General features: G+C 36.1%; 4 protein-coding genes across 9 annotated transcripts; 2 read left to right on the top strand and 2 right to left on the bottom strand.

Moving 5' to 3' along the window:
* Positions 1-9,195: 9,195 nt before the first annotated feature.
* LOC118349636 lies at positions 9,196-9,744 on the bottom strand. Its single transcript, XM_035695131.1, has 2 exons — positions 9,383-9,744; positions 9,196-9,262 (listed from the first exon to the last, which is right to left on the bottom strand). The coding sequence occupies exons 1-2, from the start codon at positions 9,742-9,744 to the stop codon at positions 9,196-9,198; spliced, it is 429 nt and encodes a 142-aa protein (XP_035551024.1).
* An 8,606-nt stretch (positions 9,745-18,350) lies between these two features.
* On the top strand, positions 18,351-20,230 carry LOC108990718 (UPF0481 protein At3g47200-like). Of its 2 annotated transcripts, XM_018964769.2 has the most exons (2): positions 18,351-19,155; positions 19,282-20,230. In XM_018964769.2, the coding sequence occupies exons 1-2, from the start codon at positions 18,405-18,407 to the stop codon at positions 20,019-20,021; spliced, it is 1,491 nt and encodes a 496-aa protein (XP_018820314.1). In that variant the 5' UTR covers positions 18,351-18,404; the 3' UTR covers positions 20,022-20,230. The 2 variants fall into 2 exon arrangements, with proteins under 2 accessions (XP_018820314.1, XP_018820313.1); XM_018964768.2 differs by having other exon boundaries at positions 18,351-20,230.
* A 13,632-nt stretch (positions 20,231-33,862) lies between these two features.
* Positions 33,863-47,555, top strand: LOC108990725. Of its 2 annotated transcripts, XM_018964786.2 has the most exons (9): positions 33,863-34,173; positions 34,367-37,834; positions 37,923-38,009; positions 43,437-43,589; positions 43,907-44,070; positions 44,185-44,332; positions 44,787-44,909; positions 45,031-45,118; positions 46,910-47,555. In XM_018964786.2, exons 2-9 carry the CDS (start codon positions 34,895-34,897, stop codon positions 47,119-47,121), a joined length of 3,915 nt encoding a protein of 1,304 aa, XP_018820331.2. In that variant the 5' UTR covers positions 33,863-34,173; positions 34,367-34,894; the 3' UTR covers positions 47,122-47,555. The 2 variants fall into 2 exon arrangements, with proteins under 2 accessions (XP_018820331.2, XP_018820332.2); XM_018964787.2 differs by lacking the exons at positions 44,787-44,909; positions 45,031-45,118; positions 46,910-47,555 and having other exon boundaries at positions 43,912-44,070; positions 44,185-44,300.
* Positions 47,556-50,274: 2,719 nt separating this feature from the next.
* On the bottom strand, positions 50,275-53,742 carry LOC108990720 (thioredoxin-like protein 4B). Of its 4 annotated transcripts, none has more exons than XM_018964771.2 (4): positions 53,466-53,742; positions 53,160-53,317; positions 52,183-52,249; positions 50,275-50,546 (listed from the first exon to the last, which is right to left on the bottom strand). In XM_018964771.2, exons 1-4 carry the CDS (start codon positions 53,595-53,597, stop codon positions 50,448-50,450), a joined length of 456 nt encoding a protein of 151 aa, XP_018820316.2. In that variant the 5' UTR covers positions 53,598-53,742; the 3' UTR covers positions 50,275-50,447. The 4 variants fall into 4 exon arrangements, with proteins under 4 accessions (XP_018820316.2, XP_018820317.2, XP_018820318.2 ...); XM_018964772.2 differs by having other exon boundaries at positions 53,490-53,742; XM_018964773.2 differs by having other exon boundaries at positions 53,526-53,742.
* Positions 53,743-54,287: the final 545 nt, after the last annotated feature.

Here is a 54,287-nt window from a genome sequence, read left to right as displayed (position 1 = left end):
CTGCAGTTTTTTTTTTCGAATCTCATTTTTTTATAGTCCTCTCGTTCCTTTCCCACTATCTCAATCCCCCAAACCTAGCCTGTTGTCATTTGTAGTGTTTTATCCATTCCTTTCCACTTCATCGTCCCTTTCTGTCGGTCAATAAGTTACTTGTTTGTTTCTTTTCTTTTCTTTTTTTGTTGCTATTTTTCCACTTTGTCGCCACTTCTAGTCGACTACTTGTTGTTTTTCATGACATATTGTCATCCAAGGAAGTAGATCATTGCAATACTACTTTCTAGGCAACCAAATAGATATCATCAATTTCTTTTTTCCTTGGTCAAAATAGTATATGCTTTCCACCAAATCAGCGATTCAAAGGTCAAAAACGAGAACAATGAAAAGATAAATATGTTGATTACAAGTATAGATGATACTAGTTGGCAAAAGATTGGAACAAACTTACAAAAGTTTAATATTCGAAGATAATCGACCGGACATCCAAAAAAGCATACACAAATCATTGACATTTTTCAAACAAATTGCTACCCATTCTTTGGAAGCACTAACATTTCCATCTTCTACGATACAAAAAGCTACAATTTTTCCCCTTCAAAAGAAAAAAGAGATGCACAAAACTGAGATTTTGGTCTTTTCCTTCTCATTAACCATTTAGAGTGTCCAGAATCAACATGATATTTACAAACCTGGAAGAATTGACAGAAACTGATTTCAAAAACCATTAGCGTAAAAAAAATAATCAAACTCATTACAAGAAATGGAAGTTGATACATCCAATTAAGATTGTTCATCTAGGCCAGAAAGCGCATCACCCTAACCTGGTCCAATCTGGGCCGGTTATGGTATTAGAACCCAGGTACCGAATTTTAAACCTGGTACCCGGTTTTAATAAAAAAAATTTTAACCCCTCGGGCCCCGTGTGATTAGAAGCCCGACCTTATCTCTCTGCTCTCCTCTCCTCTTTCTCCCCCTTGAGCCATGTAACCCTAGCCTTCTCCTTCAAATTTTGTTGCTGTCTTTCTCTCTCGCCATCGCCCCTGGCTGGACTTCGATCGGTAAGTCTCTCTTCTCTCTCTCTCTCTCTCTCTCTCTCTCTCAGCAATGCCTTTGAACAAATCTTATGTGGGTATAGAGTATATGCAGTTATTTTGCTAGATCTGCTCTTTTTTGTTAAACATGGGTTTTTTTTTTTTAAAGTTTTTTAGGGTTTACGTTTTGGTTCTTTTATTTCTCATGATTTGTTATTAATAGCTAGATCTGCCAGAGACTGTTCATGCTTGAGTGTGGTAACTGAAAGCTCATGTATGAAACCTAGAAAGGAAGTAATGTAAGGCACTCGTTGCTATTTTGCCTAATTTTTCTTGTCTGAATTTGAAACTTGTGCTTTAAAAAAAATATCTGGTTGCGGTTTAGAATTGTTGGGCTTGTGTGAAAATTAGTAGGTCTGGGTTCGTATTGATTCGGTGATTGGTGAATATGCATAACTAGGTTTGTTTATTTTCCGTACATAAATGCATTTTAATTTTGCTTACCCAAACAAGCTTATCTGAAATATTAGGATTTTTGCTATCTGAACTCTTTTATGCCATTATGCTCTGTCTAGAGTTAAAATATCCCCGAAACCCATGCTTTACACTTCCAAATCTGTGTTTTTTTTTACAGTGTTTTAGATCTGTAAGCGTGTGGGAAAGAATTAGGGCCTATTTTGGGTTTGTTTTTAAATGTGGGTTTTTTTTATTTATTTGGGTCTGTTATATGCTGTCATTTTGCTAGATCTATTATTTTCTGGTCTTGGCTTACTTTCTGCAACTGGATTTTTGTTCTCTCTGTTGATTTTGGGTTTATTTTAATGTAAATGTTTGAATGGAGTAATCTTTGTGTAGTGTTTTTATGGGTTAGATCTGGATTTGTGAGACCTAATAGGGAGGAGTGAAAATATCCATAACCACAAAGTCTCCTAATTTCTAAGTTGCCTCGCTAGCTGTTGTATTAATTTCTTCTCTTATATATTGCAGCAGGAGTACTCCTAGTAATAGTTGTTGTTGTTGTTGTTGTTTCCATCTTCATGATTATGACTATAATATAAAGGTGATCAAGACTTAGATCATTGCAAATAGCATATATATGATAAGCATTTAATATTAGCATCCCACAATACCTGCTAAATCAGTTATTTATCAGTGCTGATTCTTATTCAGGCATATCTGGCCCAGTTGTTGTTAAATGTATCATTGATGGTAACTTTATCATGATCTTGCTCTTCGAAGTGTGATATTAATCAAAGAGAATTGACTCATTAACTTTGAACTTGTTTGGCTAAATATAAATCAGGTAATGATGCTTTGCTCGTGCCATGCCTGAATCTCAAGGTGCATCTTCAAATTGTAGAACCTTGAACCATTACCTTAATTAAGTAGCTCATAAATTAAGTTACTTCAATAAATTACATGCTTAATTGCTTGAAATGGTTTTAGGGGTATATTCTTGGGTGTCCCAGAACTCATTCAACCATTAACGATAATTCAAAGATAATATATTCTCATCGGATGGGACTTGTATCAGATGAACTCTTTGAGGTAATATTTTTGCCTAATATTCTTCTTTTGATTGGCCTGATTTCTATTGGTTAATATTCTGGCGTAGAGGCATTAGAACAATAGTACTCTTTCTATTTGTATTGATCTTGTAATTGCATTGCACATTTCAGTATTTTTCTTTTTTCTGTATTAACCCACTGTCTAGTAATTTTGTATTGACCTTTTTTGCTTATAGAATGTGCAGGATCTCTCTTAGTTAGATCACTTGAAGTTGATACTTGTCGAAATTATTTTGTAATTCATATCTTTTAGTTTTGTACTTTGCAATGTAATGTAATGTGTAAATAACAAAATAGTGTAATATGTAGTAGATTGCATGCATTTTAGTTTTTCATTTTTATATATTTTTATTATTCTGGAAAATGTTAGTATTATGCTTTTTAATGATGACTCAGAAATTTTTTTCATAAACTATATGCTTTTATAAAAATTATCATGTTTTTCAACACTTTTTAAATTTTTTTAATAAATATAGAAGAATTATGCTTTTCAACATTTTAATTATAGACTTTTATTAAAAAACAATTATGCTTCTAAACCCTTTATGGACTTTAAAAAAAAATCCGAGTACAATCCGGATCCACCCCGGTATAACCCAGGCCAACCCGGTCCGGATTCCAGCCCGGGTTTGAAACTCGGGTTCCAGTCCAGGTATACCCAAGTTGGAACCTGGATGAACACCCCTACATCCAATGCCAAGACCAATATAATTCATTAGATACACATCTAATTCATGCCTTATATTCCACCCAAATCACACATCCAATGCCAAGACCAATCTCACAATAATGTGTTTAATAATGGGACTAAACGTCTCTGAAAATCGATGCCATTAATTTGTTGAAACATTTTTGTTACAAGCCTTGCTTTGTCGCATTCAATGATGTTATCTACCTTTTGTTTTACTTTGTAAACCCATTTAGTTCGAATGATGTTATGATTTACTTTGTAAACCCATATAGTTCGGATGATGTTATGATGTGGAGGTCGGGGGCATAGAGTCCAAGTACTATCATTAACCAAAGTGCAGAATATTCATCTCACATAACCTGGCAGCACTTAGGGGAAATACCATCTTGAGAATAACAAGTGGCCTCAGGAACAATAAGCAGTGAATCAAGGGCGCTATGATTGGACATTTAGAATTAGAGAGCCTGTTTGTGTACGTGTGATCAGGCAAGTACGGACAGGTGGAGATAAAAATGATAAGAGAGGAGATGAAAGTGGTATTACGTCTGAAGATGTTTAAAATGAAGTATTATCCGATTAAGGAGATAAAGCAGTAGGTATAGGAGCAATATCAAAATGGGTAGGTAGTTTGATTCATGTGAATTTAAATTAAAATTGGAAATGATAGATGAAAATGGAAGGGATAAGGATAAATTCGGATTGATGGAAGATGAAGGTTGCATGTGAGAAGGAATTTGTTGTGGAAAGGATTGCATGGCACCTTGAATATTTGAAGTTGGCGTATCAAGGTTGGATGGAATGGTAGTGAAGGGAGATGTGATCATCGTGTTTTCAAAACTTAAATTCTTGGGTGAGATCATCACATTTTTTAAATTTGAACTTAGGATTGGTGTTGCGTTATTATGGGAATTAAGGATTTGAGTTAATGGATGATAAATGAATTAAAGGAGTACTCATAGTAGTGGGCACTTGACAATTTATCTGAGTGTTGGTAGCCTTTGAAAAATGTGGGAATGAGCGTTCATAAAACAGCACGTGATGGGGTACTAATTCTAAAGGATTAGAGGAAACAATTAAGAATATTTTTGAAGCCTAAAGGAGAGCAGTGTGGGGTGGCTAGAGAGAAGGAACCTGTACTCTTAAGGCTTTGTTTGGATTCGAAAATAAGTTGAGATGATTGTGAATAGTAGTGAGATGAGTTGTGAATAGTAGTGAGATTTGTGAGTTAAAGTTGATGAATAGTAATGAATAGTAGTGAGATGAGTTAAAATGGATTGTGAATCCAAACCAGGCCTAATCCAAAGACCCGAACCATTACCAAGATCCTTGCTTTCTCTTTTGTGCTTAATTCATAGAAGATGGTGTTTAATTTTGAGGTATTTTTTTCTGCAGTAGTTGGACCCATGTCTTCTGTCTTGTGTTGGTGTGTAGATTCCATCCTATTTTTGCAGTAAGGGCTCTTTTTGAGGTTGTGGATCTTCCTAGCTAGCTAATACCAAGTCCTCCTATAGATCTAGGTTGGCAAATGGCATGGAGGCCAATTAATGAAATGCGTAGTTACAGCTTGAAGTATGAAGATATATACAAGGTTTTGCAGTCTTTCATGTGATATTATATATAATATGCATCATGTACTCTTGCGTTTGAGCTGTTGGAAATATTACAAGATCAACTGAATAAATGTAGGAAACGAAATTTCAAATGGAGAGAGAGAGAGAGAGAGAGAGAGGCAAATGAAGAAGTGATCAGGGATAGGATTGGTGTGATGGAATGAATATATTATTTATATATTTCATATTCATTGCTTAATAGAGGTTTTAATAAATCAAGAAAGCGGAATTAATTAATTAGTAGCCAAAAGGTTTCAAAACCTCTAATCAAGGACACAATAAAAGGCTTATAAGTTGTTAATGTTTGTCATGTCATGCATTATTCTATTATATCTTTATAAAATTATATCGCAGTTTGAAATTTTTTTAAAAAAATACTATTTAATTCCAAACTCCAAAAATTCCAACTCTGATATAATTCGAAGCGAAATCCAAGGGGAACTTGAAATTAACTTGAATCCAAAGTTTTTGTATAGCCCTACTAGAGAGTATAGGATATTTTCATCATCATTTATAGTCACATATAGATCATAGAAGGTACCAACCTTTGATCTCCTTATTTTTAGGTTGTAAAAAAGGAATCTGTCTCGATCAAACCACGTAACTAATTAATTAACACCTAAAAAAATTATAAAGAATCGAACTCTTACTATTTTCCTGAGGAGATCGAATTTCCTAGCCATGCCATGTATTCAATTTCGTATGCTATATTTGAACTTTTTCATTTGAATATATATATATATATATATAATGAATAATAGTATATACAAGTCTCCTCAAATGTACAAATTCGGCCCGAGCAAACCTGTAAGACCCAGCCCACTGCCAGGCCTAGGCAAGTGGAAAACGTTTCCAGAATCCATCGCACGGGTTCACGCCACCTTTCCATTTTCATGCACATCCCCCCTTCCTTTTGATTTAGGTTTGTTCTGTTTTCTACTTATAGCCTATATATATGTTAAGCTTTTCTCAACCCTAGATTCACTACCACTGCCCTCTCTTCATGCTCTCAGCCATCCAAAATCTTCTGAGCATCCACTCACCTCTGTGACCATCAGTCCAGACCGCATTACCACACAACCTACCATCGTTCCTCGTAAAACACCAAACCGAAGGGCTCAGTTTGCATCCAGTAAACCGCAACCCCCAAAGCCAATCCACGTGCCACAACTCCACCAAACACAGTTTGCACCGATACCTCAGCCACTCTGAATTCACCATCCCAGTCGTGCGCCACCGCCCCTTCGAGTATCTCGTCCGATTCTCAGCTATCGGTAAAAACCACTACCCCTGTTTTTACACCAAGAAACAGAGCAGTGTTTTCCTCCACCGTGTGCCCTCAACTTTCCAACCCAAGCCGCCAGTTGTTGTCCCGTCACCCTCAATCTGCCGCACGCCACCTCAGTCTTTCGGTAAGCCAATATCACCCTATCGCCGTATCTCCCTCCTTCGGTTTGCTCTTCCTCTGCCTCTTCTCTCACATCCCTCTTCCTCATTTTTAACACTCTCTCTTCCTCTCTCCCTGTGCGACGCCGTCGAGGAAGTCACTACCACCTCAGCCCAGCATCCGTCGTGCTCCTACGGCGCCACTGCCTCAATTTTCCGTGGGTTAGTCCCTACCGTCACTCACATTTTGGCCTTCGTTGGTTTTTATTTTTGTTGTGTTGGTAGTTGCTTAAAAAGGAAACTGTGTGTCATAGGTAGCCTGGTGGATGAAGGGTGATATTACCCCTTTGCCTTTGTTTTGTTTGAATACATCACCTGATGTTGTATTTTGTGTTTGAAATGAGGGTCGCATGTGATTTTTTTATTTATTTAGACTTAGGCGCATGTGGGTTTATTTTGTTAAGTTGGTATTTTTAAGAGACTGATATTTTATCGGAATAATTATTAAGTAAATACTGATAAATTTTTGGTATGATTAGTAAGTACAAAATCTTATTTTAAATCCTTTTGAAAGAATATTATTTTTCTATTATTTAAACAAATGTATGATTATCTATTTATAATGATTTCGATATAGTTATGTTATTTTAGTTTTATAAATTATAGTATGAGTTATTATGTTGGATATTGATGAGTTTAAAAAGTGATGTTGGAATTTTAGAAATAATGAGAATTTTGGATTTGAGGAATTAAAAATGGATTATTTTAAAAGTTTAGGGTTGAATATTGAAATACGAGATTGAATGGAAATTTATGAAAATTTACATGATTATCTTATAGGTGACGATTAATTTTGTTCGGCATTGTTGAGGAAAAATTTCGAAAAGTTAAGAAGGCCAGGTAAGCGGGCTTCCTATGCTAGATTTGCATAAAAAGAAATGAATTGAGGTTGGTTTGTTAAATTGTGCATTCTATTTTAAAAATAAAAGGTGAAAAACAACATCAGTATATGTTTTGCATTCACTCATGAAATATGTATGAAAGATTAAAGAAATGTTTTTGTCATGAATAGTGTAGACATGAGCAATATTTGATATATTTCTGAAATGTACAAAAGAGCAAATATGAAAATTGAGATTTTTATACGTGTGATATGAAATATTTTGAATCTGTTATTGATCATCTAAAAATGATATAAATGTGTTCAGCACGTGGTTTGATATGATATGGGTATGAAAACCTTTGGCATACTTACATGTTTTGATTCTGATTCTGAATATGGTTTTGATATGATGATATTGGTTCACATGATATGATTGGTACCAACATGATATGAGTGCATCCACTTTGAAAACAAAGTGGTCTTTTATGTGTTCTTTCCTGTGTGCACACTCGGGACTCCGAGATTAAAAATGGGGGAAGTTTCATAACATGATACTGTCTGGTTTGGCCACCGGTGATAGCACAATCCTATCATGGGGGTTAAATATGGTATATGACATGATACGATACGATATGACATAATAAGATGAAGATGTGTAGTTATGTTATGCCAAAACGTTTTTGAATATGAAAATTGTCTTTGAATATGAAAAGTGTCTTTAAATATGAACAGTTGATTTTTTACTATGAAAAGATTGAAAAGTCGCTCTGATTTTCTGATAACACGTTTCTTAGATCTCCATATAGAAAAAATAAAATGTTTTGACTCTGCATGAACTTTCTGAAAAAGCTCATGTTTACATACTAGTATATGTTCTCTGTTCAATGAGTTGTTGATAACTCACCCCTTATCTCCATAATATTTTTCAAATGATTTGAATATTTCAATTGAGGATCAAGAATATGGAGCATAGGTGAGAGGAGTTAAGAATGATGGTTTAAGTATAGAAGGTTTATATAAGTATTGAAGATTTTTATTCAGTAATCTTGTTGTGCTTTGATGATGTGATTTGTTGGAAGGTTGATGTTTATATTAAGACTTTGTATTGTCTTAGAATAATTATACTGGATTATTTGATGTGAATTAATGAGTATTTTGTGTGATAGAGAAAAATTAGAGTATGTACTATGTGGATGGGAAATAATTTTTAGGCGACATGAGTTAACTCTCCAGATCCTCGGAGACGGGGCGTTATAAGACCTTTTGTAAAAAAGTAGACTCCATCGTGAAAAAATATGAAAAACTCATTTATAATATACTATATGATCATCCTTATCTTTAATTTACTGTGTATTATAATGTATATATGAGTCTTCGAGAAAAATCAAAATATACGAGGATATACATTATGAGAGCTAAAAACTAAAACTCCTTAGAAGTTCTTGAGAATAAACCAAACCTAGAGAATACATACATATATATATATATATATATATTTGATTCTCCAAATCCAACTTTACCTCATTGATAACTTTTTATTAGATTGCACAATTTTGAAGTTGCTCCATAATTTTGTATTGGAGTGACTTTTTTTTTCATGTTCAAAAACAAAGAAATTAGGTATTGATCAAGCTAAGGTTACAGTTTAGGCTTAATTTGTACTCAAAACCTTTTTATTAACTAGTAGTGGAGTGGAGATAATTAATGGCTTTCGATCGGTTTATTAATTAAGAACACTCACGGGTACAACTTACATATGCGGAAATGGAATAGATCAAAAGATGATGGCATGCATGCGCAGTATATTTACTGAAATCCACAAATCTAGAATAATTTTAAATATAATTATAGGGTATACAAATATTGTGCATTCCTTAATTTGAAAAAAGAAAAGAAAAGAAAAGTGGAATCCACTATAAAAAATGCAAGTCTCAAGTGTGCTGCACATAGCAGGTCAAAAATAGTATTGGCAACAGTCATGCAGACAAACAAGGCATCTCACAAACTTCATTAATGGAATACAGCCCTCTCAATTCTCACAATCCACAACATTCCATGCATTCCTATCAAGTTTGTGAGCTGTCATATTACCCTCTCTACACACATGAGTAAAAGAGCAAGAAATAAAACAACTCTTAAGTCTTTTGACTTCTACAAATAACACCCCTAGAGCTAAATCAAGCATATTGTCTTTTTGTAAAGACTCAACAACTAACAAAGAATAAGATTCAACTATCAAATTGGGAATACCCCTGCTAGCACAAAGTTGGATGCCTCGGAACACAGCCAATAACTCAATAGTTTCAAGATTTTCAACATCAAACTCTGCCTTACTAGTTGCCACAATCAATTCTCCTTTTGCATCTCTCAAAAGAAAACCAACACCTGTTCTCCTTAGATCAACAAACATGGCCCCATCAATATTTAGCTTGAGAACATCCGTAGGAGGAGGCTTCCATTTGAGATGTTGCTTCAGCTGAACTAAACATAGCCCTCTAACCTCTTGATAATTCTTCAAAATATTCAGAACAAAATAAGCAACTTGTTTTGGATGTATCACAACCTTGTCAAATGCCATCTTGTTCCTCCTATACCATAGTCACCAACCTATTGAAAAAAATAGAGCCAACATGTCTTGATCTTTCCTCTTACTTATTTGCATAACCAAATCAACCGCCTTTCTGTCTACATTAAAACCCAAGCTGGGCAACAATTGGTTCCATAACTCATGAAGAAACTTGCAACTGATTACTACATGATTAAGATCTGCTAGGGGGAGAGAACAAAAATCACAATGCACCTCAGAAACAACCTACTTCTTCATCAGGTTCTCTTCATTAGGTTCTCTTTAGTAGGGTGTCCATCTTTGCATGCACGCCAAGCAAATAATTTAATCTTGTTAGACACTGCCATTTTCCATAATGCCTCCCAAAGACCCTTATGATCACTCATATTAGAAGACTATGCATGATTAGGCCTCATTTGATCTGCAATAAAATGTAATAGGTCTTTATCGAAAACCTTCCATCTTGCTCATGTTCCCATATCCATCGATCTGCAACTGCCCCTGGACACAGCACAATTTTAAACAAATATGTGATTACATTTGGATTGAAGAGAGATCTAATCTTGTCCATATCCCACCAACCAGTTAACTCATCAACCAAACTAGCCACTACATCATTTCTGTTTGCCTCAAGAACCTCAAACCCCTCATGCTCTAAAGCCCTCTGCCTTGGAATCCATTTCTCAGTCCACAAATGTGCAGTTTCCCCATTCCCAATCTTCCATCTACAACCCTCTCTCAACCACTTCTTAGTATCCCAAATGCATCTCCACGTATAAGAAGGATTAGGACCCAAGCCTACTTCCAAAAAATCTTTCTTGGGAAAGTATTTTGCTTTAAATAGTTTATGAAGCAAAGAATGTTCATTTTGAAGCAATCTCCAACCTTACTTGGCAAATAAAGCAAGATTAAAAATCTTGAGGTCCTTAAAACCCAAACCCCGTTTTGATTTCCTCTTACACATCCGACCCCAACTCAACTAATGAATCCTTCTTTCATCTTCTTTTTTACTCCACCAGAATTTAGCCATAAGCCCCTCCAACTCAGTGCTCAATCCACTAGGTAGGAGGAAACAACTCATACTATAAGTTGGAATAGAAAGTGTAATAGCTTTTAAAAGAACTTTCTTACCCCCTTAAGAAAGTAATTTCTCTTTCCAACTTTGAAACTTTTGCCAAACCCTCTATTTAACAGATTGAAAAACTATATTATTTGACCTACCCAACAAAGGAGGTAGTCCAAGATACTTCTCATATTGTAGAATCTTCCCCATTTCCCCATAAGAGACCAAAATGATCCATCAAACCAAATACATGCACAAGCAACTCACGCATAAGACTAGTAGGCTCACAAAATCTACTCTCTTTAAACAAACACCAATCTAATCTATAGAACTGACCAAACGATGCTTTCTCACGTACTCCATACACACTAGCCAAACCATCATCATTAACATACAATTTCTTATCATATTCAAGTCTCAATAACTTTGCATCTAAAATGATGACAAGGACATACCTTCTTGCTAAAGCATCAACACAAAATTTTCCTTACCTTGTGTGTACTTGATTACATGAGGAAATATCTAAATGAATTGCACCCACTTGACATGCATTCTATTCAACTTACATTGTCTCTTCAAGTACGTCAATGACTCATGTTCTTTAAATAAAGGTCGGGTAAGGATTGTCGCACCTGTCACAAAATCAATGTAATGCTCTATCTATCTAATATGTGGCAATCCACTAAACACACCACTAAAAATCATGACCTCATATCCCTGCAACAACAAAAAAATAACACTAGGCAAATATTCATTAAATTCGTTTGTATAAAAGCTTGTTTTAGCATAAAAACTCACTTTTTTTTTTTTTGTTTCTCTCTACAATCTCTATTTCTTTTTCCTCTCGTGACTCCACTCTTTTTTTTTTTACTCTCAGTCACCTCTCTATTTTTTTCACTCTCTCTTTCTCTTGATGTTTCGGCCTCATTCTCTTTTTTCCTTTCACTATCTTTTTCATTTTCACTCACTTTTTTTCTTTCATTATCCTATTTTTTTGAAATTTCGGCCTCACAATTTTTTTTAAAAACTCATTCCCATTTTTTCTTGAGGTTTCAACCTCACCCTCATCTTCTCTCTCTCTCTCTCTCTCTCTCTCTCTCTCTCACACACACACACACACACACACACATTTTCGGCCTCACTATTTCATTTTTCCTCAATCTCACATTCACTCTTACTTTTTAACTCAATCTCACTTTTACTTTTACTTTTTAGCTCAATCTCTTTTTCACTTTTGGTCGCTCTCACTTTCACTTTTTCTTTTTTGAGCAACCTCACTTTTTAGTTTCAGTTGGTCCTCATGGACTTGTGTTGAAGTTAAAGAAGCAAGTTTAATTATTTTTCCATCATTTTCAAAATTGTACATATTTTTTAACACATCATGGATCACTTTCCTATCATACTGTCACTGCTTCCCTAACAAAATATGGCATGCATGCATAGGCACTACATCACAAAACATCATATCCTGATATTTCTCAATTGAAAAAAAAAAACTAACACTTGCTTATTTACCCTAACCTCCTCACAATCACTCAACCACTGCAACTTGTATGGTTTATGGTGTTTCAAGGTAGGTAAATTTAATTTTTCAACTAAAGTAGTGCTAGCCAAATTAATACAACTTCTCTCATCAATGATTATACTACATACCTTATTGTTGATGTGGCATCTAGTAAGAAAAATATTCTCACTCTACTGCTCTGTATCATCCATCTTAATTTATGTATTCAGAGCAATGTTTTCAATCAGGTCTGATTCTATCTTTTAATTCTTGCATCTTTAAATTAAGTCTAGGGTTTCATTGTTCTAGAGTTGCAAAAAAAAACAAAACAAAAAGTAGGCTATCGAAATTCTTAGGGTTTTTGAGGCCCCTCGACAAATCTGAATACTATAAATTTGCTTCCTTAATCCTGCTTCCTTCAACAAAGCTATCAAATCTCGGTACATAGGAGAAAGAGATAAGGGGACAATGGGTCCCCTTGTCTCAAACCCCTAGTTGGTTTAATAGATCATTTAGCCTCCCCATTAATCAAAATTAAAAAGGAAACTGGAGATACATAGAACATAATCAACTCAATGAAAGTCATGTTAAAGCCTATTATTGTCATAACAGTCCGTATGAAATACCACTCAAGTCAGTCGTACGCCTTACTCATATCTAATTTTATAGACATATATCATTTCTTCCCCTTGTTTTTGTGCTTTAGATAATGTACTAACTCGTAGGCAATAAGCACATTATCAGTAATCAAACAGCTCAGGACAAAAGCACTTTGACTTTCCTCAATAACAAAAGGTAACACAGATTTCAGCCTATTAGACACAACATTTGCAATCAACTTATATGCCACATTACATAAGCTAATGTGCCTATAATCAGCAACTATTTCTGAGGTCTTCTTCTTAGGAATAAGAATGATATTAGTATGATTAAGAGTATAAGGGAATGCACCTGAATTAAAAGCAGACAACACAACTTCAGTGACAGAGTTGCCAACCACATTCCAATATTTTTGGTCGAACATAGATGACATTCCATCTAGTCCAGGGGCTTTACCAAGATGCATTTGTGCCAAAGTTGCAGCAACCTTAGCCTCAATATAAGGTTTAGCAAGGTCTTCATTCTTAGATGGTGTCACTTTATTAGCAAGAGGACACAGAAAATCAGTAGACCCAATCGGATTTGAACTGGTAAAAAGTTCTTCAAAGTAATCCAAAATGACCTTGTTCCTCTGCTCACCAAACTGCCAGACCCCACTAACATCTTTTATTTTCACCAAATTATTCTTTTTCCGCCTTTGAGATGCCTTCATATGGAAATATCTGGAATTTTGATCACCTTCCTTTAACCAGAGTACTTTAGATCTCTACTTCCACCTCAATTCATCCCTTTCCAACCATTTTTTATCGTCATCTTGGGCCTTATTAAGATCCTCCAGATTATCTCCCATAGAACCAAGATCATGTACCCTTTCCATATGCTTCCGGGCCAATAATAGATTCTCCTGCACCTTCCTAAAGCAGTTTCTGTTCCATATGTGTGTAATTAGTTCCCACTTTCCTTTATCATATCCATTACATCCCCCATGCTATGACCTTCACCAACCCTCCTCCACACTCTTCTAATAATGTCCTCACAGGTCTTCTTGCCTACAATCATGGCTTCAAATTTAAACTTTTTTTTTTTTTTTTTTTGTGAAACTCCCTAGCCCCTCATCATTAACCCATATTGGGACATGATCTGAGTATGCAACTAAACCATTGGTAACGACAGGAAAAGGAAATCTATTCAACCAGTGCAAATTCACCAAAGCTCTATCCAATCTCTCATAAAAACAATTAGAACCCCCTACGGTTACTCCAAGTAAACTTATGGCCTCTAAACCCCAAATCTTTCAAAGTACAATCATCCACCATATCCCAAAATGCTGAAATTTGCCAGTCAAGCCTTGGATTTCCACCCCATTTCTAATGATGGTGCAATAACTCATTAAAATCACCCAAAACAAGCCACAATTCATCATGATTCCTACAAAGGGTTCTCAATAATTTCCAGCTTTTGAATCTTTCATTAACCACTGGGCGCCCATAAATCCCAATAAGAAACCATAACCCCCTCTCAGGGTCATCCTCAATAGCAGTATCAATATGATAGTGAGAATAACTCAAAACAGATAAACAAACCTCATTTCCCCAAAGAAGAGCAATTCCCCCCTTCCAACCAATACAATCAACAACCAAACAACTTGAAAAACCCAAACAAAATTTACATACCTCAAATTCACGAGCAGTTAATCTTGTTTCTTGTAAAAATAAGATCTCGAGAGCTTCCCTCTTCACTAAATTGCAGAGGGCCCGAATGCCCCGTGGGTTCCCAAGCCCACAAGTATTCCAACTTAGGGTCTTCATTGATCCCGGAGGGCTGTTCAACAGCCTCCGCCAATCGCATAGCTTCAGGTTCATGGCTAACAACCACAACCCCTCTCTTCGATTGTCTTACTGCAACATCCTCTCTCTCGAAAGTCCCCTTCCATTTTTTGCTTCTAGAACGATGGAGTCGTTGAGAAGAACTAGATTGAGCAATTGACATTTCATGCAAAAACGACAACCTCCTCCACTTACAGCCATTAGACCCATCGGGTTGAATCTTCAATACATAGCCCATACTAACTTCATGGCCTGCAGCCGTAGTACACGAAACAAGCCCACTTGATAACATTCTCCTTAGGCCCACTAGATGTCCTTGGTCCAATCACATGAAACTCATCAGAAAGTCTCTGTGTCCTTTCTTCATTTCCCACCTGTTCAGTTTCTTTTTGACCAAGTTGAATAACCTTTGCAATTGTCCCAGAAGTTTCGAAACCCTATTGTAACTGTTGCCCAGAAAGATCTGAAACATGTCCTTCACGTTGCCCCCCCAACTCCTTTGCACTTAAAACTACCTCCGCCCTATTTCACCATGTCCATAGCCATAGTTTCAACTGATACTTTAGAATACCCAACTTTAACTACTTTGTCATTATCTGCCAAAAAACCACCGCCTGCCTCCATAGCTGTTCCTGTTTGAGTCACTGAAGACGATTTTTGCGGTGGTCTGTGAGGCTCACGATTTTCCCAAGACCTCCCAGTTTTGAGTCTGTCACCAAAACTTGTTGCCCATAGCCAATCACCAGACGACAATGCCCTCCTTCCTCCTCCACCTCCCGTGAACCACACTCCTTCTCACTATGCCCTAAGAGCCCACACCGATAACATAAATTGGGCAAACGTTCATAAGAAAATTGAATCCAGATGGGATCACCCTCCCCGATTGAGAGTTTTGTACCCCTCATAAAAGGCTAAGTAACATCAAGTGTGACCCTAACTCGCAAATAATCTCCCCAAGCCACCTCATCCTTCTCCACATCTACTTCCTCTACCTGTCCAATTTTTCCACCAACCAGATTACCAATGTACTCGTTTCTAGCCCATAGAGAAAGATCATGAAGGCGAATCCAAAATTGAGCCTCAGAAATTTTAATTTGATTAACTTGCAGACTTCCATCAACTTCTGTCATCAACACCAAGTGTTTATCAATAGACCAAGGCCTTGCTCAAATCACCCTTTCCTTATCACGAGAATCTTCAAACTCGGTTAAGAATAGAGTGGAATTGAGATCTCAAAACAGAACACCATGAACTAAGCTTCATGCCTTCTTCATCGTGATCTTAAAAAGCTCACAGTTATAATGTTTGTCAATAAGAAGGGACATAATCAAACACTTGCCGCCACTCCACAGCATATCATCCAATTTATGCAACTCGACCACCACTTTATCATTCTCCTGATCCGTTAAAGACAATCGCTTGTATAAATCATGTAAATTAGCAGCCATCCTAACAATGAAGTGAAACAGAGATTTCCACTTCAAGAACCCACATGAAAACTGCACCAGACAGTAGACACCCCTCCACTCGTTGCCAGAGAGAGGAAAAAACCAAAACGCCTTGACACATGAAGCTTTTGTGATATTTTAGCTTTGGAAATTGAATAGTACCATATTATGATAAAATATATTCATAATATTCTAGCATATGTATGATTATATGACTTATTTTCTACCATATTCAGTTTATTGTATAAATCAATTAGTATATATAATTTATTGTAATTTCCTTCTTTCTCAGGTTTCATGCATGCATCTAATAGGGTCTTTCAAAGTACAGTTTAATATACAAAAATACAAGTTGTACGTTCTCTCTCAATTTCGTTTCAACTTGTCATTCTTCATGACTACCTATTCAAAGTAAAGGAAAAGGAAAACTCTCCAAAATGTTGAATCCGGTCATGTGTGCCATATTAAAAGGCCTGTCTCACATTTCTAGTTAATTTGTACCTTAATTAACTATAGGTAAGTGTCTTAAATTGTTTTACATTCTTCACAACAATAATTGAAAAAGAAACAAATTTTCTTTCAAAAGGGTATAGTTAAATCTTGTTTTATATACTAAACTAGCATTCTCCATCAACTCTTGAATTATTTTATCAATAAATTAAAAGATAATTCAAAAATAACATAAAGTGAGATGAAATCAAGAATTAAGATATAACTGTGTAGTATATATATATATATAGTATTATTTCTGGTGTAATTATGTTAATAATTAGAACGGTTAGCGCCATTGTATGATCTTTTTACCTTTTTCTCGGAAAAGAAACCTTGTAAGTATTAATATGCGCAAATATATCTGAAACCGGGCTTGACGGAGGATGATCTATGATGGATAGAATCATAACTAAAAGGTGTTAATTATTAAGCAAATGAGATCAAAACCAAGCTACTTTCCGTATTACTGAAGTACTATTTAATTCACTTGCATCACACACACACACACACATATATATATATAGTTCTTGATCGTTTGAAGCAAGACTCCTCGTGTAACATGTTTTCTCCTTTCTTGAAAAAAAAGATGTACCAAGCGTGCTAGTAATGCCAATGTACTATGGAGTATACTACAAGGAAGTTAGCTTTTTTAAAGTCTGAATAATAAAGTTTGGAGCGAGAGACATATATATAGAAACATAAAGTAAAGTGAGTCTTACAACACTTGCCTCGTAAATTTATTAGGACATTTTTAAAGCTCAGGTGACCCCGTTACAAGACCGCTAATATTTTCATAACACTATTATGATATCCCATATAATAAGAATAAAGATAGATGGTGTATAGGATCTCATATTGTTTAAGAATGATAAGTTATTGCTCTTTATAAAGTTTGAATGAGACTCTAATCATATCATTGACTAGTCCTTTTAAAATATAGATAATGTAGTTTGGACCTTCCATTTTTGGAACGTTACAATTACTGAAGTTGTTTTGGCGCATACATGATTACAATCTAGATCTTGCGATGGCCGGAATAGAGCATGTCATATCCATGGAGGAGTCACTCTCCAGGAAGGTTAGTTTTGTCAGAGAAGAAGCTGGTGAAACAAGCAGACGGAGGCAGAGCATTGGAATCGAAGAGGAAGCTGGGTGTGAAGTCAGTCTTAAATAATTGGGAGTGGATTAGATTTAGTAGTATGCGTTTAATAATAACTTATAAATGTGATGAAGTGTGTGAGATATTATGAAAGCTGGGTGCCACAGTGCCGGCTTTTACAGGCCGGAATATTGTAAATAAAGTTGAAAATATGGTAAATGTTTTAATCAGAGTCCAGACGCCTCTCTCTCTCTCTCTCTCCCCACAGTCTACCAATATTGCTATATTAGTTCTTTTTCTTGTAAGCCAATGAAGAATGCCTACGTACCAATATTGTCAAGCCATGAAATACAGTTGCTTCAGTGATGTGTGTGTATAATATGATTCCAAGCTTTAATTTCGAGTATATTAAAGCAACATTTCTATATTTAATTGTCAAACTCAAGTTTTCCAAAAGTAGTGCTGTATATTCCAAACTTGTTGTGTTTCTCAAGTCATGAAAAATATTCCGAGCTTTATTAATAAGCTAACATTCCCAAATTTCTCGAACTAAGGTTTCCAAAAGTAGTACTACTAAGAACTATAGAACAGCAATTAATATTAATTACCAGATTGAAGTACTACTGCGTTGCTACTTGCAATGGCCGAATCGAAGAGAGGTGTGATCAGAATAGACGACATTGGTGAAACAAGCCAAGGCCGCGACCAACTTGTCATTTCCGTTAAGGAGGCACAGACGCAGAGCGGTTTAGTCCAATCCAGTGTCAGAGAGGAAAGGTTTGAATTGTTTGAGAAGGAGGAGATCAGTGAAGTCCGAACAAAATCCAAAACATCAAAAATACAGAAGGTTATATTCTTACTCCGAGATCACAAACATTTCGTCAAGTACTATGAGCCAAGAGTGGTATCATTGGGTCCTATCCATCATGGAAAGGAAAAGTATCAGCTTGCAGAGACGTTCAAGCTTATACTGGCAAAAGGATTTGTCAAAAGTAGCGGCAAGACTATTAAAGAAATATGCAATAAGATTGAGAAGATTATTAAGGAGCTCAGGGAGTGCTTCGAGGAGGAGGTGACGAAGACGTATAATGATGTTGATCTCGCCTGGATATTGGTCGTCGACGGCTGCGCAATCTTGCAATACATATACCTTGCTGTTGAAGGCAAGCTCAAAGAGTTGAATATAAAACAAGACAGTGTAGCCTTCTGTCAACAGGATTTGTTCTTGCTGGAGAACCAAGTTCCCTATCGTCTCCTCGAGAAGTTAATGAGCCTGAGCCAGATGAAAGAAAAGTTAGAGAAATCGATTGATAAATTCATTAGAATTAACCAGAATATGGTACAAATGAATCAGCAATCGATCAAAGAACAAGCTGGAAAATCAGGAGAAGGTAAAATGCCAAGCCAAGAACAAGATGGAAAATCAGGAGAAGGTAAAAAGCCAATCCAAGAACAAGATGGAAAATCAGGAGAAGTTAAAAAACCAAGCCAAGAACAAGATGGAAAATCAGGAGAAGGTAAAAAGCCAACCCATCTTCTCGACCTTCTGAGGACAAGTCTCTTGGGCCCGGCAAGAAAACCAAAGACAGAAAAGCAGCCCTCACGGACGCAGCAAAAGAACAACCCAGATTGGCAATCGTATGATTCTCAATCGTATCGCAACATGCAGGAGCTTATAGCAGCAGGAATCCATGTGAAGCGAAGTGAAGGTAATTCCTTGAAAGACATATCTTTTAGTAGAAAATTCAACTTCTTCCCGGGATTCCTCTCGCTTCCTCCACTAATAGTGGATGACTCGACGGGGCCTAAGTTCTTGAACTTAATAGCCTACGAAATGTGTCTGGACTTCCAAAATGACTTCGGCATCACCTCGTACATATCCTTCCTCGATTTACTCATCGATGAAGCCAACGACGTCAAGGTACTAAGGAAAGCACGCGTACTCTTCAACCACCTCGGCAGCGACGAAGAAGTGGCAAAGCTCTTCAATGAGATTGGCACCGACTTAGTGCCTAACATGGGCGAGTATAAGAATGTCAAGTGGCAGATTCAGGAGTACTACGACAACCGTTGTTTGAAATGGATAGGTGAATTCTTTCACAATCATTTCAGCAGCCCCTGGACGGTGCTTGCTTTTCTTGGCGCATTATTCGCGCTTGCTCTGAGTGCCACTCAGACTTGGTACGCAGTGGACTCTCCCCCCGGGCCCTGCGATAAGTTCTGCGAGAAATTCGATCAAAACTTACGAAAGGGATGATCGAAGCTGGTACTCATAATAATTAATTTGTTCTTGGTTTTCTTTTGCATGCATCTATGATCATCTTATCTAAAGGAAATGGCTTCTTTGCCTCGATAGGGCGGTTGTTAAGAGTTCTGCATTTGTCATGATTTCGCATATGGTCATTCCTCCTAAGACCATGTTAATTAGTGTATTGATTTGTTTGTTTTGGTTGTGCAACGTCGTGTTTGAGATGAAATAAAATATGATTCAGATATGTATATCTTGTACCGAGTAGGTGCGTGCTCGGTATTCATCTTTCTCATCTCCTATATTATATATATTTTCTTATGAACATAACATCTTTATTTCTTTTTCAATTTTCAGGATAAAGGAAGTCTTACTAAGAATATTTGTATAATGGAATCATATATATACAGCAAATTACAATATTGCTAGATTTTTAAATTACAATATTGCTATATATATGTGTGCGCAAATTCATGAAATATATATAGTTTGTTGCATCGGGAAACTGTGCGCATTTGATTTCAGGAATTAATTTCCAATAAAAGCAACTGTGAGGGAAAAAATTACCAATAGCTCATAAAATTAGGTCCAACCCACCAAGCCATTATTAAAGATAAAAAGGGAGATCAGGAAGAGATAAGAAGGGACATAAGTGAGACATTGCAGATGTCAGGGAGAATAGAGAGACAAGAGAGATATTAAGGTTGTAAAGTGGCAGATGGTCAGAAGAAGAAAGAAGAGTGTTCATGCAAGGGAGATCTGCCAACTCATGGCAGACTGGCATGTACAATAGGAGGTTAGACAAGCCTATAAAAAGAGAGACTCAGACAACATAGAAAGAGAGATTTTTAGTGATTAGAGACTGATAAAATAGGGAGATCGGGACGATGAACATGCGAATCAATAGGGAATCAATGGAAATATATTGAGGAAGAGCTACAACCTTCTCTGTACAGTGAGACATGAAGATCCATAAGTGATTGTAAACAGATATATATTATATTGGAGACTTCCCTCCACAAACATCGTGAACGTAGGCATATTGTCGAACCATGTAAATCTTGTGTCATGTCTCTTTACTTTTCTTGCACTTATTTTCCATCCACCGTCATAGACGTACGAACTATCACCGTACAGCCGCACCGGAACACTACCGGAGGCTCCAAATAACTCACATCATATAACAGGAGTGTGAAGTTACTCATACTCGCGAAACACGACATTAACAAGCAACATTCCTAAATTCTTCGAATGGACTAAAGTAATTTTTAAGTATATACCGCCAATTCAAAACTAGGACAACAATATTACCAGATTTAACCATGTTGTTGTGGGCAACTATATGGCCAGAACGAAATAGTATATTCATGTTGCTTCCAACGATATTAGCTATATCTATATAGGACTTTATTTTTATTTTTGTATTTTATATTTGAGGCTTTTATAACTGAAAAAATAGAAAATATGGAAGGCCGCATGACTAGTGTCAAGAAACAAATGTTAGCTAGAATAATTTCTGTATATTTTCTCATTGATCTCATACACACACACACACACATATATATATATATAAACATGATTAAATGATTTATATATACATGGAAAGAAAGATAATCTAGGTATACAAAAAATATATATGTAACTGTCAAATGGCTAATTTGGTGGGATTGTTGAAATTGTGGGATCTTGGTATTGTAATACTCCCCTCAAGTTGGCGCATAGAGATCCGTAATGCCTAGCTTGCAAGACAAATGATGAAAGAGATGATGACCCAGGACTTTGGTGAAGATATCTGCGATCTGCTCGGAAGAGGGAAGGTGAGAGGTGGCGAAGAGACCAGAACGGAGTTTATTACGGCTAATGTGGCAGTCGATCTCAATATGTTTGGTGCGCTCATGGAAAACAAGATTGTGAGCAATGTAGAAGGCAGATTGATTGTCACAATAGAGGGTCATGGGAGCTTTGTGTGGGATGCTGAGGTCGTGAAGAAGTTGTTGTAACCATACTAGTTCACAGGTGGTAACAGCCATGGCTCGGTATTAGGCATCTGTAGACGATCGGGCGACTATAGTCTATTTCTTAATGCGCTACAAAATAGGACTAGATTCAAGAGTAATGAAGAAACCGGTGGTAGAGCGTCGATTAGTGGGGTAACTGGCCTAATCAGAGTCTATGTAAGCACTAACATGAAGATCATTGGAAGAGGAAAAGAAGATGCCTTGGCCTGGAGTGCCTTTAATGTAGCGATGAACACGAGTGGCAGCTGTCATGTGAGGAATCCGAGGAGTATACATGAACTGGCTGAGAATATTCACCGCAAAGACTATATCAAGTTTGGTTATGGTGAGATAAATGAGACGTCCAACTAACTATCGGTAAGGAGAAGGATCAAGAAGTAGATCACCATCAGTGTCGTTGAGCTTCAGGTTCTATTCCATGGGAAATGGAGCAGGACGAGAGCCAAGTTGACCACTATCGGCAAGAATGTCCAATGCATATTTTTGCTAATTAAGAAAAATGCCTGAAGGGGATTGAGCAACTTCAAGTCCAAGGAAATATTTGAGAGGTCCAAGATCCTTGATTTTGAAGTGAGTGGAACTAACAGTCTTGAAGAAAGTGACCTGAGAGAGATCATTGCCGACAGCCAAGATGTCATCAACACACACTAGAACAATCGTGAGACTGGTAGCAGTTATCAAAGTAAATAGAGAGTGATCGGCCTAAGATTGAACAAAACATACAGTAAGAAGAACAGATGTTAGTTTAAAAAACCAAATCCGGGATGCTTGCTTGAGGCCATAGAGTAATTTTAGGAGGCGGCAGACGTGTGTCTCCCCTTAATACAATAGTCGAGTGGTGCGATCATGTATACTTCCTCATTAAGTTCATCATGCAAGAAAGCATTGTGGATATCCATTTGGTGAATGATCCAATTTTTTGTGGCAGCAACGGATAGAACAAAGCGAACTGTGGTCATCTTGGCTACTAGAGCAAAAGTTTCATGATAGTCTATTCCTTCCACTTGAGTGTAGCCTTTGGCTATGAGCCGGGCATTGTAGCGCTCAATAATGCCGTCTGCTCGGAGTTTGGTCTTGAAAACCCATTTGCAACTGATGGGTTTCTTACCAGGAGGAAGATGTTCAAGTGTCCAAGTAGAGTTTTCTTCAAGGGCACGGAGTTTAGAAGCCATAGCTTCACTCCAGTGGGAGTGACGGGTGGCTTCTGAGTAGCAGGTAGGTTCAACAGATGTAGTAAGAGTAGTTAAGAATGAATAATGAGCAGGTGAAAAATGAGAGTATGAAAGAGAAGCAGATAAGGGATGAGAAGTACTTGAGGATTGTGCGACAATCGAAGAAGCAATGGACTCGGTGGGTATGGTAGGACAAACATAATCAAAAAGGTATGTTGGACGAGTAATGTTGCGGTGGGGATGAGAAGAAATAATGGTAGTGGGTGCAGAGTCTGTAGGTATGGCCGGTGATGGAGTAGAAGGAGGAATAGGTTCTGGAACAGGTAAAGGGAGAATTGTGGGACTAGTGGGATGTGGAGTGACAGTATGTTGGAAATGGAATTGGTCTTCATGAAAGGTGACATCACGTAAATAAAAAATGGTATCAGTGTCAAGGTTATATAACTTAGCTTTACGGTTGCTAGGATAACCGAGGAAGATACAACAAGATGCTCTGGGTGAAAATTTATCTCTATGAGCAGTAAGAGCCTGAGCATAACAAAAACAACCAAACACACGTAGATGAGTATAGGTAGGTGGAGTGTTAAGAAGAAGTTGAAAAAGAGTTTGATTTTAGAGAGAGCGACTAGGAGTCCTATTGATGAGATATGTAGCAGTAAGAACACATTCGCTCCAAAATTTAAGAGGTAAATGTGCCTGAAAATGAAGGCTCCGAGCAAAGTTCATGAGGTTCCGATGTTTATGTTCTACAACACCATTTTATCAAGAAGTTTAAACACAAGTACGTTCATTAATGATGCCTTGATCATGAAAGAATGTTTGGAGATTATGGGAAAGAAATTCTTGGCCATTATCAGTTCGGACAATCTTAACTGTGGACTTGAATTGATTTTTAACAAGAGCGAAGAAATGCATTAAATGACTAAAAGTTTTTGATTTAAAACGCATTAAATAAATCCATGTGGTGTGTAAAAAATATCAACAATAGTAAAAAAATAATGTGCGCCACAAATAAAAGCGGTATAATAATCACCCCAAATATCACAAAATAGTCGATTAAAAGGAATTGTACTTTTATTCGCATGAATTTGAAAAGGTAAGTGGGTGTGCTTGGAACGAGCACAAGTATCACAATGAGAAAGAGTATATAGACTATAAAAAATATTATGAATAGTAAAGCTAGAAGGATGATCTAAACGTTGATGTCATAATGTCTTATTGTCAATATTGTGAACTGAGAAAGCAGAGGACTTTTGGGGCCAAAGACATTGAGCCCATTGCAAGCTTCACCTGCTCCAATCAGCCTCTTCAACTGAGGTCTTGGAAATAACAAGTAGAAGATGAGAAAATTGCTACGCATGATAAATGAGTAGTGAGTTGAGGGACAGATAGGAGATTAAAACAAAAGGCAAGGACATAAAGGACATTATGGAGGGTTAGCGTTTCTAATAAAGGAACCGAGCCTATGCCTTCAACGGGAATGGATTCTCTTGTGGGAAGTCCAATTGACCGAGCCATGGGTGGTTGTCGGAGATTCGAAAAAAAGATTGGCAGTGGTTATATGATCCCTAGCGCCACTATCGATAATCCAATCTTGTTCTAGGTCGAAAAGGCAGGTTGTCGTGGAGGAGTTACCCACGAAATTGGCAGTTGGAGAAGCAGAACGAAAGAGGTTCATGAGTTGCTGGTAATTTTCCGATGAGAGGCCTGGGACCTGGGTCGAGCTAGATCCGGCGAGGTTGGCAACAATAAGGGTTTTTCCAAGGAGCGACGGCTTTTGGTTGTTGTGTGGCTCACGGCCAGAAGGGTAATCGACGATTAGCCAGCAACGATGACGGAGGTGATCGTCTTTTCCACATTCTGTGCATTTGATTGGTGGTCGATTGGTGTGGGAAGACCAAGTAGCAAGAGCAAGGTTCTCCGATGGCAATCGGGAAACTTGTAGGAGGCGTTGTTGTTCCTCTTGAAAGAGGATGGAGAAGACTTTGTTTAGAGGTGGGAGAGGGTCGATGGCGAGGATTTGGATTTGAAGAGCAGTGAACGAATCGTTGAGTCCCAGTAGAAACTGGAAGACATGTTCATCCTCAGCTCTCTTCTCCAAAGTGCTGGCATTGGTGGGAGGCTGGAGGTTGCCCAGTTCATCCCAAAGTTATTTGATGCTATTGTAATAGTTAGGGATGGAGAGTTGGTTTTGGTGGAGGTTGGAAATTTCTCTTTTAAGATGGAAGAGACGAATGTTGTTGCCATGACAAAATTGAGACTCAAGATCAAGCCAAACATCTCAAGGGTCATCGTGATAGTCCAAAGAATTTCTGTATATATAAATGGTAGAATAATTTCCGTATATTTTCTAATTGATCTCATACACACATATATATAAACATGATTAAATGATTTATACATGGAAAGAAAGATAATTTAGCTACACAAAAAATATGTACCTATCAAATGAATAATTTAGCGGGATTACTGAAATTGTGAGATCTTGGTACAGTAATAACTAGTTTTTTAGGGATATTATAAATGATGATATTTTTTAATTTTATCAATTTGGTTGGATTTTATGCATTTGCTACCTAAAAATAAACTCACAAATTAACATGGCTTAATATAGTACGTTAGATTATAAATTTACTTTAATTATAAAATAGATCTAATATTGTGTATATATATATATCATATATATGAAATCATTTCAATTTGTGACCTTATATTTGTAAAAAAAATTTGTAATTGTAACACTTCTCTATTTTTCTTACTATTGATTTTATCTTTTGTAGATGTATAATCGATTTGAACATTCTACTTTCTTACTATTTTTCTTTATTTGTGCGCAGTTAATAATTATATTTATTTTTCTTTATTTGTGCGCATGTTAATAATTATATTAATAGTTTGCCATTGCCACATAAGTTATTCGTGATGGGTTTGGCTTCTTTTTTTTTTTTTTTTGTTAACCAAACACGCCCTACTTATTCTTAAAAGGACTGCATGTACGAAACTTGCACACTTTAAAAATCTCTTAAATAAATACATTTAGGGGAGGTTTGAATACAAAAAGCTTTTAACTCATCTCATCTCAACTAATCATTACAACTTTTCTAAATTCTCATACAAAATACAATAATAAATAATTCAACTTTTTCATATTTCAAAACAATAATAATATTAAAAAATAATATTCTAATAATATTTTATTTAACTTTCATCTAAATTTATCTCATCTCAACTCACTATCCAAACATCGTCTTAATTCATTTTTAACTAAATTTCTCTTCTAATTTTCAGAAGAAATATCCTCATCTATTACACTATAATTCCTATGTACCCTTTCAATATTCTTCAATCTCCACTACTCGATCTGTGTCTTAATTTGTCTCATCGTTGAGCTGGCAGAGCTTGAGCTTCGGCTCAAGTTTCGTGGCGGAGTACTTATAAATTGATCAACAGACATGAGAATCTGAGATGATGAGAAAAGAAAGACGAGCTTTTTGAGTCAGTGATGATCGATCGATGTTACTGATCCACGTCGAATATATGCATGCATATTGAAACCTTTTCGTTGCTGCAAATATTATATTATGAGCTATCTGCACGCAAAGGCATATATATAAATGCTCGATCCTCTCGTATTCTTGTGATCAATTTTGTTCATGCATGCATGAGCTAAGTTAGGTTCGCTCCAAAAAAATCACACTCCGAGATTGACTAATAAGACTATCGATTCGGTCCAGTCCAGACCGATAGTCTTACAGTCCTAATTACCAGCTTCTAGGTAGAAGAATTGTTTTTGTATTTTATTTTGAAGTTTATAAAAATTGTATTGATTTTTGCTTTTGACTAATAATTAAGTAATAATTAAATTAAAAAATTAAAATTTTAAAATTGAATAATATTTTGTACTTGAATAATATTTGATAATAAAATCATAAAAAAAAATTTAAAAATTTCTTGAATGCTTATTTTTGCGAAACAACCCTGTGAGTATGGATGGGCAGTGGCTACCCATATTTAGAGCGCTTTCACTAATCTGCTGCTGCAAGAGTTAAAAAAAAATGTGCAATTTGGACTATGAATTTTGTTTACTATATATAAAGTCAAGATGAATTATTCGGCCTGTTTGTTCGATGCAGACGAATAGCTTTGACGAGTTGGATAGGGTCGACGAGGGATGGCCAAAAGCTGTTCATGGATATTAGCCCTAATCATCAAGAGCTAATGTCTTTTAATTGAAATTAAAATGAAACCACTCTTTTGTCTACATAATTGGAAAGAAAAAATCTATTCATCATCTATTTTTTTATCATTTTTTAAGAAATTATCGCACATATTTAAAAAAAAAAAAATTGATATTCTTTTAAGGAAAATACTCTAGCCACAAATTGATATGGCTAGAGTATAAAGTAATCTTACAAACTGATGTGGCTTGATGTGATTTGTCAAATTATAAAATATTTTTATTCTAAAATAGATCTAACGGATCAAATAATATCACGTCAGTTTGTGAGATTATTTTTATATAATTTATTTGTGGATGTAGCCTCTTTTTTTAAATGTATAGACCCAAATGTTACTATGATTAGGTTTTTCAAATAAAAAATTTAGGTCTCGTTTATTTTTATAGTTCAACTCGAACGTGATTCATCTCAACTCGAACGTGATGTACAATGATTGTAACATGCTTTTAGATATGTGTTTAATCATGAGGTCCAACGTTGCTAGCGTTAGAAAAAGAGAATGCATAAAGAAACCCATCAACTTTAATGCTATCGATCAAAATTTTGCAAAGTATATTAATTTAATCATATAAATTTGAAGAATAAATTACAAACAATAATACTATTCTCTATATTAAGTTTTGTAATTCTTCCTTGTCTATTCTCTATAGATATATATATATATATATATATATATATATATAAAAAAAAAAGAGTACTGTTTTCTTGATATTTAGGACAAAAATATCTTATAAGATTAACTTTAGTTGGGACTCATTTGATGCATCAAAATCATGTTTTATGCTTAAACTTAAAAATAAATCTTCACAAAATGATTTCGATCAACTACTCCATCAAGATGTTCAAATTTCACAAAATACTAGAAATAAAGTATATTAATTTAATCATATAAATTTGAAGAATAAATAACAAAGAATAATACTATTCTCTATATTAAGTTTTGTAATTCTTCCTTGTCTATTCTCTATAGATATATATATAAAAAAAAAAGAGTACTGTTTTCTTGATATTTAGGACAAAAATATCTTATAAGATTAACTTTGGTTGGGATTCATTTGATGCATCAAAATCATACTCTATGCTTAAGTTTGAAAATAAATCTTCATAAAATGATTCCGATCAATTACTCTATCAAGATGTTCAGATTTCACAAAATATTAGAAATAGAATATATTAATTTAATCATATAAATTTAAAGAATAAATTGCAAAGAATAATACTATTCTCTATATTAAGTTTTGTAATTCTTCCTTGTCTATTCTCTTAAAAAAAAAAAGAAGAAGAAGAAGAAGTACTGTTTTCTTGATATTTAGGATAAAAATATCTTATAAGATTAACTTTAAGTGGGACTCATTTGATTATTCTTTTGATAATTGTGCACTATCAAAAATGTCAAAGTGTCGTCCACGTAGTACGTAGGCTTTTTTATTACTTTTATTCAACTTTTAAGATTAACATTACGTTTGGATAATGTGGTAATTTTAAATATTTTATAAATAATAATAATAAAATATTAATAGATAGTAATAAATTATAATAAATAATAATAATAATAATAAATAATAAATAATAATAAAATATTCTCTCAACCTATCCCTAAGTGAGAAATTACACCTCTTATCTTAACCTTTACGCCAGCTAATATTCAGCTTTTCTTAGAAATTAACTCTATTTTGACAGTTCGCCTGTTGTTTTAACGTCACACCAGTTAATATTTAAATCAGAAAATAATCAGTAAATTAATTCCATTTGACAATTCCCCTCTTGCTTTAACATCACGCCACTTTACATTCTCCCTCCCTGCATGCTCTCTCAATGTTTTATCTAAAGTTGTGTTTGGATAATCAAGTATTCTCAATTTTTTTAAGTATTTTTATATTTTTAAAAATATTTCACATACCAAACAACTTAAAATATTTTCAATGAAACCCACAAACTCATTTCAATCTCTACTCATAACTATTCACAAATATTCTATAATACTTATTACCATTATATATAAATAAAAAATAAAATCACTATAATATTTATTACTATTAAATATATAAAAAAATCATTATAATATATAAATAAATAAATAAATCACTATAATATATAAATAAAAAATAAAATCACTATAATATATAAATAAAAAATAAAATCATTATAATATATAAATAAAAATAAAACCATTATAATATATAAATAAAAAATAAATCACTATAATATATAAATAAAAAAATAAAATCGCTATAATATATAAATAAAAAATAACATCATTATAATATACAAATCATTATAATATATAAATAAAAAATAAAATCACTATAATATATAAATAAAAAATAAATCACTATAATATATAAATAAAAAATATTTATCACCATTATATATAAATAAAAAATAAAATCGCTATAATATATAAATATATAAAGAAAAAGTTAATCAAGTTCAAATGTAGAATTTGTTACCGCTTGTAGACTATTTATACAGATTATTTTCTTGAAATGATAGATTTCAATTTGCATTGTGAAATATTTTCATTTTAAGAGTGTGAGTCCATTTCCTGTTAGGAGATGAGTCCATCTCCTATTAGGGTCTGAGTCATCTCCTTGACTTTATCTCTTAGATAAAATTGTGGGACTTAAATATCCCTTTCAGTTATTCCGCTAATTTTCTTTATACTGACACATGAGAAATTAAATACTTTGCATTCTATGTACTTACATTTCAATCCGTTGGTTCGTGGGCGCCTTTTTGCTTTTGTTTTTTCCTACCCCGCCAAGGTTCCATGTTTGTTACTGCATGTGGGTGTCTTCACTTCCTTTTGGTTAGGTAACAGTTGGTTGCACCGTAAATGAGGCTCGACTTTTTGGTTGTCTTGGAAATCTTCAAGTCAATCGTGATGGAGGTAACTTGCAGAAAAAAACAATTCTGGTAGCTGTGAAGCCTTAGAAACCTTAGAAGGCCTTGAGAATCTTCAAGTCAATAATCTGTAAAATAAATTTAGAAAATTGGTCACTGATTTCCTGTTTGGTCCCTGGTTTGTTGTTCAGTCCTTGGTTTTCTATTTGTTTCATGCTAAGTGATGAGGGATTCAGCTTGGAGAGATAGGCGAGGATGTATTTGACCACATTAGGTGTGAGTGTGAAGCTCGATTTTGAGTTTATTTATTTGTGTAAATGTTTGCCTGAGAGATTGTTTATTGTTGGTGAAGAGTGGTTTTTGTCACCCTTCGTCGACAATAAACAATCTCTTAGGCAAACATTCCCACAAACAAATAAACTCAAAATCGAGGTTTCATGCTCACACCTAATGTGGTCAAGTATAGCTCCCGCCTATCTCTCCAAGCTAAGTCATCACCGCTTAACACGAAACAAACAGAAAACTAAGAACCGAACAACAAACCAGGGATCGAACGGAAAACCAGTGACCAATTTTCTTCAGGGACTCTCCTGAGACTAAATTTGCCAATTGTATTGAGCGATATGTGAGGGTATGAGACATTGTAAAATCATCACCTGATATAATGGATTTTTCCCCCAACAACTCGTGGACGTAAGCTTTTTTGTCGAACCACATAAATTCATGTGTCTCCTTTTATTTACTTTTATTTGTTTATTTATTATTTATTTCATGAATGAACGCAAAAAGTACCATATCGAAACCTGAATCACCAACGTGAGTTGAGATGACTCTTTCTTCCTTTTTAGTTTGTTGTGCAATTTTTGGCATTAACACCCCCGGTAGCCCAACTCAACGGCAGTAATAGCAGCAACATTAGCAGCAGTGGTGGATGTTGTTCCAAGTGTACTAAAAAATACGAGGAAGGAGGAAGAGAAGAAGATGATGGATGCTTGGACAATTGGGAGGCCATGGCAGATACTTTAGCGACCGAGGACGAAGACAAGCTCCATAACCAAAACCTATGTTCTGAATCACTCCCAAGCGCAAATGTTGTTCCCAATTGGTTTCTCCTCTAGAAGAGATGAGCGTAGTAGGTGGAAGTCCGAAGCCAGAGTGTCCTAGAAGTTTTGCAAACTAGATTCCCTTGATTTTCGACCAAATTATTTTGAGGGCTTTCAAACTTTTCCTTCTTGGTAATTGCAAGCTAGAGATTTGTCTTGCTATGTCTTTTCAAGCAAGGGCTTTTTTTCCAGCTTGGTAATTGTGGCTAGAAATTGGTCTTGCTTGGTATTCTCGATCAAAAACTTATTTTCTTCATGATCAGTATTCGCGAGTACAGAAGTTTCTCAAAAACAGACCATGACTTTATGGCATGGTTGAAAACCAAGAGATTTGATCGGGAGATCTTTGATCGGGCCAAGATAATTCAGTGATGCACGAGCTTGGAATCAGATGATTGGCATAAAGTGCCTAGTATTACCAAACTTACTTGAATGTGGGGTGGAATAAGTGTATGCATAAGTGTATGCATCTGGAATGATATTTGTCACTCAGGAGCTCGAGCTCGAGTGTTTGTAAAGTGCTCGAAAATTGAAATACTTATAAATTGATAGCTTATGCTATCATGACTTGGAAAGAATTGCTCGCCCTCGGAGTAACGAGCGCTTTTGATCAACATGGTGCTCGCCTAAGAGGGCAACGAGTACTTATGATCAATATAGTCCTTGCCCGAACCGAGCACTTGTAGTGGCCCCTAGGATGAACACTTTGTTCTCGCCACCTCATAAGGCGAACACTCTTAGTCCCTGGCCGAACCCTTTATGCGATTTCACGGTGCTCACCTAGGGTCGAGTAGTGTTGCTCTTCAAGGGAGTGAGCCATGTTGCTTGTCTGGTGCTCGCCTCGAGTGTAAGAACTTTTTCTTGTCTTGTGGGAGTTGTTACTGCTCTCCCTGATGTTCGAGTTCTTTTTGCTCACCATAGGGTTCGACCACTCCTTGGTCACCCCTGGGTCCAAGTACTCTTCTTTAGACACACTCGTATGAGAACTCTTTGCTCACCCTGGGATGCAAGCATTCTTTGTTTTCCCTTAGGTCTGAGCACTTGCTTCCCGTGGTGTTTTTAAAACATCACTACTTGTTTTATTTTTCTTCAAATTTTGAATAATCTTTATGAGGGGGAGTCGGGTACACACTCTTGCTAGGGATTATCAAGCAAGACCGATTTTCACAAGAAATTGTTTGGGATAATCGAGTAGAGGAAGAAAAAATTCCTTGCTTGGTATCAACGAATAAGGCCAATGCTCTTGTTCTGGATTACCAAGCGAGTAATGATAAGAAGCATGAAGCTCGCCACTTCGGCAAGCAACATGGGAAAGCAAAGTGCTTGCCCTCAAACTCTAGGGAAGGATAAAGTTCTCGCCTATTGCCTCTAGGCGAGCATGATGGAGTGCAACAAAGCTAGCCCCCAGGTGAGCACCAGGAAAACAAAGTGTTCACCCAATCATGCGAGTACCAAGTCGAGAAGAAGTGCTCGCTCTTAGACGAAAATCAATAAAAGCAAAGTGCTTGCCCACCATGTGAGCACCAAGGAGAGAAAAAAGTGTTTGTCCAAGACGAGAATCGGGAAAAATGAAGTGCTCTCCTACTAGGCAAGCACTGTGGAATGCAAAAGTGATTGTGCTAGGCAAGCAATGTTAAAGAGCATGAAGCTCGCTCCATGTGAGCACAAAAAAAAAAAAAAAGTGTTCACCCACCATGCGATCTCTAAGGAGAGAAAAAGTTCTCACCCCTTGACAAGAACTAGGGAAAGCAAAGTGCTTACCTATCAGGTGAGTACCATGGAGTACAAAAATGCTCGCCTACATGCATCACGAAAGAGAAAGTACTTGCCCTTAGGCCAAAAACGTGAAAGAGCATTAAGCTTACGACTTTGGCGAATATCGTAGAAATGCAAAGTACTCACTCCACCTGGAGAGCAAAAGTTCTTGCCCTTGAGGTGAGGTTGAGCACCTACTAACTATTATAGTATTTTGAATGCTCATCAAAGCATGCACATCAATTTATTTTGCTTAACATTGTTGATTGTGAATTTGACATATTTAGATTAAATTCTTCATTTTTCAATTTAATATTATTACTTTGTAGAGTTGGACTCAATTTTTTTTTTTAAATTTGAAATTATTAATTTGTACGAAAATCAAATCACGCTTAACTAGTATTCATTGATATTAAAATATTTTAAATCGTTTCATATGTCTGTCATTATTGACAAGTATGGTAAAAAATTATAAAACTTATAATAAAAGAACTAATATTTTTAAATAATGTGATTTGATTTGGATTCAACTTTGAATGCCTTGTTGGGAGTGAGATATTTGTGTATCCTATTATTTACTATTTAGGTTAAATTGTAGTTTGAAAATTGAATCGAGGTGGAGGAAGCCCACGTAGGAGAGAGAGAGAGAGAGAGAGAGGGTGAGCGAAAGGAATATAAAATATAGTTATATGCCATATGGTATATACAGTTAGAAAAAAGCTTTCTTTTCTCCGCTCCTCGTGTGTCGATCAGTCGATGGCGCTTAATTCTCGGCAATGTCGCTCTCCGACGACCCAGAGAGAACTTTGTATAGAACCCACTCCGCTGCCGTAAGCCTCGCCTCTCTTTCTTTTCCTTCCCATCTCTTTCCTCAGCCCCTAATCGCTCACATTCCCGTATCCCCATTCGATCTCACCCCTCTTCAATCACGAACAGAAGAAAGAAAAAAAGAACCGATTTCTCCCCAGCTTCAATGCGAGCTCTGAGTGCTCCAAAAACAGAACTAGAATATAGGGTACGCCAAAAATCAGGTACTTTCGTTGGACGTACGATTTTCGCTCTTAATTCTGTGTTTATTTTAATCCGTCTTGAATTTTGGAACGACCCCATTTGGAAATTGTTTTCGATTCGTTGTTATCGGTCGATTTTGATATATTTATCTTTCACATGTTGATGGAGGATCGTGCATGATATTAAGTTGATTTCAAATGATTGGTGTCTCAGGAATTTTCCTGTTTGGATCTTTGGCGCTGCGCTGGTTGTGACTTGGCCCTGATTTCTTTCGAACACGAGGAATTGTTATTAATTGGGTATGGGTTTTACTTCTATTTTTATAGATGATCCAAGATTTATTTCATCTGTGTAATTAAAAAGCGGGACAGACAGCCTCGAGGATATTGTTGAGTTTTCTGGGGATTGGGTTTGTGCGGTCGGGTCGCTGACATACACATTATTATAAAAGAATAAAGGAAACTCATGTACAGGAATTCTTTCAGTAACAATACTGCCCGCTGCGCTGTTTCAACAATTTTTTAATTGGGGCAATTGAGTTCTTACTTCAAAGACTGAAGTGAAGAATTTGATGATTAGGGAATGGAAAACGGTAGGCTTGAATCTGTGAGGAAGTTAGCTGATATGGAGGACAAACAGATCATCTATTCTTAATTTTGTGATTTGGAGAAGGAATTAGCTTCTCAAGCAGCTGAGAAACCATTAATTTTGCAGCTAAAGTCTTTGAAGTTGCTTGATGCAATGGCTGGAGAGGCGCCTGGCCCATCAGGTCAATGGATCCAGAAACAACCAACCTCGGTCATTCCGAATGTAGGGAGCAACGTAAATAAGAACTTCTCTGTTCGGACAGGTGAAGAATTTTCAATGGAGTTTCTTCAGGACCGTGTTGCTGCTAGAAGAGTTCCTGATGTACCTAATATGGCTCACAAACGAGAAAAGAAGGTCTTATTCAATTATGATCAGCATGGACATCTGGTGTATGAGGATCACACTGGTATTCTTGGGCTGAACAGAATGGATTCTGAGAGTGCCTCTGACATGTCTGAGTATGCCTCTGCAAGAGGTTCTGTGAAGGAGCTTGAAAATGGGGCTTATGTTCATAAATCAAACAACAACCACAAGGAAGATCGTAATAGTGGACAGGGGTCAAGGAAGGCTAGCGGTGAATTGAATTGTAACGGAACTGGTTTTGGCCCAATGTCTTCTCCAATTTATAAATCTGACTCCCCTCATTCCAACAACTTTCCTGGGTCAGGAGCATCGGATGGTTCTCAATCTGGGAAAATGAAGTTTCTTTGCAGTTTTGGTGGAAAAATTTTTCCTAGGCCAAGTGATGGGAAACTTAGATATGTTGGTGGTGAGACACATATTATTTCGATCCGAAAGAATATTACACGGGAAGAGCTTGTGAAGAAAACTTTTTGCATTTGTGGCCATCCTCACACGATCAAGTATCAGCTTCCGGGTGAGGATCTTGATGCCCTGATATCCGTGTCTTCTGATGAGGATCTTCATAACATGATAGATGAATATAATGGGCTTGAAAGGCATGAAGGTTCTCAAAGACTCCGTATTTTTTTGATACCTTTGGGTGAATCTGAGGAAACATCTTCCCTTAAGGGAAATGCTATTCAACAGAGCAGTCCTGATTACCAATATGTTGTTGCTGTGAACGGGATCCTGGATCCTAGTTCTAGGAAGAACACCTGTGGACAGAGTTCTGCAAGTGACCTTCACTTGAGAACTAATATGGACTGCCATCCCAGTTTTCACAGAAATTCTCCGACTGCCCCGTTTCACTTGGAGAGAAAGGGTGGTTTTAATGATTTGCATCCTGCTCAGTTTTTTAATCAACCCCAGAATAGGAGCAGGTCTCCTGATAAATGTCTTCCTTTCTCTTCAATCCCACTTCAGGGGGAAGATTCAAGGAGTGCTAATAAGCAATTGTGTGTTGATAACTCATGCCGGGCTAGTAATGAGAGCAGCATTTCCTTTTTCAGTACTCAACAAACACCTGAGTATTCAAGCACTGACAGTACTGGTTCCAAACACCGTATAAAAGAGGCAGTACCTTTGATGAATCATCTTCATCCTTATAAACAAGTTGATGACAGTCAGCCCGGTGGAGGATATTTTCATAACCACAACCCCAGAAAAGAATTTGTGCTTCCAGCTCTTGATCAAGATGAGGGTGAATTTGATGGGTTCTCCTGTGGGAAACCAATGCACAAGGAAAGAACATTCCACTCCGAGAAGCCTATCTCTCACACAGAAGATCCATTGGGTCTATTTTCAGGATCCGGTGACTACATCAATTCTCATCGAGGGTTGCCACATGCATTTTCTGATTCAAAGTTGCACGAGAATGGAGGAAACCCTGCTTTCTGTTCACAAGAAGGAATGAGCCCATTGTCCCCCTTGAAATTTCCAAAGCCTCAATTATCTCCACAACTAAACTCAACTGTCTCACGAGACAAACCACTGAAACCACATGAGCATGATGATCCTGTTTATCCTCATGTGCAATATAAGTTAGTGGAAACTATATCTCAGAGTAGACCAGATTGGCTGAATTCTTCCACATGTCCAGAAATATCAGGGAGGAATGAACCTAACGATACAGGTACTGGCAGCATTGATGACAAAGAACAAACAACTGAAAAAGACTCAAATAATTCTGGTTTCTTGATACCAAAAAAATTTGAAGAAAACTTTTCAACCTTGGAAAGGTTTGGTAAAACAAATCCTTTTCTGTGTCAAGGTGGAGAGCTTTATGAGGAGAGATCTCTTGCTACTGGATGGGGATATAAGGCAATATTGCCGGATATGAACTCCAACCTATCTCCTTTTGGCATTGATACTTCTATGCAAGTGTTACAAGCTTCAGGTCAAGTGCTTCCTGCATCCTCAGCCATTAATTTTAAGCCTTTTGTAGATAACCCGATGGAGCACCCCAAAAACCACCGACTGGAAAAAATTCCTCCTGAGAGCCAAAGAACTGCCAATGATGAGGATTGTGCTTCGACTATAACAGTAAGTGGTGTAGAAGGAAAAGGGATTTCAGAGATTGGGAATTATGAAGTTGCAGGCTTATATCCAAGTGTCAGACAGCAGTATCACAACGCAGATTCTTCAACTGATCTTATGACTGGGTCATCCTGTGGGCTAGCTTCCCTTGAACCTCCATTGCTAAAACCTGTTACAAGTCACAAAGATATGGGTATCCAAGAGCCCATTCAAAGGAACTCTGTGGATTTGTGCCCATCTACAGCTCATGCTAATTCTGGTTTGAGCTCAAATTTGAATAAGCATGACTACACAATGACTCAGAATCGAAACAAAGATGCTTTGTTTCAGGCAGAGTTCTTTCTCCGAGATGAAAACTTAGTTAATTACCCCGATCAGAAGGTTGAGAGTGTGGGCTTTGCTGGGCCTGTTAATGAGAAGTCAAATGCCAAAGATCGATCATTGGCAGAAACTAAACCTCCAAGTAGAACTCATGATAAAAATCTGCAGGAGCCTGTTATTATTGTGGAAGATGTGCTCGAGACTAATCATGCTGGCATAGAGTCTTCATCTGGAGCTGCCTCATGCATACTGGATGAAACCAGCGACGATATTATCAATATTTTATCTCCTACAGGAACAGAGGAAGAAGGAAGCATAGTTCTAGAGTTTGAGGTAAGATTGCTTGAACTTGATTGGTCTGTGGTTCTGTAAATTTACTATATACTAGGAAGCTTGAGTTTCTTCCTGCTTTTCTTTATAGGATGCTGTGGCTGATGATGAGGACAAGACTGAATCAATTAGCGATGCAATGATAGCTGAAATGGAAGCCAGCATATATGGCTTGCAGGTCTTATGCTCCTGTCTTAGATCATATGGTTCAATATGATTATTTTTTTGGAAGCATCTTTTGATTGGAAAACCATATTTTATCATTTTATTTGCTGACCTAAAAGACCCTGTCACCATCACCTTGTTGAGGCAGCGGGGGACATACTATTTTTTTTCTGAGACCTTGAGGTCTTCTAGGTTAAGTCAGAGACTAAGGGTGGACACAAACCTATCTCATCTCATCTATCTCATCATTACAACTTTTCCAAATTCCCATACAAAAATATAATAAACAATTCAATTTTTTCAAATCTCAAAATAAAACTAATACTAAAAAATTATATTTAACAATATTTTATTTAACTTTCAACAAAACATCTCATCTCATCTGAACTCTCTATCCAAGCCCACCCTAACACATATAAGGTGAAGTTTGTTTACTACTTATAAAAAAAAAAAGGTGAAGTTTGTTTACTCTGTGACGAAAGCAGCACTGTAAGTTTTCTACCTTTTTCAAGCTATTAACGAATTGTTGAATTGACAAGTGAAAAGGATAAAATTGGTTATGGCCCTCTAGCCTCTTAATCACTTAAGTTGAAGGGCTTTAAGAGTTGAACTATAGAGGAACATTTTGCTAGCTATAGGTGAGCTAGCGATCCACCTTGAATAAAAAGCGTACAGCTCAACAAGGGAATAAAGTATTGTTGAACTCCAAAACCAACTTAAGTTGAGGTGTGTTGATTGATGAACCATGGGCTATGGATTTGATCCCTATCTACCCACCAAAGATAAAGGAAATTAAGTGTGCTCAAAGGTCAAGTAGAAGACAAGAATTATTGCACGGGGAATTCTTAATCTCTAGCCAAAATAAGTGAACAAAATTTGTGAACCTTCTTATCTTTCTTTCCATAGTGTATAACTTGCTCCACCATATTGTATTATACAAGAGTTGTTGAATGGGCAATATATTTCTAATATAACTGCGTGGTAAGATTTAGAAATTTTTTTTTTTTTTTATAAGTAAACAAATTTTTTTGATCAAAGAATCGGCAAAGCCATATACATAGGTCTAAAACAGAAAAAATGCCTTAAGCTACTTAGGCACATTATATACAAGAAAATCATGTAGGTCCATGCCATTGAAATCAACAGGAATGGCCCAAGTACAAAGTGTTCTAAAGAAAAAAACTTTCAACAATGGCCCAAGTACAAAGTGTCATTCCGTTCCTGCCATATACACCACATAATGCATATAGGGATCATCTTCCATACGGCTTTAATCTGTTGCATGCCTCTTAGATTGGTCCAGCTGGCCAGCAATGCCACCATTGTCTCCGGCATTACCCAAGACAAGTCTAATCTACTGAACACCTCATTCCATAATACCCGAGCAGTCTTACAATGTAGTAGGAGATGGTTTACAGACTCTCCCCCTTCTGTACACATGCAACACCAATTTACAATAATTACCCTTCGTTTCCTCAAGTTGTCGATTGTGAGAATCTTCTCCAACGAAGTTGTCCATACAAAAATGCTGCTTTGGGAGGTGCCTTATGTCTCCAAAGCCTTCTTCATGGAAACTGAGTTTGGGGTTCTTGTGTGAGAGCCTTTTAAAAAGAGCGAACCGAGAATACCCCTTTACCATTTGGTATCCACCACACTAAATCTTCGTGCTGAGCGCTTGGTAATATAGAGTATAGTAGGCTATAAAAATCTGCAAAACTGCTCATTTTCCAGTCTTGTGCTGCTCTACTAAAGGTGATGATCTTAAGCTTTGGAATTCACAATCCTTTGGAGATATAGGAGAGAGAAAGAAGCTTATGGTGGAGGAGTTGCAGCAGTTTGAGCAGATTCTTGAGGATAGAGCCCTGTTACCAAAAGAATTATTGCGCAAGAAAGAGTTGGTTACAGAACTAGAAAAACTACTATCTTTAGAGAAGATTTCTTGGCGTCAGAAGTCAAGAGCATTGTGGCTGAAAGAAGGTGATCGGAGCACAAAGTTCTTTCATAGAGTTGCTAACTCACATAGAAGAACTAATACTATTGATATGCTGAATATTAATGGTATAGAGTGCACGGAGGCCCCTGTCATTAGTGATCATGTGGTGGATTTCTATGAAAAATTGCTTACAGAAAATGAGGTATGGAGACCAAAGTTGGATGGTCTCGCTTTTGGCACTATTGAGCCTCAGGAAGCCTCTTGGTTGGAGAGGCCTTTTGAAGACGAGAAAGTGTATGAGGTAGTGCGACGTATGGGTAATGATAAAGCCCCAGGTCCAGATGGTTTCTTGATGGGCTTCTTCCAAGCTTGTTGGGAGGTGGTGAAAGTAGACATAATGAATGTGTTTAGGGAAGTATCCTCGGTTGGAAAGTTTGAGAAATGTTTAAATGCTACTTTTATTGCGTTGATTCCAAAGAAGATTGGAGCGCTGGAGGTGAAGGATTTTTGACCCATTAGTCTTGTGAATGGGGTGTATAAAATTATTTCCAAAGTTCTTGCTAACAAATTGGGGGTGGTTTTGGGCAAGATCATCACGAAGCCACAAAATGCATTTGTTAAGGGGCGTCAAAATTTGGACTCAGTCCTCATAGCGAATGAAGGTTTGGATAGCAGATTAAAGGCTGGTTCCACAGGGATTATTTGCAAATTAGATATGGAGAAGGCATATGATCATGTAAATTGGGATTTCCTCTTGTATTTGTTGGGGAGGTGCGGTTTTGGGGCTAGGTGGCACTCTTGGATGAGTTGGTGCATTACTACGGCTAGATTTTCAGTATTGATAAATGGTTGTCCTATAGGTTTTTTTAGTAGCTCTCACGGCTTAAGGCAGGGAGATCCGTTGTCCCCACTTCTTTTTGTTATCATTATGGAGGCCTCGAGTAGGATGATATCGGCAGCAGTTACGCATGGGTTTATGGCTGGATTTCCAATTGGTGATCCCAACATGGGTATTATTACTTTATCTCATTTATTTTTTGCAGATGATACGCTCCTATTCTGTGAGGCAGATTGTGACCAGTTGAGGGCATTGAAGGCATTGTTATTATGTTTTGAAGCAGCATCCAGCCTGAAAGTTAACTTTGACAAGTCAGAGTTAGTGCTGGTGGGGAACGTGAGCAGCACAAGGCAGCTAGCTAGTATTCTTGGGTGCAAGGTAGCTTCTCTTCCAATGACCTATTTAGGATTGCCGTTGGGGGCTGCTACAAGGGCCTCATCTATATGGGATTCAGTCATTGAGAAGATAGAAAGGAAACTAGCAGGATGGAAAAGATTGTACTTGTCGAAAGGTGGCCGGTTAACTCTCATCAAGAGTACCATTTCTAACTTACCTACGTACTTCTTATCTTTGTTCCAATTGCCTGCAAGGGTAGCCGCGAGGATTGAAAAATTGTATCGTGATTTCTTATGGAGTGGGATAGGGGATGAATTTAAATTCGATCTGATTAGTTGGGACAAGGTGTGTAGACCACTCTCGTCAGGTGGTTTGGGTATAAAAAATCTAAGAACATTTAATCGGACTCTGCTCGGGAAGTGGCTATGGAGGTACAACACGGAGACAGAAGCTTTATGGAAACTTGTGATTGATTGTAAATATAGAAGCTTATGGGGGGGCTGGTGCACTAAAGAGGTAAATGGGGCCGGCGGTGTTGGAGTTTGGAAACACATTAGGCGTGGGTGGGGGGATTTTAGTAGACATGCTAAATTGGTGTTGGGAAGGGGTTCTTGTATTAAGTTCTGGATGGATATATGGTGTGGGTAAGAGACCCTAAATGATGCATTTCCAGCAGTTTTCTGAGTGGCATGCAACCAGGAAGCCTCAATAGAGGATCTTATGATTCTATCAGGGGATCAAGTGCAGTGGAATGTCACGTTTAGTAGAGAGGCACAAGACTGGGAAGTGGATATATTTGAGGCTTTTTTCAGTTTGGTTTATTCTGTAAAGCCAGACAAACAACAAGTTGATAAGATGTGGTGGACTTCTGCGAGTAAGGGCATTTTCTCAGTTCGATCATACTATAAGTCCCTATCCCAACCTGTTAATATTTTGTTCCCATGGAGGAGACTTTGGCGAAATAAGGCGCCCCCAAAAGCGATTTTCTTTACATGGACTGCAGCGTGGGGGAAGATTCTGACTATCGACAATTTGAGGAAGCGTCGGATAGTTATAGTAGACTGGTGTTGCATGTGCAAGAGATCTGGCGAGTCAGTGGAACATCTCTTGCTACATTGTGAGACAGCTAGAGCCTTGTGGATGGAAGTCTTTAGCCGGATAGAGTTATCTTTTGTTATGCCTAAAACTGTGATATAGATCTACTGGCCAGTTGGACACTCCTAAGAGGAGTCCAACAAATCAAGGCGGTGTGGAAAATGATCCCGATCTATATTATGTGGTGTATATGGTAAGAACGCAATGATCGGACTTTTGAAAACAAGGAGCGGTCTTCGAAGGAACTTAGAACCCTATTTTTCCGTACTTTATGCTTATGGGCCATTGCTCTAGACTTTAATGGCCTGAATTTTCATGACTTTTTAGTTTCTCTTACTTCGACCTAGATAGGTCTTTTCTCTTGTATATCATCTTGTGTACTTGGGTTTTGCCTATTTCTATTTATATAAATCGATTACTTATCAAAAAAAAAAAAATTGTTCCAACGGATCTGCTCCCCAGATATCTCCATAACTTCCGCCACTGATACATCTTTAGCACTAGCGATATTGAACAGTGAGGGAAATATCTCTTGTAGAGTACTATTACTACACCATATATCTCTCCAGAATTTGATCCTAGAGTCCTCTCCCAGAAGAATAAAAATTCAATTATAAATGTAGAAGTTTGGTATGCTAAGTTGCATTTAGACCTAAATTCTTTTCTACCTCCGTTATAGAGCTTGCAAACTCATGGTCATGTGCTTGTTAAGTAAAAGGTTCATTTATCCATTGATGCACATAAATTTTGTGCTAGATAAATTCGATCTTCCCTATAAGGGGGATAATTTTTCTTGGAAAATCTTGTGTTTGGTGACTTTGAAGGAAATTCACCCTCAAAAGGTAGAAATGAAGAAGCGAACTTGGTCAAGGTTTTTTAAGTTTCTCTCGTGTAGGTACTGCATGGATGACTTAAATTTTGTTTTCTAAGTTCTCAGGCAATAGCTTAATAAGGCAATGGTCAATTGCCGGAATATTTGGATTTTCTGGAAGGAAGAAGCCTCTATTTCAATTCATGGTTCTACTGATATCTCTTTAATAACCTCTGTCCAGGCTATAGCCCAAAAGATGGGATTTTCTTAGTTTACTTATGATTTTATCCCTTCTGGGCTGACTGTCTGTGGATACTGATACAAGTATTTCTGAAAATTGACCAGCTCTCTGAGATTTTCCCTACTTTATGTTTCCAATGGTATGGTTTCTACTTGAAACTGAATTTTTTTTTGTTCAAATATACAGATTATAAAGAATGCTGATCTTGAAGAATTGCGGGAATTAGGATCTGGTACTTATGGGACCGTATATCATGGAAAATGGCGAGGAACAGATGTTGCCATAAAGAGAATAAAAAAGAGTTGCTTTTCAGGGAGATCATCGGAACAAGAACGGTTGGTAGGTACCTACATATTTTGCTTCTTAACGTTCCTCCTCATACTCAAATAACAATAGTGAGTATGAAAATTAAAAAGTAAATTTTTCTAAGTGAGATGGAAATCTTGAGAAGCCTTGGAAATAATTGATGGCACTTATTCTGGAATATATGGGTCATTGTCTATCATATAAAAGCTGTTATTTTGGTTGCAAATGGATTTTGGTATGCAATGCTTATATATGCACGCTTATCTGTGAATCCTTTACTCAATTTGAAATGCCAAATTCTTTTACCTATTTGAACAAAACTTTAAATTGTCAACTGACGGCTTTACTAGACCAGAGACTTCTGGAGAGAGGCTCAGATTCTGTCAAATCTTCACCATCCAAATGTGGTCGCATTTTATGGCGTCGTCCCAGATGGAACTGGAGGAACCTTGGCAACTGTAACCGAGTTTATGGTGAATGGGTCACTTAGGCATGTCCTACTTAAGAAGGATAGGTAATTTATCCTCCAATTATTATCTATCAAAAAAAATTTATCCTCCAATTATTTCTGTATATGTTCTTCCAATAATTATTTATACACATGTGCATCTTTGGATTCTTTGTGCAGAGCACTTGACCGTCGTAAAAAGCTTATAATTGCCATGGATGCAGCTTTTGGCATGGAATACTTGCATTCAAAAAATATTGTTCATTTTGACTTGAAATGTGACAATTTGCTTGTCAACCTGAGGGATCCACAACGACCCATCTGCAAGGTAAAATGGGACAAACGCTCTTTTCTTTATATAGGTCAAATAAAATTTTTTTGATAGAAGCAGCTAGGCGTAGCCCAAATACACAGGAGGTACAAAGAGAAAACCAAGCTACAAGTTAGGAACTAGTCATGGATACAAGGAAATCATGAAAACTAGCCCCATTGAAATCATTGCAGTAGCTCAAAAAAATATAGTGTTGAAGAAGATTCTCTTGAGCTCGTCCAAGGACTGTTCCCGATTTTCAAAACACCAACCATTTCTCTCAGTGTTCCCCCAAGAGCATGATAGTGACATGACTTGGCAATTGATTTCTGCTGGAAACCTTCTACTAGAAGCCATAATTTGGTGATACTAACAAGTTTTATGTGCTTTTTTGGGGGGGAATATCCTGGTTGATTCAAGTTGCAAGTTCAGATTTACCACTTGCATTTGTCTATGGTGTTTGTTTTTGCAGGTTGGAGATTTTGGATTATCAAGAATTAAACGTAATACTCTGGTGTCTGGTGGTGTGCGAGGAACACTTCCATGGATGGCACCAGAATTGCTAAATGGTAGCAGTAGTCGGGTCTCTGAGAAGGTTAGTGGGGCCATGTTATATCTCATAGTGTAAGGAAGGAAGAAATCGTTATTAGTTCTGACCCAATGTTAAAAAAAACCATTTGGTAAAGCAATTAATTATATGGTATTGCTTTTGACAGGTGGATGTTTTCTCATTTGGCATCTCAATGTGGGAGATCTTGACTGGGGAGGAACCTTATGAAAATATGCATTGTGGTGCAATTATTGGTAAGTTTATGTTATTGAGCTGATCGTGAAATGCCACTCTACTTTTGGAGTGCTTCAAAGTGCAATGAAATAATTCTTTTTTTATTTCCTTGAAATATTAACATGTTTGTTCGTCATGTAAAATGGAATCATTGGCAAAACTGCTGCAATGATTATAAATAGGGAATAAACGATTTGTTTAATTTGGAAATCACTTCAGTTGGTGCAACTAGTAAACAATAAATTGACAATGCAATAAACTGACCGAAGAAAAGAAAAAATAGAAATAAAAAATTCATTTACGAAAATGTGGAACATCCAATGTGTATACATACTCATAATAAATTTATGGGCTGTGTCCCCTTCATTAAAAAAATGTATCCTCATGCATGTATGGTATCCAACTACAAATAGTAATGAGGGAGAAGAGAGGCTGTGCTGGAAGTTATCAATGAAAAGGTTCATCAATTAAAATTTTAAATATTAAAAGAAGAAATGGGTGCAAAAAGTAGGAGATATTTAGCTAATTAAAAGTAAATTAAAAAAATGAACAGGCGATTGGTGGATGTGGAAGTGGGGCCATTTTAGGAATTGGATTAAGATGGAAAAGAATTTATTGTTATAGGTTTTCAACATTGAGAAAGCTAATCTTTTCAAATGTATCAAGAGTTGAACTCAAAGTTGAGGCAGACGTATTATGGTGGTAGTGACTGGTTTTCTGGCAGTAAAGCAGCGGTGAAGTGAGGTTTATGGTATGCTGTCTAGTTGTGTGGTGCTAGAGCTATGATATTTGTAAAAGAGATCTGGTACTGAATTGTCGTGGAGAGCAGCCCAAAGGTCTTAGTCTACATTTAATAGTTCCACCTTATTGAATTATATTATAGATCGAATTTCTGAAGGATGGGATAGGTTATCTAGGTTTATGTCTCGAATTAGATGATTTAATTTGTTTACTATGGTGCATTCGGAAGGAAAGCAACAACCAGAATCTTGAGGATAGGGAGCGCTTCCTGGAAGAATTTAAGAGTTTTTTCTTGAAGACTATTTACTTGGGCCATTGCTACAGATTTTAATGGTCTCCGCCTTCATGATTTCCTTGTATCCATTTCTAGTTCCTAACTAGGTGTATCCTCTTTTATACTTCTGTGTACTTGGGCTATGCCTATTTCAGTATTAATAAAATATGTTTTACCTATTAAAAAAATTAGACTATTTAAGTTTGTATTTTGAATTTTGATTGGGATAAGGAGTAGTGGAAAAAGACTGGAAAATAGGTTGAATTAAGGGGTTCCAATTACAGAGTAACAAGTTGGTATGATCTGGAGCTCAAAGCAAGTGAGAGAAGGAAAAAAAACTCAGATCTGAGTTGGGGATGTGAACACTAAGGACTCGTTTGGATAGTAAGATGAGATGAGATGGTTTTAGATGAGTTGAATAAAATATTGTTAGAATATTATTTTTTAATATTATTATTGTTTTCGGATTTGAAAAAGTTGAATTGTTTATTATATTTTGTATGAAAATTTGGGAAAGTTGTAATGATGAGATGAGGTGAGATGGGTTGAGAGTGTTTCTGCATACAAGATGTCAATATATTGGCTGGCTGGAGTTATTCTTCATACAGACACTTCAACAAGTAAAATATCAATTTGAAGAACCTTTTCACTAGCTTATCTGACTAGAGACTTGGTTTATTTCTGATTTTATTAGTTTCCTTCGATTCTTTCACCACACATCATAATTAAAGAATATCAACAGCTTTCTATCTTTCTTTTAACTATGATTCTATGATTTGGTGTATTGTGAATGAAGGGGGAATTGTGAAGAACACTCTACGACCTCCTATTCCTGAACATTGTGATCCTCAGTGGAGGAAGCTGATGGAAGATTGTTGGTCCCCAAATCCTGAAACCCGGCCATCATTTACTGAGATAACCAACCGATTGCGATCCATGGCTATAGTGCTTCAGTCAAAGGGATCTAATAATCTGGTGATAAGGCAAGGGAAACCAAACATTTCGTGATGAATGAATACATATGCGCCTATTCTCTTCTTCAGGTACCAGGATTGTCTAGTATCTTCAAGAGAAAGCCCTTGGGGTTGAGGATCAAGGCTTCAAGGATGAGCATGAGTACAATTCGATGACCTTTTGTCAATAAAGACATCTCCATTTGTTTATTCTTTTGTAACAAAAATTACTTTGGGTAGTAAATGAAAAAGAGTGCATAGGCTGTTCTCTGCTTAGTTTACTGCGTTTTTGTTCCAAAAAACATGAGTTCATTTGTACATACGCACTCAAAAGGCATAGAGTCGTGCATTGGGTTATCTCCTTCATGTCCGGATTACGAGTCTTGCCTTTTTCTTTCCCTCTTCATTTTGAGAGGTCGCCATGTAATATTGATATTATTGTCATATATAACAGTTGAGGCCAAAATATATTATGATCCTTTCTTTTCCTATAGTTTGATGAATTTGTGTCGCTTTTGTTAAATCTTGAGTGCAACTTTGTAATTTGTTATTTTGTATCATAAGCTAACACTTAAATTATCTGATCCTCTTTTTTTGGGATTTTGGCATTTACATGTTGCCGATAATATGCCAACGATAGTGTTTATTCAAATTGATACCGCCAGAAACCTTTTTTTTTTTTTTTTTGTACGGGAGTAACTATCTCTGGATTGGAAGACAGACCCTAATGGCAACTTGCCTTGAAGAATCTGCAACACAATGCAAAATATGCCACATCACACAAGGGAAATGTTGTAATCCTTTTTGACAAATTCTATATGAAAGTTTTATACTATACACATCCACGTAATTAACATGTAATTTATTATTTTTATTATTTAATCTTAATAATTAAATGTGTTCAAATGTAGAAGGACAGAGATAACAAATCACATGTTGGTTACACAGAAGTGTGTGGTGTAAGATCTCGTTTATTTTTACAGATGAGATGAGATAAAAGTTGAATAAAATGATATGAGAATAGAGAAGTTTTGTAAAAATGAATTAGCCTAAGACTTCCGTGTAAAATTTCTCATCTTCTTTTCCCACAAAAAAAAAAAAAAAAGAATGAGCAATTCCTTGAGAGGGAATCTAAGGTCCCGTTTGGATGTTGAGCTGAGTTGAGATAAGTTTCTTTATTAATAATAGTGAGTTGAGCTGCTAGAGTGAGTTTTGTGGAGCTCAACTAAGATAAGTTTAGATGTATGTTAATGTTAATATGAGTTTAGATGTATTTATGAGAACTTGAAAAAGGTTGTAATTCCCGCATGTAAAGATGTGTTGAGTTGAAAAAAAAAATTGTGAATCATACGCAAAGTTTTAAATACCGTTTTGGTGGTCGTTTCAATTGAGGTACTGAAACGAAATATTTCAGTACCGGTACTGTTTCGGGTATCGTTTCAGGATAATCTGTATTTAATAAATTAATTATATATGTATAAATTATATTTCAAAATAACATCAATGCAAGTTTTAACAAGTTAAAACACATATTTATAAAATTTAATAATATTTCTAAGTTCTCAATCCAACTATTTAAAAAAAAAAAAAATCACACATCTTCATCACGAAAAGAGGAGGGGTTTGATTTTTAGTCCTTGAGAAAAAAAGTTAGGAAAATAGTCTTTAGATATGAGAATTGGAATGAAAATTATGAAAAAGTTTGAATTTTTATATTAATTACAAAAATCCACTGATGTCAGCCGGTCCACCGAAACCGGCTGATATTGATCGAAACGTACCGATACGACCAATATTTGGCTAGGTACGAAACACATATCTTCTCTGTACTGGTCACTACCTCGGCATAGTAAATACTAGTCATATCGGCTGGTACGACACTGTATTTAAAACTTTGGTCCTACTTTTAAGAGATTTTGAGTTGAGATGAGTTTAGTGACTTGAGAATTGAATATTTTGATATTAAAGTCAGCTTAAAATCATATCAGTTTAGTCTAAGTTCTAAACGGGGCCTAAAGAGACATTTTGAGATTAGACAAGAAATAATACGTGACCTGAATTGACTTGCAACTAAGGCTGTAATTGAGCCGAGTCGAGCCGAGGCCGATCTTTGATTTGCTGAGCTCAGCTCAACTCAAAATACTCGAGCTGGAGCTCGAGATTTTTTTTTAAATTTTTTGTTTGAGCTCGACTTGATAAGCTAAATTTTTAACTCGAGCTCAAACTTGTCTCACAAACGAGTTCGAGTCGAGCCGAGCTCAAGCTCGAATTATTTATTTTTTATTTTTTTAATAAGATTTAATAATTAATAAATAAAAGATCTAATATTGGATTTATATAACTAACAAGTAGAACCTCTATGAATTATAAAATTTTTAAAAATTTATAAATAATTAATATCTAACTAGTTGATATTTATCCAAAATAACACAATATATTATATGCCTACATATATTATTAATATATGCACTTAATATGATAGAACATATCTATTTCATATATGGTTCCCACATACTAGTATATGAAATTATTAAATTTTATCAAGTAATTATTATATAAATTATAAAATATACCTATGAAGTATATTCACTATATAGATATAAGTAATTAGATTACATATTATATATTTAATTATAAAAGTTGTATGTTTATATTATTAGCTAATACATATATATATATATGTATATATACAAAGGTATATATATATATATATATATATATATATATTTATCAATATATGAATGAGTTTTAATCGAGTCAAGCTAACGAGTCGACTCAAGTATAAATGAGCGAGCCTTAACAAGTTTTAGCCAAGTCGAGTCGAGTTTTGTCGGGTATATGTCATTTACAAATCGAGCAAGTATCTGCTTTCACAAACGAGCTCTTTTTTTTTTGATGAGTCGAGTTCGATTCGAGTTTAACAGAATAACTACCAAGTAAGCTATTGAACAGCCTGATTCATTTACAACCTACCTGCAACTTGCCTAAATCCCCTTTAATAATTCTATAAAGCAAATCTATACCTAAAGAAATAATACTTCCACGAAGATAAGCTCAACTAAAGTAGTGCGTTCTAGAACCCATCTCTCTTCTGCAGAATGGTACAATATCTACTATGACAAGGCAACGGGCCTGTGCACCTTTGGTAGCATGCAAAACAAACTTTGTAATTTTCTAATACTTCTCTCCTTTTTTTTTTTTTTTTTCTTGTTCATGTCAAATCTGAAATTTACAATGCAAAAACTTTCACTCTCTTGAACAATTTTTCTGCGGAAATTCCCCCAGAGAAAAAAAAAACACTTGGCATTCTTTCAAATCAACATGTACAGTACAGGATAATCTTCAAGCTCCATCGAGTCTTTACTGAGGTCACTTCACCTTTTACACATCCCTGTACAACAATTGATACTTTGGTATTCTCTCTGAAGGCAGAGGGCAACTCACTATCAGCTTGCCTTTCATGGCCCCTCTGTAAATTGCCTGCAAGGCATACTTCTAACATACATATATCTACAAGCACCAATCATTTACAATACAGTAGTTATTTGCATATCATCCTTTGGACAAGCAAGCAACTTTCAAATCTTGTGTAACAAAACTTTAGAAAAATTATAAAAGAATCATTTTATGTTGTCTTTTTCAATTATCTAACTTTCGTCCCTTTTTTTCAATATAAGGTCTCCACCAAATTTCTTGTCAAATTGACAATGGAAATCAATTACAAAAGAAAAAAAAAATTATAGGTAATTGCAATAACAAAGTTTACACCCAACAATGACAGCATGACTAGTTAGGGCCATTTGGGGCGGTGCCTACCCAACCATGCTGTGCTGGGTAGGACGGTGGGTGGGCCCACTGTAGTTGGGTAGGCATTAATATAATTGTACATGATATTTTTCATCCATTTGATGACAAATTAGATGGAGAGGCCTTGTATTGGCCACATTGCTAGATACAAAACAGGAAAATTCAAGCATGTGAGAAGAGATGCTAGCAAAATGGCACATCAACTAGTCAAAAAAGCAGTTTCATTGAGTCAAGAAACTTTTGATACTGGCTATGTAGATCCTTGTATTATGCCTCTTGTAATGGCAGAAGGCCATAACACTGGTTGAAGTAATGAAGATCTTTTCTTTCAAACAAAAAAGATGGAGGCCTTGTATTAAAAAAGAGCCAAATTACAAAGTGGTTCGATGTTGAAAATCTAGATCTTATAATAGAAAAGGGCTAAAAGCACAGGGTGGGTACGCAATAATTTAAATTATATGCAAAACAATGAACAAGATAAAAGTAAAAAATAAAAATAAAAGAGCTTGCTACAAAGAAAAATAGAGTTGCAATGTTCCCTGAAGGAGACCAGGGCTGGACATTTACCATAGAGCAGCACATTTCCAGTCCCAGAAACGTAATTTACTTATTCTTCAGCATAAAATCCAAGAACTATCTTAACTTCTGCAATAAATCTTTTGAGGTCAAACTGAAGAACAAAATGCTTACACTAAAACTGCAATGCTCCCTCAAGATTTCCAGAGTATCCAAGTTTCCAACAGACTGTACAGCAATGCATTTTTCTTCCTAGTATACAGTTTTTCCCAACTAGAGACTCAATTATGTTGTAGGCCACCTAAGAATGCCACAACAAAGTATTCCCATAATAAACCAGCTGGAAGGAAAACTTCCCCCTTGCCTCTTTCTTTCAATTTAAGCATCAAAATCTTCCACACACTAGAAGTTTTCAAGGACTCAACCTCCACAGCTCACAAGAAAATGTTGCAAATGGCAGGCTGTAAATAAGAGAACACATAGTTCCTGACTACTGCAAAATCTCAATTCAGAACTGGTGACTTAATCCTGTGATTAACCTTACAAAGAACTGGTTTAAAGAAATTTTTCTTCTGGATACCAATGTAACTGCTACATATTGAAATCACAAGAATTCCCATGATGAATTAAATTTCTTCATGTCCTGATGTAGATTGGAAGAAGCTTATAATGGTTTGAATGACAAGGCAGACAAGTTTCACACAAGCATAAAAATGAAAATGAACATTCATTCCTATGGCAAGAGCAAAAAATGTAAGAGTCTCAAAGTCATTCGGTTTTTGAGGTCGCTTACCTCTACAACATCAATGAAGTCCTGCTTCTTGTGAAATGCACCTACCCATTTAGTATGATCTGCAGTACTGCCAAAAACAAAAAGCTAAGTTTAAACTAGAATCTGAAATTTGAAGTCCCAAATTTCTAGATGCATGTCATCAAAAAGCTCAAAATTTATTCCTTAGAAACAAATTCTCATTCTTTCAAGGCATGATCAAATGTGCGCGGTGCCTGATCAAAGTCACAACATTAGAAGTACCTATGATAATTACCCGTTGCAACCTCAAACTATTAGGAGTTTTGCACTTAAGACCTAAACTATTAAAATTGATTCACTGCACTCTCAAACTGTATCAAAACTGACACTTTGCACCCTCCAATAAGATCTAACCGTCAAGATTGTGTCACATCACTTATTTTCCATCCATCTTAACAGTCAAAATTCAAGGACGGTGTGTAAGGTTTAGGTAGTTGGAGGGTGCAAAATCTACTTGTACCTAATGACCTACGCAGTTCATTTCACGCATAACAAAAAGAAAATGGGACAGCGTAACACGATAAAATAAAAAGGCAAATACTCTAGTTACAAAAGAATTATATAAAAGTAATTTTACAAATTGACGTAATTTGATGTGATTCGTCAAATTATAAAATTATTTTTATTATAAAATAGATTTAACGGATAACTTACGTCAATTTAGATGATTACTTTTATGTAATTTCTTTACAAACGTAGCAGTACCAAAAAAAAAACATAAAATATCACCGCAGCGCAAAAGAAATACGTAACAAATTTGTAAAAGGTCAAAGAAAAAGAGGTATCGGGGCAAACTTCATTTGAAATTCAAGTAGGAGAAACATAATCAATTGTTCGACTTACTTATATGAAGATTCAATCCATGTGGTCAAATTAGTTATACATATAATATATCGTTGAAAGATATTTTTTTTTAAAGAGGGAGTACAGTGAAAACTAAGAATGAAAACAAAAGGTACCCAGAGTCCATCTTCATGTGATGAGCGTTGAAAAAGAAAACAGTGGAAGGTATGAAAGTAATGTCAAAGTAGCTGGCATAAACTTGAATTTCGTCGGAATCGATATCAACGAGTACTACATTAGCAAACTTGGACACCTCCCGAGCCGATTTGCAAAGCTGCATGCATAGATGGTTAATTAAAGAAAGCAAAATGCATCATCGAATTCACTCATTTGAGAATTCGTTCCGATGAAGAAATTCAATTCCAGAAAGGAGGGGGGGGGGGGGTGGGAATTGGAAGAAGAGGGGAAAGAGAGATGCGCACGGCATCATCGAGATGGAGACAGACGGGGTCGGAAGAGCGGCCAAAACGTAGGACGAGGACCTTGTCGATGGTGTCTCTGATGATTGTGTCCACCTCTCGCTTTTTCCTCAGCGTTCTTAGTACGTAACTCATAACTCACTCTCTCTCTTCGCCCGACCTCTTCCTCACCATTCCACCTTCACTTCCGCGACGGCCAAAACGTAGGACGAGGACTCATTAGCAACCAGAAATGCTTAAGAAAACAGTTAAAAAAGGTACCATGCATCTCTCGTCTGGCTCCTGGATTGAAAGTCGAGTAATTACAAATTTACTTATTATTTTACAGATTCATTTTATCTTTATTTTTTAATTTAAATTTTGAGTTTCAAATTTTATAATATCAATAACTAACATGTAAAGAAATAATTTATTTTTATAAATTTTTCTTAAATACATTTAGAATTTTTCTTGAAAGTATAAGCGATTATTTGGGTATTAAGAATTTCTCAGTATATCTTTAAATAGCAGTAAAATAGTTTAAAGTTTGAAAAATGAGAGAGAAAAAGTTGAATAAAAATATTATAATATTAAAAATTTATTTGAATATTATTTTTTAATGTTATTTAAAAAAATTGAAAAATAGTATTATTTTTTATATTTTATTTAATAGTTTGGAAAATTTATACTTATTAGATAATATTTAGATTAAAAAATTAAAAATTAAAAATTAAGTATTTTGTATTTGAATGATATTTGAGAACGAAATACCTGAAAATAGTTGAAAATAATTGTGTTTTCAAACAAACCTAAATGTTACAAAACATCTAAATTATAACTCGAGAC

The sequence above is a fragment of the Juglans regia genome, chromosome 10 (genome assembly GCF_001411555.2).
Source record: "Juglans regia cultivar Chandler chromosome 10, Walnut 2.0, whole genome shotgun sequence".
Taxonomy (NCBI): domain Eukaryota; kingdom Viridiplantae; phylum Streptophyta; class Magnoliopsida; order Fagales; family Juglandaceae; genus Juglans; species Juglans regia.
The sequence above is the reverse complement of the archived record's forward strand: the minus strand, read 5'-3'. Positions and strand labels throughout refer to the sequence as shown.

What these genes read in the sequence shown, in the direction of transcription:
- LOC118349636 (XM_035695131.1), bottom strand. Translation starts at nt 9,744, where the DNA reads ATGGCATTTGACAAGGTTGTGATACATCCAAAACAAGTTGCTTATTTT. An exon ending in ATAGTTGAATCTTATTCTTT is followed by an intron (nt 9,263 to 9,382) that starts GTTAGTTGTTGA and finishes TCATGTGTGTAG; the next exon opens with AGAGGGTAATATGACAGCTC.
- LOC108990718 (XM_018964768.2), top strand. Translation starts at nt 18,405, where the DNA reads ATGGCCGAATCGAAGAGAGGTGTGATCAGAATAGACGACATTGGTGAA.
- LOC108990725 (XM_018964786.2), top strand. Translation starts at nt 34,895, where the DNA reads ATGGCTGGAGAGGCGCCTGGCCCATCAGGTCAATGGATCCAGAAACAA. An exon ending in CATCGGAACAAGAACGGTTG is followed by an intron (nt 43,590 to 43,906) that starts GTAGGTACCTAC and finishes CGGCTTTACTAG; the next exon opens with ACCAGAGACTTCTGGAGAGA. An exon ending in GCATTGTGGTGCAATTATTG is followed by an intron (nt 45,119 to 46,909) that starts GTAAGTTTATGT and finishes TTGTGAATGAAG; the next exon opens with GGGGAATTGTGAAGAACACT.
- LOC108990720 (XM_018964771.2), bottom strand. Translation starts at nt 53,597, where the DNA reads ATGAGTTACGTACTAAGAACGCTGAGGAAAAAGCGAGAGGTGGACACA. An exon ending in CACATGAAGATGGACTCTGG is followed by an intron (nt 52,250 to 53,159) that starts GTACCTTTTGTT and finishes TGTTTTTGGCAG; the next exon opens with TACTGCAGATCATACTAAAT. An exon ending in ACTTCATTGATGTTGTAGAG is followed by an intron (nt 50,547 to 52,182) that starts GTAAGCGACCTC and finishes TATGCCTTGCAG; the next exon opens with GCAATTTACAGAGGGGCCAT.